At 40.0% G+C, this 72,089-nt stretch overlaps 2 protein-coding genes and 1 pseudogene across 3 annotated transcripts; 1 reads left to right on the top strand and 2 right to left on the bottom strand.

Moving 5' to 3' along the window:
• The first annotated feature begins 11,906 nt into the window (after window positions 1–11,906).
• On the top strand, window positions 11,907–22,095 carry Tat (tyrosine aminotransferase). Its single transcript, XM_015496110.2, has 12 exons — window positions 11,907–12,061; window positions 12,545–12,791; window positions 12,942–13,046; window positions 14,998–15,065; window positions 15,936–16,094; window positions 17,012–17,150; window positions 17,738–17,790; window positions 18,555–18,707; window positions 19,266–19,394; window positions 19,732–19,815; window positions 20,528–20,626; window positions 21,053–22,095. Exons 1-12 carry the CDS (start codon window positions 12,053–12,055, stop codon window positions 21,191–21,193), a joined length of 1,386 nt encoding a protein of 461 aa, XP_015351596.1. The 5' UTR covers window positions 11,907–12,052; the 3' UTR covers window positions 21,194–22,095.
• Window positions 22,096–29,121: 7,026 nt separating this feature from the next.
• LOC107151058 lies at window positions 29,122–32,998 on the bottom strand (annotated as a pseudogene). The gene is made up of 2 exons (XR_001504661.2): window positions 32,983–32,998; window positions 29,122–30,644 (listed from the first exon to the last, which is right to left on the bottom strand). The product of XR_001504661.2 is annotated as a mitochondrial inner membrane protein OXA1L-like (transcript).
• Window positions 32,999–43,918: 10,920 nt separating this feature from the next.
• Chst4 (carbohydrate sulfotransferase 4) lies at window positions 43,919–52,920 on the bottom strand. Its single transcript, XM_015496335.2, has 2 exons — window positions 52,668–52,920; window positions 43,919–45,879 (listed from the first exon to the last, which is right to left on the bottom strand). The coding sequence occupies exon 2, from the start codon at window positions 45,858–45,860 to the stop codon at window positions 44,673–44,675; it is 1,188 nt and encodes a 395-aa protein (XP_015351821.1). The 5' UTR covers window positions 45,861–45,879; window positions 52,668–52,920; the 3' UTR covers window positions 43,919–44,672.
• Window positions 52,921–72,089: the final 19,169 nt, after the last annotated feature.

The following is a 72,089-nucleotide window of genomic DNA, read 5'->3' as shown; positions in this document are numbered from 1 at the left end:
TTATGGAGATGGGGATCCTGGGGTTCCCTGCTTTCTCTCTCACCCTCCTGCAGATGACTTCTCACTGCGAGACTCATTGAATTTCTCTGTGTGGACACCTAGCTCTTGGATGACCACTGACACCAGGCCTGGGTTACAGAATGTGGGCCCAGAACTCAGTTGGGGAGCAGGAGCAGGGAAGGAGGTTGTCTCTGCCTCTAAGAAGTTGGGATGCCCGCAGGAGGAATCAGTTGACCTGAGATGACCGGCTCCCAGGCTGTGACTGCTCAATTCACCCTTGTTATACTCACCTAAGAGAGGAGTCCCAATACCCCACAGTCCACTGTTGCAGGAACAAGAGTGGGATATTAAAATTCATTTATTAAAAACTTTAAAATTCCTCTGAGAGAACCCATCAGGATCCTACCACCTTACCACTGAAACCATTGTTCTCTGAAATTGTTGCCCTGAGGGACCCTCAGGCAAGGGCCAAAGGAATGGCCCCATTTGAAGGTCCTTGGACGTGATGGAGCAGGGATGTTCGAACTCTCTGTGGGGTACTGAGTCCCAGTTCTGTGCAGACACAACCAGGAGACAGTCTCTTAATTCCCATCTGCATTTCTGTTTGGTCTCAGTGGTCTGAACCCAGCTGCCACATAGCAGGGTGACCCTGCTGCCCTCTTACCAGAAGCACATGCCTTTTATGGGTTTTTCTTTAATTTCAGACATATTCACCCACCCCTGATGTTGAAAGGCATTCATAGAGGGTAAGTTGAGGCCCAATCTGAGGCCATGAGATAAATGCTTTTGTGTTAGAACACTAGCCATAGTTCCCCCTCTCCTAGCCAGACTGAAGCACCTTCTCTCTGACATCATCCCCTACCACACTCCACTTGGTTCCTCCATCCTCTATTTGGGTTGTACGTGAACATGCCTAGCGCAGTCCCAGGTCAAGGCAAGACTTGCGGTTCCCTCTGCCTAAGTGACTGTCTTCATCCATAGGACCCATCTCCTCCCTTCATTCCCATCTCCATTAACCGCCACTGCCTTGGTTGGGGAGCATGCTAACAGTCATACGCAAAATAAAACTCCTTCCAATCCCACACCTGGATTTCTTATCATTAATGCATTAACACTTCCTAACACCAGCTTCTTAATTCATTGCTTCTCTTCCCCCAAAGGCACATCAGCTCCATGAAAACAGGGGCTTGGCTTGCTTTCTTCACTTAGAACAGAGCCTGGGCCAGAAACACTTGTCCGATGAGTCCATAGATGAGCCTGGATGGCAGAATTCTTGCTGTAGAAGAGCTTTGAGTGACAAGTAGGCCCACAGGCCCGCCTTCCCAAGTTTGACTTGGTTCAACCCTGGCTTCATCCTGGCTCATTGTTTTTCATTCTCTCTACCAGTCCTCCCGCTCCAAGCTGTGTGCTCAGTGTCCCACCCCATTGCATCTCATCTTTGTTTTTGCTCATGGTCCTGTGGGAACTTGGTGTTCCAGACTTGGGTAATTCTCTGTGGTTTACCACCCCCTCCACCCCCGCCATCGATGGTCCTCTCCCCTTTGTAGATCTCAGCAGTGAGTCTGGATAAAGGTTGCTGAGTTACATCACTTTTGGCATTTGTTTCCAGGAAGAATAGGCCTTGAAGCCTCATTGTGGGAGGGCAGTGGCAAAACCTTTAATCTTTGGAACATTCTATGCTTCTTGGTGGAGAGAATGTTTCAGAACTGCAGACCAGGTTATCAACTTGAGACTTTGTGCACCTGCCTTGTGTGGAAGACAGACTCCGTACATCCCACTAAGGCAAAGGGCTGGGGATGCTCAAGTGTGTGCTGTGGTACCACAAGATATTCTTTCTCATATAAAATCTGTGCCTTGGGCTGGGGATGTGGCTCAAGCGGTAGCGCGCTCGCCTGGCATGCGTGCGGCCCGGGTTCGATCCTCAGCACCACATACAAACAAAGATGTTGTGCCCGCCGAAAAAACTAAAAAATAAATATTAAAAAATTCTCTCTCTCTCTCTCTCTCTCTCTCTCTCACACACACACACACACACACACATACACACTCTCTCTCTCTCTCTTAAAAAAAAAATCTGTGCCTTAGCTCACAGCCATTACTGCAGGAAGAAATTTAGGTCTCAAGAAAAAGCTAAATGGGACTCCTAAGTGCACAAACCCAAAAAGGATCAGCAGGGAAGAGAAAGATTTCATATTTCATGTTATTAGTATTTAAACCATCCTCTTCTGACAGCTCAGAAGTCAGGCTTGATGGGCAGATAATCTCCATCTCTTTCTCTGGGTTATACATTGTATCTATATCCTCCCCTTATTTTCAGAGCTAGTTAAACTGGGCTCTTATTTTGGTACCAACATCTGTAAAATATTTCCAGAAAAACAAGGAATAAAATGCAGTTGACCAACTGTAGGACCTTGGAGGAAGCTTTAAAAAACTGATTGCTTAGCCTGGAAAAGAAAATAAAATGAAATGCTTTTTCTAGAGTCTGAATAATTCAGTCTGCAGCAGATTGGCCTATCCTGTTACATCTTCTCTTGAAAGTGGCTTCTGAAACATGTGACTGAAGTCCTGTTTAAGGTAGGGGAGAGAGAGACCCATGCATAAAGGATGACTTCAACTCAATGGCTTTTCAAGATTATTCCAGCCCTATTACTCAGGATTCTGTGATCCAGGTTAGAAGTGGGATTTTGGTTGCAGTTTATGGCATCTCAACAGGAAACAGATGGTACAGGCAAAGAAGGAAATTGGAGAGAGTTTATTAAAGGGACCACATACAAAGGTGTTTTTTTCATAAAATTATTGATTTGTGATCTCCTATGATTCTGAGAGTTGACTGGGAATAATTGAGTGGATCTTGCTTGTGATTTCTTATGCAGTCATGGTCATCTTGACCCAGTGTCATCTGAAGGCTCAGATGGCCTGGTCATCCAGGATGTCTTCTTCACTTTCCTGTCTGGTACCTCAAGATTTCTGTGTCCTCTCTTTCCAGAAGAGTAAACTGGATTTCTTACATGGAAGTTCAGGATCCCAAGAGGAGGAAGCAGAATCTAGTAGTCAACTGGCCTATATTCACAACTGTCACAGTGTCCCTTCCTCCAACTTCTATTGCTCACAGCAGTGACAGGGCATCTCTTGAATGTTAAGAGCTGAGGTGGGATTGAGATCCAGTGAGCCACAAATGAAGGAACATCAAGTTCCAACTGAAGAAAAGTGGATGAGTTAATAGACTTGGTTTACACAGTTATGCAAAGCACAGAGCAAACAGGATGGTGTTATTTGCTAAGCACCATGAGAAAGGTGGCCAGGAGGCACCTCAGTCAGTAAACAAATGAAGATTCTATTTCTTTTTTAACCTCTAGAGCTCTGATGGAGAGTGAATGGCCATAATGTTAAAATCTCAGATGCGGGGCTGGGGCTGGGGCTCAGTGGTAGGGCGCCCGCTATGCACGTGTGAGGCACTGGATTTGATCCTCAGCACCACATAAAAATAAATAAATATATTGTAAAATTTTCTAAAAAGAATTAAAAAAAAAAAAAAAAGCTCAGATGCTCTTTCTAAACCCGGTGGCCCCTTCTAACCATAAGGAAAACACCAGACAAATGCAGATTGAGGAACATTCTACATCAAATCTACCAAGGTCATGGAAAACAAGGAAAGACTAAGAAACTGTCTCTGACCACAGGAGGCTGAGGAGACATGGCCATGACTAAATGTAAAATGGGGTTCCTGGTGCAGGAAACAGATGCTGGTGGAAAAACTAGTGAAATATGAACACAGGTATTACGGACCAATGTTTGTTTCTTAGTTGTGACTAAGAGTGTATCAGGATAATAGGATATCAAAAATAGGAAGACACTGGGTGAGGGGTATGTGGGAACTTGGTACTATCTTTGCAACTTTTCTATACATCTAAAACTATCCTAAAATAAAAAGTTCAATCATAAAAAAGAAAGCTCCACCAGGCCTATCTTTCTGTTCCAACAACGAGTGAGACAGAGAGACTATTACGTGAGATAATGTAGATAATGAATGTGAACCCAAATCACAAGGTTCTCTATGAATGCAAGGCATCATAAATTATAAAAATCCAAACTACCTCCTTATCCCATCTGAATTCCACACTCCACCTTCTATAAATACAGAAGGACTTTTATCTTTCTTTTTTTTTTTTTTTCCTCTTACCACTCCACCACTTCTTTCCCTCTGGTTTATGTGCTCTCCATTGCCAACTGGTGAATAAGTTTGGAGTGTGGCTTCTATAAAAACATGGTGCCAGGAGAGTATAAAGAATCCTCCTCACTGTTCCAGGTCTCTAGGTGGTTAAAATATGTACATTCCTTTGTACCCAATAAATAAGAGGTAATAAGGAGGATTCAGGACAGATAGATAATATGTAACTAATAAGGAACAATGAAAGTAAGTGAGCAGAGGTGACGATGTATACCTATTATTCCATTGACTCAAGAGGTTGAGGCAGGATAATTGCAAGTTTGAGGCCAGCCTCAACAATTAGGGAGACCCTGTCTCAAAATTAAGGAACAAAAATAAAAAGGATGGGGAATGTAACTCAGTGGTACATTACCTCTGGGTTCAATCCCACACACACACACACACACACACACACGCACATGCACACACACACAGAAGGTGAATGTCCATGTGTAATTCACATAGTGAATTCATTATTTTCTAAGGCTTTTTCTGATGATCTCTCCTCTCCCTTAGTGTTTTCTGTTTTTATATTCTGTAGGGAAGAAAGGGCCCTATGCATCTCAACCCACTTTGTCCTCTAAAGAGAAGCAGATATGTTTGTGTAGTGAGATCTGGAGCCAGATTTCAAGACTTGTACTCCAATTCACCACTGACTATCTGGGGAGTTAGTTTTTAACCAAGTGAAGTGGAGATGATACAGCCTGTCCTTCTGGGACTGAAGTGAAAATTAAATGAGTTGGTTCAAAACAGTGTGTCTTTCTGCTATGGGATAGATGTCCAGTCTGCATGGGTAGAGGAAGAAGAGTATGGAAACATTTTTATTAAAATGAGGGACCCAGGGTTGAAGGTGACTATTAAAAATAAAGTTTACAAAATTTTTATAGTCTTAGGAAAATGTTCACAATATATCATGAAATGAGACCCACAGAATACAAAAATTCTGATGTATAAAACATATGGATGTCTACCTAGAAAAAAATAAATTTCAAAAAGCTAATTGTTGGTAAAAAGATTAACAGTGGTTATCTCTGGGGAGTTGAATTATTTTTAAAATACTTGTATTTGAAAGTAGAAAGGTGGTTGCCAAGAGCTAGGGAAATGGAGAATGAGAAATAAGTGTTTAATGGTTATAGAGTTTCAGTTTTGCAAGAAGAAAAAGTTATGGAGATTGGAGTTACACTGGTAGTGTATTCATATATGAACATAGAATAGTTATATTTGACCATAATTTCTAGAAATTTTCAAAGTACCTTTTTATGGCAGACACAGTAATGTAGTCACTGGAAGTTGTTTGTTTTTTAAATGAAAGGTCTTATCTCCATTTGTTGATGTAGCTTCTTGTGAGTGTACCTAAGTTTATTTGGGTCCTTGACCCTTGATTCAAAATCAATTTTTACCTTTTTCCAGTAAAGCTTTCTCTCTTTCTCTCTCTCTGGTGCTGGAGGTTGAGTCAGCACTTTTAAATTTTGAGACAGGGCCTTGTTAAGTTACCCAGATCCTTGTGCTTTAGCTTCTGAGTGTTTGCTACTGCACCTGGCTGAAATTTTTCTACCTACCTACCTTCCTTCTTTTCTCTCTCTCTCTCTCTCTCTCTCTCTCTCTCTCTCTCCTCTCTCCTCTCTCTCTCTCTCTCTCTCTCTCTCTCTCTCTCTCTCATTTTTCTCTATCTTCCTTCCTTTCTCTCTCTTCTCTCTTTTTCTTTCTAGGTCCTAGGGATTGAACTCAGGGCTTTGCTCATGCGAAGCAAGTGCTCTGCACTGAGCTACAGCCCCAACCCCATGACCTCTACTTAGAGTTGGGTCCTCACCTTTTGCCTTGTCTGCTTTCTATTGAGGGGAAACACTAGCTCCCCAAGAGTGGTGTTACCCAATCTTGTTTGCTTTGTCTGTTTTCCCTCTGATCTCAGCTGCACTGCTGGCTGCTGAGGTGGACATGAGGGTGTGTGCATGGCGCTGGCCTTCTGATGCAGGAGCCCTTGCTCCATTCACACACCCCTCAGTCCTGCAGATTCTGCGTCAGTGGCAGTATTTGCAGGGCCATTTGCCAAAACCCCTGTGCTGCTCATTGTCCTTTGATCTTTAAACCTTTATCTGAGCCAGTCAGGTTGAGACAGAGGCCGCTGGACCAGTGGTAACTCAAAGCAGCTGTTGTGTTACCGTGTGACCACGTCCTAGACCAAGGTCTCGACTAAGAAAAGGTGATCCTACTGGCAAGAAATAGGCAAGGGACATGATCAGGCAATTCACAAAACACAAAGATCCAATATACAGGAAAAAATGATCCTTGTCACTAGAATGACAGGGACAGAAATAGCAGTTCTGATTGAATACCATTTTCCCTTGTCAATCAATTTGGACAATTACTTAGAAAATAATTCCCAAGGTTTGCAAACAATTACTGATTGGAAGGTAAATGGCCTTTCTGAAAACAACCTGGAAATGCATATGAAGAACTATAAGAATGTTCATTTTGGAATAGAATATTCTAGAAATGATGATGTCATAAACAATTTCTTGAGGATATAGGAATTTAGTACAAGATAAAAGTGACATTTAAAATTAGTAAGGCTACTCTATATATAGAGTTACGAAAAATTGTGCTGAGAATGGATAATTATGAATGTAATGCACTCCACTATTGTCATGTATATAAGAAATAAATTTTAAAAAGTACTATAAAAATAAATTAAAAAATTAGTAAGGAGACTACCATTTCTGGCAATCTTGAGGACAGAATAACCTGGAAGATCTTTAGCTACCAAAATATCTAGAAATATTGCACAAAATGTAACAAAATGGTTTCCTGAACTAAGATAAAAAGGCAATCAGTAAGAACTGAAAACTAGAGACAAAGGTGGGCTAACACTGCTGTTTCAGGAGGGATTAGCAATTAAATAATCTCAGGCTCCTGTTTTAATGGTAACTGGTCACCAAGCCAACAGGTTGCATGTGTCATGGGAGAGGGAGTTGGATCTGAGTCTCATGGGTAACTGGGATCCTTGAATTCTAAAACTTCAGTGATGGCAATCAATGTCTATAGCCTAACTCTGAGAAAATCCCATTCTTGCTTAGTCTAATGTTTTTAAAGATCAATAGAAGAACAGCCTAAACCTCTGATAAAGATTCTTTGATTGACCAAACTTTAGTCAGGCTCCTGGACCTTCTCTAGACCCATCTGTGCACTTCCTAGCAAAATCCAGTTTTAGCCAAGAACTCTACAAGATTATTTTATGAAGAACCCCTTGATACGTGATCTCCTTGGATATCTGATGAGGTTTCTTATGCTCTTCATCTTATGTGTGATCACACTGGCCTATCTTTAATAACAATCCTGTTAGGTCGTTTAACCAGAATCCTTCTTACTCCCAATGTTTTCTCTTAGTAAATTTCCATGCACTGATACCTACCTTGCTCCTTGGCTACAAATTCCCACTTGCCTGTGCTGTATTTGGAGTTGAGCCTAATCTCTTCCCACTGCAAAATCCCATTGCAGTGGTTCCTGTACCATTGCCACAGTGCTGAATAAAGTCTGTCTTACCATGCTTTAACACGTATCTTTGAATAGTTTTTTAAAAATTGAATACCTGTGAGACACTGTCTATGTGGAGGACCCCTATAGTAACACTTAGCTGATTCCCTGTGCTATTCCTCAAGCAGGATATGTTGTCCTGACAAATGGCATGAGCTCCAAGAGGCTGTCAAAATAGGCATATCGGCATTATCTTCTCTTCTATAGTCTATCATTGACAGATTTGGGAGATCTATCAATAATTTGGAATGTGATTCCATTTTTAGGAAAATATCCCACAAGTCACAATCAACTCATAAAATTGAGCAATTATAAATGTACAAGGATGCTCTAGCTGCTTTATTTATAATAGGAAAAATATGGAAGCTGCTCCATGCCCAATGAGAGTAGAATAGACAAAGTAACACTGTGTAGCCTCAAAAAGGAATAACTGATTTCTATGTTTGACAATGTGAAAATGTCTAAAAGGCTTTAGAAAATATGCTATAGAATAGCCTTGTCCAATAGAAATAGGATGTAAATCACATAATAATTTCAAATTTTCTAAAAGGAATAATTTAAAAAGAAAAAGTAAATCTAAAAAACAGATGACATTAATTTTTAGAGTTTATTTAACCTAATATATATATTCTTTAAATGTGTAATCAATATAAAATTAAGATATTTTGCATTGCCTTTTTATACTAAGTTTTTAAAACTTGATGCATATTTTTCATTAGCCATACATCTCAATTCAGACCAGATGCATTTCAAGAACTCAGAAGCCAATTATGACTACAGGCTACAATACTAGATAGTGCAAGTATAAACAAATATATAGTATACACTTATTTTTAGCAACCCCCAAACAGCTTCAAAAGTGTTGTAGAAACATAGAAAATAGTTGGAGAAGGATACATAAGAAGTGACTAAAAGTAGTTACCTCGACAGAGTAGAATTGTGGGAAGGGAAGATAATCAGGGTTTAGAACATTCCTATTTAAATTTATCATATAAGAGGGGCTCAGATTGTGGCTCAGTGGTAGAGTGCTTGCCTAGCATGTGTGGGGCGCTGGATTCGATCCTCAGCACCACATAAAAATAAAATAAAGGTATTGTGTTCAACTACAACTAAAACAAAATAGTTTAAAAATTTATTATATAAGAACATATCATACTTTACTAAAAAGGTAAGAGAAAAGTGTTTATTCTCTTCAGTGTTGTAAATCAACATAGAAATTTATCTTAAAGAAATAATAAAATATATATGAACCAACATTTATGAACAAGGATGCCCTTGGCAGTAATATTTTTAATGATAAAAACTAAACTCCATGTTATGTTTAACAATAAGAAAATTACTCAATAAATCCTGATGCTTATCTATGGTGTAATGTTTCTTATAACATGAGAAAATATTTATGATATAATTTAAAAATTCAAGATGAAAACACTAAGCATATAATGATCCAGTAACTTCAAGCTATATTCCTAAGAGAATTGAAGACAGGTATTCACACAAAAACTTGTACACAAATGTTAATAGAAGCATTATTCAAAATAGGCAAAATGGAAACAATTCAAATGTCCATCAGCTGGTGAATAGGTAAACAAAATGTAATGTATCCATTTCATAGAATATTATTCATTCATAAAAAGAAATGAATAACTCTATGCTACATGTAATGTGGTTGAGCTTGGAAGACATCTGCTAAGTGAAACAAACCAGATATAAAAGACCACATATTGTATGATTTCATTTATTTGAAATGTCAGAAATAGGGAAATCTGTAGAGACAGAAGATGGATGTTGGTTTTCAGGAGCTGGGGAGAGTCAGGGTGGGGAGCCGATGCTCCATGGGTATGGGCTTCTTTTTGTGGTGATTTGAATGTTCTGGAACTAGATAAGTGGTGATGATTGCACAAAGTTATAAGTGTGCTAAAAATAACTGAATCTTATACTTTAAAATAATGAAAATAGTTGGGTGTGGTGGCACATGCCCATAACCCCCCAGTATCTCGGTTGGGTGAGCCAGGAGAATCACAAGTTAAAAGTCAGCCTCAGCAACTTGGTGAGACCCTGTCTCTAAATAAAATATAAAAAAGGGTGCTGAGTTCAATCTTGGATACCAAAAGGAAAAAAAAAAGAAAGAAAGAAAAGATGAAAACAGTGAATTTTCTGTTACATGAATTTTATTTCAGTTTAAAGAATATCTATATAGTCAAGACCCCAGCTTTGTGGGGAGAAATAAAACCATACAAGCACCAATATGTTAAGAGTGGTGGTGGGATTGTAAATTCTTATAGTTTTTTTCTAATTTTCCTCCAACATATTTATATTTAAAATGTACAGGAGTGTAAAATATTGTAGAAAATAATGGTTTACTCTCTTGGCAAAATATGTGTACTTCTGGTTGTGGTGGTGCACACCTGTAATCCCAGTGGTTTGGGAGGCCGAGGCAGGAAGATTGCAACTTTAAAGCCAGTCTTAGCAACTTAGTGAGGCCCTAAACAACTTAGGAAGATCCTGTCTCAAAATAAAAAACTAAAAAGGGCTGAGGAAGAGGCTTAGTGGTTGAGCATCTCTGGGTTCAATCCCTTGTACAAAAAAAAAGAAAAAACAACTATGTGCTTTGGAAATAATACCATGTTTGTTAGGGTCTGTAAACAAGTCAGGATGGCACCTGGCATTTTGTCAGAGGGAGTGGTTTGTGAAGTAATGCCAGTGAGCCATTAAGTGTGGAGATTCCTTATGGGTTGACTGCTGTATCTAGTTTATGTTAATTAAGATAAGCTGTGTGTAATGTATATATACCCCCTCCTGTCCTACAATAAACGGCTCCCACTCCTGCTGTATCAATCTACACAAGTTCCTCGTCACTCCCCGGTTAGTTTGCCCAGCCAGCTGGGCTGCGGCAATGTTCTCACTCTGTCAGTGATTCTGCCAAGTGCAATCCTGTCTAGACTGTGAGGTATACTTCTGTCTACAAGGACACTTTGGGCATAGGGTGGTAAATGCCAGAGCCGACCAGTCCTTTCCTTCTCTGTGTCTTTGAATATTCCTAAGACAGGGCTATGCATTTGCCTTTTGAGACAGAGGAGCCCTGGTTGGTGAGCTCAGGGCTTCTAGTATTAGAACTCACATTCCCTTGAAATAAAAGTGTTGGCTTCCCATCCTCACTGCTGCTTCTGCATCTCCACTGCTAAAATGATGTGGTAACTGCTTGCTTCATTATAATGGAGAAGAGAAAGCATTGTACACATTCTGGAAAGTAATAAGGAATACAAGGTCCAGAAAAACACAAGGTTATTCAACCCCCCCGCCCCCAACCTCCTGACTCAGATCTCTGAAAAGTAGATGGAGAAGAAAAAATTATGTAATAACTCTGTATCCAAACAAATAAACAGATGGGATCTGAGCCCTGGGAGTCACCGATATTTTCATTAACTCACAGGAATATTGTGGTTCCTGCTGAGGACTCTGACTTTGCTTTTGTTTTGTAGATGTCATCTGTATCATATTCTTTCAATAATACTACAGCTGATAAATGAAGGAGGCTTTACCTACATAGAAGGATACAATTGTACAAGTTTTAGCTGCCTTGGAGACCCTGACCTTTTAAGCTATTTGTTGAGTGACCATTTATTTCAACTGTCCACCTTTCTTCTAATTGGAGTTTGAAACTTTGGGGACTGATAAGGAAAGGGGAACAAGATGTAGGAAATAAAAAAAGACCTTGTCAAGCAAGTCGTAGAATGTGATTCCCTCTGTTTTGAAACTCCTGAAAGTATGCATCTGGGTCTATCTTAATCCAGCTATCATCTTTTTTTGGTGAATGACAGAAGGAGTCAAATGCCTACACTCCCTACCCCCAGGAAGGAGAATGGAGTGTGTGCACACAGAGGGGGGCAAGAAAGTACTTTCACCTTTTCACTTTATGTATTTCTGTACTGTTAAAAATTCAATAGAATGTTTTGTAACAAAAGAGATTTAATAAAAATTACCTACTGACATCATAACTGCCCTCTGGTAGTTTTCTGAAACACCTAACCCAGTGCCTGGAAAGGATTAACAGAGAATTCCAGATGTTTGAAGTGAGGACACATTCATGATTGGAGGGTGGCAGCAGGTGAGAAACAGTCAAGGGGAGAAGAGAGGCCCAGGCGAGAACTTAGCTCTTACCCCTAACCAATAGCATAAAAGTTTCAGGTCCAACGCCCATTAGTGGAGACTATTTTAGGAGTCGGAATTTGTACCTGAGTTCATTGCCACGGGTAACTTGTCAGAGGACTGGTGAGCTTTCAGCTTTGGCTGCTTGGAGGTTGCATCTCCCCCATGTGGAAGGTAAATCTCAAACCTCAGTGATATGGTGGTGGTGAGTGGAGCGCTCACACTTTTCTCTCCCATGTGCTAACTTCTTTTTCCACCCAGGGCCAGACACAGAGTGTTGAAGAATTAAAGGAGATTCTTTCTCAGATTGGTTTTTCATAGAAATGGGGCAGCACTTTTTCTTTGTATCATTTTCCCTTGGTTTTCCTTAGAGAATCCTTCTGCCTTTGCGCGATTATGTTTGTACCCAGCAAATCCTACTGAACAGTAGATAACTATTCAACCAAATGTGACCTGTTGATGTTGTAGAATAGGTTGTTTTGTTTTCCATCTCAGCAAAAAGCCTTAAAACTTTCATTATTTATAATAAAGCTACTTTATAAGAGAAGGCAGCAAAAATGTTTGGAAAAGAGACATCCAGTGATGTCACCCTGATGTTTAGATCCAAACATAGCTGCCCACCCCTGCTCTGCCTCACAAGACCTTCTTTCCTCATAGGCTTCTCTAGTGATGGACCCCTACATGATTCACACCAATGGCGATGGCAACCTCTCCCCGGTTCTGGATGTGCACGTCAATATCAATGGGAAAAGCTCTGGACTGGGAAAAATGAAAGGCAGGAAGGCCAGGTGGTCTGTGAAGCCCTCTGACATGTCTGACAAAACTTTTAATCCCATCCGGGCCATTGTGGACAGCATGAAGGTGAAGCCTAATCCAAACAAAGCCATGATTTCTCTGTCCATTGGTGAGTTGGGGACACTTGATGGAGGGGTAGTATTGTCTCTCCAATCCTCATGGGCTGGTTGGAGAAGATGGTGGTAGAAATGAATCTGAGTACTGAACATGGAAGAGTAATTCTGGGCTCTTTTTGGCTTTTTTCCCCTCCTATGAATAGGAGACCCAACTGTGTTTGGAAACCTACCTACCGATCCTGAAGTTACACAAGCAATGAAAGATGCCCTGGACTCTGGGAAATACAATGGTTATGCCCCATCCATAGGTAGGCTTCTGTTGAGAATATACCTGGTGGCTTTCAAATGTTTAGCTCTTTTAATAGGAGATCGTTCCTACCAACTCTAGATTAAATAGCCCTTTGGTTTGGGGGAAAAGAGTCTTGCCCCAGATGCTTCAATGTGTTGAAGGTCTAACTTCTTTCTGGGCTCCCTTTGGCATGCTGGCCCCTCCCCTCTAGACTCTCAAACAGACTTACTTCTCAAATAATTCTCTCAACCCATCATTACTAATTCTAATAGAAAGGCCTTGAGTCTGGCTGGAACTGCTTGTTTGCCGAGTCCTCTAGATCCTACATTAATTTACTTACCGCCCTATGTAAATAGTTCCTTCATTTTATTTCTCCTTCTCTCTATATTAAAGGCTTATTTTCATTGTGGTTCTGATCACATTGAAATGCAATTGTAACTATTTAAGGTAGAAAGGTCAAAACAACACACACACACACACACACACACACACACACACACATGGCAGAACAGGCAGCCATACTGAAGGATAGAAGGTTTTTCTGTTAGAAAGTTTTTCTATTTAGGTTTAACATTCTCCATTTGTCAAAAATTTCTGCCCAAAATATTTTGGTAAAATAAGTGATTACTGTCAGTGTTGCACATTTTCTTCCCTGTGTTTATGTGTACATAGGAACATATTCTTAGTATAGAATAAAAATCCAGTTAAATGTTAAGATCAGATTTTAAAATTGCTTCACACTGGGTATATTAGTGCACACCTTTTAATCCCAGATACTTGGGAGGCTGAGGCAGGAGGATCTCAAGTTTGAGGTCAGCCTTTGCAACTTACCAACACACTGTCTCAAAATAACATTTTTTAAAAAGGGGCTGGGGATGTAGCAGCTCACTTTTAGAACACTTGCCTAACACGTGTGAATTAAGTATCTAGTACCACAAAAACAAAACAAAGTGCTTCAAACAGGTGTCAGGACTGTGTTTTTAGTTGGGTTACTTACACATTAGATAATTTTTTAAAAAAAAATTATTTTTTAGTTGTAGTTGGGCACAATACCTTTTATTTTATTTATTTATTTTCATGTGGTGCTGAGGATTGAACCCAGGGCCTCGCAGATGCTAGACAAGGGCTCTACCGCTGAGCCAAAACTCCAGTCCCACATTAGACAATTTAATACAGCAAAAATCAACACAAAAGTTATGTAATTAAGTTTCTGACTTTAATATCCAAAGTATTAGGGAACTGATCCAACCCAGAAAACCAAAACCAAATCTCCTTTGACAAACAGTTGGAGGATCTGAACATCTCATGCCAAAGGAAATACAGACAATAACGTATAACTAGGAATTTGCTTCTCCTCACTCATAATGGAGAGCTGATTTATATAATTTCAAGGGATCCATTGTTTCTATTAAATGAAGAAACATGAAATGTTGCCCCTGGCCTTGATAACTTGCCTTTTTGGATAGAAGCTTTACAAAATATTATAATGGGCATGAAACTGTCAAAACTTCAGGCTTATAAGCCAAAGGTGGAAATATTGTACAAGAATATAGTTTCAAAGAAAAAATTTGTACAAAAACTTATAAACATATAATATAAAAAAATATAAAATGGACCACACTTACTCAATGCATTGATGACAACTTTTCAAAAACTGTAGTTCCTATAATGGACTTAGGAATAATTTAAATCTTTTATCTTTTAGAGACCAAAACATAATCACAGTAATCAAGATTACATAAAATATTTTACAGTTTGGGGATCTGTTTCTTTTATTGACAATGAATATAATAAAATTGTAAGATATAAAATATCAGTTAATCACCTTGATCTACAATGGCTGAGAGCTAAGCTGAACAGATTGCTTTGAGCAGGGACAGGAGGCAGCTTGAAGCCCATGTTGACACTCTAGGGCACAGTTGTCAGTTGGAGGAGAAATCGCCAGCTTCCTCTCCCTGCTCTTCTTTCAGGATACCTGTCTAGCCGGGAGGAGGTTGCTTCTTATTTCCACTGTCCTGAGGCACCATTGGAAGCTAAGGTGAGCCTTAGTCAAAGTACCAGCTTGGAAGCAATTTAGGGCAAACTGTACCCCCTTTCCTTGTTTATGTTTTATAGGAGTAATTGTCTGGGTGGGGGACACTGAGGATAATTTCCCTTTAGCAATTTGAGGACTTTTTATTAATTGGGACCACTAATCAGTGCTTATATTTAATGTCATCATAGTATGATATGGATGTCTCTTATAATATCTGGGGTGTCTGTCACAAGGAGTCTCAAAGGACCCAGAGGTCACCCTAGATTTGATGTTATGCAAAAGACCATTTGAAACACAACTCACAAACACCAAATAATTAAATTTAAAAATTTGCCAATAGGATCATGTTAATTTGTAGCTTTCTTCATTCACCTAGGGCATTCAGAAAGAGAGATAGATATTCCAACAGCATACAAATTGATGGCAGTGCCAAGTTTAGATGCCGCCCTTCCCTCTATTGTCTGCGGTGTGGGGTAGACATTTCCTAACATAAGAGGTGTCCTTCATCTGTGCTTCAGAGAAGAGCCAGATTTCAAGTCTCTGGCCACAATTAAGTAAATAGCCAGGCTAAAAATGCCCAGGTCAGCCCAAGGTCTCTTATGGAAGTTGGCTGAGTCATAGCCAACTTATCCTCCCCCCACAACTTATCCTTATAAGAATGATTTGTTTATTTCTTTCAAGTGGCCAACATTTTCAACAACATTTAGGTATGGACACATGTTTGGTTTTGGCTTAGTATAGTTCTTACTATTTTATATAAAACTTTTTGGTTCATTACTGCTCCTAACTCACCCATATCCATCTCACAAGGTCTTTTCTTCTGTGATTGTTGGAACCCCTAAGAGAACTAAACCTTTTTTTTTATCTTCACAGGATGTCATTCTGACAAGTGGCTGCAGTCAGGCTATTGAACTTTGTTTAGCTGTGTTGGCCAATCCAGGACAAAACATCCTCATTCCAAGACCCGGTTTTTCTCTCTACAAGACTTTGGCTGAATCTATGGGAATTGAGGTCAAACTATATAATCTATTGGTAAGTGACTTTTTAATTTTAGATTCAAGTGCTCAATTACTACCCTATAAAATTATGACTTTTACCTCAAAGACAAGAGTCCGGCAGAATGGAATGATCAAGAATGTGAACAACAAAAATGCTGGTGAGGCTGTGGGGGGAAAAGGGACACTTCTAAATGGTTGGTGGGACTGCAGACTAGCACGGCCATTCTGGAAAACAGTATGGAGGCTCCTCAAAAAACTAGGGATAGAACCACCATATGACCCAGCTATCCCATTCCTTGGTATTTCCCCCAAAGATCTAAAATCAGCATTCTACAGAGACACGTCCATCTCAATGTTTATAGCAGCCCAATTCACAATAGCTAAATTATGAAATCAAACCAGATGCCTGTCAATAGATGAATGAATTGTGGTATATACATACATTGGAGTTCTACTCAGCCATAAAATGAATGAAATAATGGCATTTGTTGGTAAATGGAAATGGAGAATATCATGCTAAGTGGAATAAGCCAAACTCAAACGCAAAGGTGAAAAAATGTTTTCTCTCATATGTGGAAGCTAGCGTAAAATAAAGGAAAGGGGGATGGAAGGAAAGGATAACATAAAGAACCAATTGGATTTAAATTAATAGGTGAAAGGAAGTCTAATAGAGTAGAGGAAGGAGAATGGGAGAGGGCAGGGAGAACAGGAGAGAAAAGGGGGAGGAGAAAAGAAGGGACCATGAATAAAATCAATTTCCATGCACGTGTGAGTTTGTCAGAATGAACCCGACTATTATGTATAACAATAAAGCTCTTAAAAAAAGAAGAAAAGAAAAGGCTCTGGCAGTGGGTGGTTGAGGCCAAAGACAAATTTTGTTATTTACACTGCACCCTTGGGTTGAGTATTCCCCCTGCAATCATCTTGGTCTCCCTCTTTCTTTCTCCCCAGCCAGAGAAGTCTTGGGAAATTGACCTGAAACAACTGGAATCTCTGATTGATGAAAAGACAGCTTGTGTCATTGTTAACAACCCGTCAAATCCCTGTGGGTCAGTGTTTAGTAAGAGTCATCTTCAGAAGATTCTGGCAGGTAAGTCCAGAGGAGGAGGTAGGAATGGGGTAATTTAGCAGTTTCCTGGAATGATGAAAAAGAATATTAATATTCTTTCCTATATTCCAAGCCTGTGATGAAGGTAGAGGACTCCATTGATGTCTCTAGTCCATTGTGTGGCATTGGAATGGTAGGACCTGCCGAAAGGAGGATAAAAAGGAAATACTTATGGGTTGAGCATCACTCATCCCAAAATCCCTGGAGCACTTTGGATTAGTCAGATTTCAGATTAGGAAAGTTGAACTGGAAAAATCTATGTAAATATTCAAAATTTTAAAAATACAAAATCTGAAACACTTCTGGTCCTGAAAATCTTGGACAGGTACTTTACCTGTACTCACTTCATCACCAATCCCATCATGTGGAAGTGAGAGTTTGAAATATCTAGTTAATTAAATGGCAAATTTAGGCCCCACAGCCTGGAAGAATATCAGAAAGATTTACAGTTCTTGAAGAGGAAGACCGCACAAAGAGACATGAAATTAGCAATAATAAGAGTAGGTGAATATTAAATGAGAGGGAAATTTGCTTTAAAAATGATTTCAGCATGATTTTCTTATTTTCAGTGGCCGCAAGGCAGTGTGTCCCCATCCTCGCTGATGAGATCTATGGAGACATGGTGAGTCTGGGTCAGGATATAAAACTACAATAATCTCTATCCCAAATTGTTTCATGGGAATTCTTAAATTGGCAAGTGAAACAATCAGAAGCAACTCCTAGTCATTTCCCTGTAGCAATTCAGCATCCTTGGAAACTTAACAAATGTATAGATCCATGACTCCTTGGTCAGTTTTTTTTTTATCCATAAGCCTTGAAAATCCAAAGATACTTGAAATTTATTTGGTTGCAAATTCTGAGCTGACCTGATATATCTGTAGATTTTTTATTTATCCCATGTGTGGATATATATTTGTTAAGAGTGCAGGGAAAGTGGCAGAAATATTAATATTCTTAATTATCCTAGACTGCTGTGGGCATGTTTCATAATGTGTGGTACACGTGTTGTATAGTCTTTTCAAAATCCAGACAGTTCTGCATTCTGCAACACATCTGGGCCCAGGAATTTTAGATAAGGGATTATGGACCCATGTTTTATTTTTAAATCTAGAACTCTAATAGTCACTAATTCCATAAGGCTGGCTTCATGAAGTTGTACGCACTACTGGGATAGAGTCCGTTTCCCCACTTTAGGCTTCCTTTCATCCAGACTAGACCTGGAATTAAATGTTTTAAATAATTCCCTTTGAAGCCTCTTGGAAATCTGATCATGCTTTAGGGTAGAAATGAACCTGTAAATCTGAATCCCTGTTCCTCTAGATAGAAGGAAAAGGGTGGAGGTATGGGATACAGAGAGAAGTAAACAAGAAGATCTCTTCTCCTTAGGTGTTTTCAGATTGCAAATATGAGCCATTGGCCACCCTCAGCACCAATGTCCCCATCCTGTCCTGTGGAGGGCTGGCTAAGCGCTGGCTGGTTCCTGGCTGGAGGTTGGGCTGGATCCTTATCCATGACAGAAGAGACATTTTTGGCAATGAGGTGAGGGCAATGTGGTGCAATAGGATGTGTGATTTAGGATATATATGCATAGTAGTGAGAAGGTAGAACCCTTCCCCTTTCTTCTTGGCCTTATAGTTCATGGTGTCTGGAAACACTAGATAAAGATGGGAATAGTTATAGCTCTCCCAAGTTCAGTTTTCACGTATCTGGCTTTGTGAAGAAGTTCCATCCACCTCCAGTTTTAGGACTACAGGAAAGGGAAACAATGACAGTAATGACAGCTAATAGTGCTGGAGGGTGAACCATGTACCTATGCTTTATGAACAGTTTTAATTTAATTCTCACAACAACCTTAAGAGGCTAGTATTAGTATTCACTCCATTTTACAGTTGAGAAAGGTACAGAGAAGTTACATTATTTGCCTAGTCATCCAGCAGGTGTATGACAGAGCTATGCTATAGACCTAGTGACCTGATCTAAGATGTCATTAGGCCACATTACTTCCTAGCATTAAAAACCTGATAGGTCAGAATAAGAATCCCCCAAACAGGGATGCGTAAGTAAGATGAATAATGCATTTCTTGGGGGGACTTCTAGATTCGAGATGGGCTGGTGAAGCTGAGTCAGCGGATCTTGGGACCCTGTACCATTGTCCAGGGAGCTCTGAAAAGCATCCTGCGCCGTACCCCTCAAGAGTTCTACCACAACACACTAAGCTTCCTCAAGGTAAGGGCAGCCTATGGACTTCTACTTGGGGAGTTTGGGAGTCGGAGAATACCAGCAGTGGAATTAGGAATGATTGATCCCATTTCTGGAGCACCATTCTAATATGGAACTTCAATATCAGGAAATGGCATCATGTAAGAATTCACCCATACTCTCACTTCTGGTAAGTCACTCTGCTCTTGGCCAGGAACTCTGAGTGATAGAGTTTTTCCTGTTGACTCCTTATGCCAGAAGATCAAACCCAAGTTTCCAGCTTTCACTGAGGAGTCTTTTAATGATGTGGTTTTTCTTTTACTTAAAATTTGATCCTTGATGTTCTCTCTACCTCCTCTTTTAGTCCAATGCTGATCTTTGCTATGGGGCATTGGCTGCCATCCCTGGGCTTCAGCCCGTCCGCCCTTCTGGGGCCATGTATCTCATGGTAAGTAGGTGTGTGGGCGGGGAGAGGCAGTAGGTCCATGCATGTTGTAAAGCATGGGAAGGTGGTAGGCAGGGCTGCTTATGGGGTTGTGCAGGGCATGCTGCATTCACAAAGGCTAGGCCCCTGAACAAGACAGTTGAGGAATTGCCTTGTTCTGAAGTGTCCCACTGATAAGATTTAATCTCAAAGTTCTCAAAACGTGGTACTGATAATCATTTTATATGTAGTACAGGGAAGTTATAAGATGCAAACAAGCTACTTTATAGCTCATAACTGGGAATGATTCTGGTCCTCTAGGGGTATTTGGAACTGTGTGGGAATTTTGTTTTCAGGATGACTTAAGGGTGCTATTGCCATTTTGTGGGCCAGGAATTCCAAAGATCTTACAATGGGTGAAACAGTCCCATGCAATAAAGAAGGACCTGACGCTAATGTTAATCGTACCTCTGTTGAGAAACACTGGCATTCTGTTTCCTTTCATTTATCAACACCCAAGAAGGAACTCTGTAACAAACTAAAATATGAATATAAATATATCCGTTCTTCCCTGTGATAAATTCCACACATTTACAAGTGCCAGAATGCTTAGTTATCAGTAGCAGAGTTCCAAGATATCTTTTAAAGCAGTTCCTACCCTAATTTCTGGCATAGGAAATTGGCCTGTTTTCCCTCCTTCTGATAAGTTGTCCTCTCCCTTTTATTATTGGTACAGGTTGGAATTGAGATGGAACACTTCCCAGAATTTGAAAACGATGTGGAGTTCACAGAGCGGTTAGTTGCTGAACAGTCTGTCCACTGCCTCCCAGCAACGGTGAGTGCTTATGCACTCTCAACAGTTTCTAGAGCGCCCCCCCCCCACCAGCTCTCCCTGAGCTAGGTGCTAGCCTGACCTTTTCCCCTCCAACAAAGTATATTCTCATTTGTCATGATTCACACTTATATGTCTCATGACTTCAATTTAAAGTTTGTTTCTCCCCGTCATTATCTCATCCATAATGGGTGAGATAACCCATGTTTATAACAAACATGCTAGACGAGACACATTCAAGCTTGTCCCACAGTCCATTTCAAGATGAATTAACTCAGTTACTGACTCAGCACCCTAGTGATGGGGACGGGGTGGATGGATACCCCAGGTGAAATGCCAGCACTTCTTGCTGGTGAGAGACCTGCTGTTTTAGGGTGGTCCAGTGCCAGATTCAGTTGCTCTGAAAATAACAGGTTCTTATTTTTGCAGTGCTTCGAGTACCCGAATTTCTTCCGGGTGGTAATTACTGTCCCTGAGGTGATGATGCTGGAGGCTTGTAGCCGGATCCAGGAGTTCTGTGAACAGCACTATCATTGTACTGAAGGGAGCCAGGAGGAGTGTGACAAATAGACCCTCCTCTATTCTCCTGAAGATGTGTCCCTTCTGAGGAGGGTTGGACTGGGCTCTGCTGCTCCTCAGTGAGTCAGACACCCCCACAGGGAGAGGAGCCTCAAAAGCACCATGTCAGGGATTCAGGATTGTTCCTACTTTCCCCCGTTCACATCCACATGCACACTCTGAACCCCAGATTCTCCTCTCGCTCTGCTTGGCTGGAGTGACTCACTAGTTATTTAATTTGTCCCCCTCTCATGTGGCTTCCTCCTTTTTTTCCTGAGAATACCAGGTGAACAAAGTTTACCAGAAAGCAGTTAAGCCTATAAAAGTAAGATTTCAAGATGGGAGAAACAAAAGACTGTGAGAACAGGTGCCCCCAACTATTTCCTTATGGTCTAAGTAAGGACACTGTCCAGACAGGTCTGACGCCCAACTCTGTTACTGCCTCATTTCAGGTATACCTCACTTTTGCCACAGAGAAACAGTTATCTGGCTGGTTTTATTCTAAACACATTTGGAAATTTGCTATTTGAAGGATCATTTAAAGAAACATTTTCATGGATTATTTTGGTAAAGAATTATTTTGTGATGCAGATAAATACCTTTAATTGATCAGTTTCCTAAATTTAGTTTTACATGCATCAGGCTTTCTTAAAATGAGACCACATCTTGTTTTAAGAGAAAAGAGAAATCAGAGGACCTTCAAGAAATACTGCTGTGTATGGGCCAAAAATATCCTCACTTGTCATTGTTACAGAATCATTATCATTTTTGCTATGATGTTAATATTGATTTATTAATATTTGTTATATTACCTTTTCATGTTTTCTAAGAAATATTTGTATTACTAGATCTTTTATTTTGCCAAGGACATAAATTATTTTTCTTCTTTTTTAAAATAAATTGTATCAAGTATGCTTCTCTGTGATGTGTTTTTCCTCCTCTGTAGAGGAATCTCCAGGCCCTACTCTGTCTGTTGATATATTAGCCAGTTGGCTTACTTCTTTGTAGGATTTATTTCTTCATAGATGTACTAATTTTTGGAGTTACTTAAGAAACATAACTCCTAGAATATTTTATTTGGGAGCTCAACTTCTGGCTTTCTACTTATAAACAAGGGAAACCCAAAAGTAACAAATTATAACCTCTATCCTTGAACTTCATACTTTCAACTTTTTTGGATTCCCATCCTCTGGTACCCTTGCCTAGACCCAGTATTATTTTGGGACACAAAGTTCAGCTTGACTAGCAAATGAGAGGTGTTCAGATTTGCATGAACATTTTGTCTGCAAATTCTCTTAGGTTCAGTTGCCTGTTTAATTTTTTCTTTTGACACTTCCCTTAGAGAAGGGAAGCCCAAAATTATCTTGCAAGGTTGGTTGGGGATGGGACTACACCTTAACCAATGTGGACATTTCTCACCAAAGGAAGTTTTCTTAACTAGAAGAGGAACTTTGGGCCTTAACCCTAATAGTCACATCTAATTAATTACCTTTACAAAAATAATGATTAAATTCCCCTTCCGATCCATGTTTGAGTTCAGGGAGTTCACACAAACATTTGTCTTTCAATGCTCTTCAGCAGATCCAAAATGAATACACAATGATTGAAATGATAAAGATGTCAGTTTCCTGTATGATAGCATTGCCAAAAATTTTCAAAAAATGCCTGGCTCCTCTTTTCCTGTCTCCTGCTACCAACCCCGCATAGATCTCTGTCCAGAAATAAACAGGAAGACTCTGTGCTTTACATAAGACATTTTAGCTTATGTTCAAACATTTAAAAAGTAGTACATGCACACTGGACAAATTTCATACAATACAAACAAACCCTCTTTCTTTTCCATCCCATCCTCTAGCCATCCAATTCCCCCACCCCTTGAAGGAATGAATACACTCATCAGTCGCCGGTTCATAACCAAGAATATTCTGGGCATATGTAAGGGTCTCCGTGTGTCCATTTCCTTTTTTCCAACCAACTATCACTCAGCTTTAGAATTCTGAGCCCTACGGAGGTCGAAGGAGGGATGACATATTGAAGTGTCCATCACTTCGTGGGTGTCTTCAGATAAAAACACTATCCCTCCTCCCAGGCAGGCGCTGTTTCCAAACAAACTTTGATATTTAACTTTCAGTGGCTTTCCGGATACTAGCATCTGAGTGTCATGAGATAACACTAAGAACACATTACAAGATCGGAGACAAGGACTCTGCTGTGAATTCACCTGTGCCCGAACACCGCCTATCAGATGACTCACTTCGAAAACCGCAGAACAGCTAGCACAAAGTGTTCCACTCCTCTCCCTAGCAACCCTCGACGCCTGTTGTAGATACTACCGCTGCGCGTCGGGGCGGGGGGGGTGGGGGGTGGCTGCGGTGCTATGGCGCATGCGCCGTCGCCAGGGACCGCGCGTGTGTTGTGGGGGGTGCCCTCCAGTGCGCAGGCGCAGATCCCAGCGGGCGGTGAGGTTTTCTGGCTCTGAGCAGCTCCTGGTTTTCTTGGGTAGAGGGTACAGTGTTGTTTCCTCCTTTGGCTTCCTCGTGTCCTAAGTTCTGTTGCGAGATTCTCTTCTTCCTGTGCTCCCAGTTTGGGTCTCGTCTGGCAGAAGGTTTCCAGGAATTTGACAAATCATCCCTGAGCGTTGTACACACCTGTTAATCTATTTCCAATCTCGGGCCAGTCCCTGCAAATCCAATGAATTGAGAAGCCGAGTAGGAATTCCATTTACCTGGTGTCAGTTTCCAAAAGTAAAAGACCTTTGGAACTTAACTCTATAAAGAATCGCGTCTCTCATGGTCCCCAGTGCCTGCCATATGGTAAGACCTCTACTCAGAACAAAGAATCCGGCCTGTCCTCCCTCTGGAGATGGCGTGCATTCTTCCTTGAATATGTGCCTACTTTTCTAAAGAAGCCTCTGCCTCTGAGGGGAAAAAGAAATCCACCTTTTTGGTCTTGTCAAAGATAAAGCCACTAGTTAAAGTGAAGACAGGTTTTAATCGGTAGTATGCTGTTATAATAGGGAGGATTCCAGCATGAACTGAACTGAACTTCAGGTTGAACCTAGGTGATAGTAAAGGAATAGGGGAATGGAGTGGTAGTGAAGGAATGGGAACTGGGAGGTTCAGCATTGGGGCAATGAAAAGTTACAAAATAAGAAGGAAGGGGTTGGTCCGTGTGCAATCCATCTAGGTTCACTGTTAAATGGAGATTAAGGAAGTTTGGCTCCCATCTTCCCAGAGAGGCTGAGAGACAGGGACACAATCTCAGGTGGTGGCTGGAATAAATAATAAACTCTTTTGACAGCCTTGAGATTTCTCAGGCGGATGTTTTAAGCAGGTCCTGGGTGTTATAGTTTGGCTCTGGAATTCTCCCAAAGACTAATGTGTTGAAGGCTTGGTCTCCAATTTAGCTTTGCTCAGAAGTGGGACTCTTGGGAAGTGATTGGATCATGATGGCTCTGATCTCATTTGGATAAATCCATGGATGGATTAATAATCTGATTGTATTATTCGGGTAGGGATGGAAACTGTAGGAGGTGAGGACTCATTGCAGGAAGTAGGTCACTGGGGCATGCCCTGGATGGTTATATCTTGTTCTTAGCCCCTTCCTCCTCCTCTCTGTTTCTAAGGTCTCTCCCTCTCTCCTTTTCAGATGCTTGAGGTAATGATTTTTCCTTCACCATGCCCTTCTGCCATGATGTTTTTGCCTTGGAACCAACTGACCATGGACTGAAACCTCAAAACTCTGAGCCAAAATGAATCTTTCCTTCTGTAAGTTGATTTTCTCAACTAATTTTGTCACAGCAGTGGAACACCTACTAACACACTCGGTCATCCTGGGGCTGTGGTACAGAGCTGTTAGAAATTGCATTAGTGTTTTGTTCAAATCCCTGGAGGTTAGTTGAGAAAGGACTCAGAAGAACCTGGCTGGAATTTGATCAAGGAGAGACTCTTTGTCACACTATGTACTCACACATTACTATATACAAAGGGCTGTATTTTAATTACCCTAGAGTTTGAATTATTGTATTCGTTGGAGAAGAATGGAGTTCCTGGAACATCTTACTCATACTCTTTATTTATTGTATGTTTATAGACACATTTCATATGTCATAAACATGAAAATCCAATGCTATTGGCCAAACTGTTTCATGGTACCTTCCCAATAAGCTTTTTTTTTGTTGTTGTTGTTTGACATTCAGATTGAAGCATATTATGTAGGAGGTAATGTTCAATTCCTCAAATAAAACAATCTGTAGAACTAGAACATGGCTATCTTAATATTTGTCAATATTTCAAGCACAGAATTGAATTCTCATTCCTCGAGACAGTAACCTGATAATTAATATTCAAAGCATTTTCATGTTATGCTGCATTTAAAAATAAAGCCATAAATGTGTTCCTTTGATAGTGTCTAAACTTAGAACAATAAAAAGATTAGTATGGTACTAATACTAAAGGATATCATAGCAATATTCATCAAACCAAATTCAACAGCACATTAAAATGAGTATGCATTCTAACCAAGTGATCTTTATTTCTAGGATGCAAGGATGGTTTAACATATAAAAATCACTCAGTATAATATACTACATTAAGGGAATGAAGGACAAAACACATAAAATCATCTCAACAGATGCAGAAAGAGCAGTTGACAGGATGCAATATCTTTTCACTGAATGATTAAGAATAGAAGACATTATGTCCACAGAATAAGGGCTACCTACAAAAGGCCCACAGCTAACATATTAAATGAGAAAAGACTGAAAGTTTTTCCTCTAATATCAGGGAAAAGGCAAGAATCCCTGCTCTCAACACTTCTATTCAGTATAGTATTGGAAGTCCTAACCAGAGCAATTAGACAGAAAAAGAAATAAAATTCTCTAAATTAGAAAAGAAGAAATAGTTTCTGTTCATAGATGACATTGTCTTATATGTAGAAAATCCTAAATATTCCACAAAAATTGTTAAAATAACTAAATTCAGCAGAGTTGAAGGATATCATAGCAATATCATCAGTTATATTTTTATACACTAACAATAACAACCCCAAATGAAATTAAGAAAACAGTTAATAGTAGCATCAAAACAGTAAAAATTATAAATCAATCTAATTAAGAAAATGAAAGACTAATATAATGAAAACTATGAAATGTTGGTGAAAGAAACTGAAGAAGACAAAGAAATAGCTTATGCTAGAGGACTGGAAGAGAGTATTGTTAATATATCTGTGATGGTTAATCTGCATTATTAACTTGATTGGATTGAGATAAACCTAGGATTAAGAGATTAATGGGTGTTTCCAGAGACATTGGCATGTGGGACAGTAAACTGAAGGGTAGATTTGCTCTGAATGTGAGCAGCACTGTCCTGTAGCTAGGAAACCCAGAAGCAGCAAAGTGAACAGAGGAAGTCGTAGAAGATTCAAGCTCTGTTATTCTTAAGCAGGTGTGTCTATTGCTGATACCATTGTGTGTGGATGTCAGACCCAGCTTCTTCACTTTTCCATTGTAAAGCTATTCCTGAGGGAGTTTCCATTCCTCTAATCTTGGATGAGGCCGCACCATTGGTCCCTCTCGTTCTGAGGCTCTAGCTTCTTGGACTGAGCAGCTACTGGTTCTTCTGGTTCTCTAGTGTGCAGATAGTCATTGAGTAACTGTCCAGCTTCTGATGATGTAAGACACCCTAATAAATCCTGTTTTATAATGGTACACATACATTTCCTATTAGTTCCATTCCTCTAGAGAACCCTACCTAATACAGATTTTGGTACCAGAAGTGGGGGCTTTGCTGTGACTATACCTGACCATGTGTTTCAGAAGTGTTTGGAACTGGTTTGTGAGAGAAGTTTGGAAAAGTCTGGAGGTGCAGACTAGAGAGGCCTTAAAATGTTGTAGGCAGAATTTAGTGGGCAATTACGGTGGAAGCTCAAAGGACCGGAATGCCAACAGGATGGTAAAGATTGTGTGCATAGGTTTCAGACTTTTTGTTTTTATTACTGGGGATTGAACCTGGGGTTTTACCACTGAGCTATGTCCCCAGCCCTTTTAATTTTATTTTCCGACAAGGTCTTGCTAAGTTTCTGAGACTGGCCTGGAATTTGTGATCCTCTTGACTCAGTCTCCTGAGTCACTGGGATTACAAGTGTGTGCCACTTTTGCCCAGCTCATGAGGTTTCAGATGGAATTGTGAGGACTCTATTGGAAACTGGACTACAGGTCATTCATGTTACATTCTGGCAAAGGACTTGGGTACATTTTGTGCATGTCCTGGGTATTTCAATAAGGATGAATTTAAAGTCATGGGATAATTAATTGGGTGGAGGAAATTTCAAGGCAGCATAGCATTTGAGGAGTGGCATGAGTATTGCTGGTAGCTTTTGGCTAGGTGTACTGTGAGAATTAGGATAAAAAAGCAGAGCAGAAAGATTTAAAATATTTGTAGTTTAATCAGAAAAGTACATATAAAACTGTGGTTGCTAAACATATTAGAGCCATTAAAGAGAAACCAAGTTCTTTGCACAGAGATAATAGGAAAGTTGCCTTGAGGGCACCTGAGGAATCAGTAAGATCCCATTATTCACAGGCTCAAAGGTGTAAAAATGAAGACTCATTTGAAAAACTTTGCTTTAAGAAGAGACTATAGGAGCACCCTGCTGCCACAGGGCCACCTAGAAAGATATTTCCCCAGGATTTGGTTCACTGTGCTCAGTCATCCAGGCACTCAGAGACCACTACAGCCAGAGTCCAAGCAGGCCTGCTACTGTTCAAGTTGGTGGTGGACCTTGGCTTCATCCACATTGGTGCTGGTTTCAGAGGAATGCAAAATGTTGGAGTTAGGGGACCAAGGAGGCTTCCACTGAGATTTCAAAGGAAGGCCTGGGAGGCCAGGCAATGTGTGAGCAGGGTGGGAATGCCTGTGAGTGGCCCCTGAGAGGGCAATTATGAAGCTGTGAAAGTGAAACTGGAGCTGCATTGAAGATCCCAAGATCTTAGAGATGCCAGAAACACAGAAAGTTTATTGAAGGTCACATCCAGACAGTGAGAAGAGATAGCCCAACAGAGAGGACATGTGAGCTACATACCTCATTAACAAGCCATACTATTATTCCTAAGACAATTAAGACTAAAGCTACTAAAATATTTAAAACTAAACAACTAAAGTATAGAAAATTAAAAAAAAAAGAAAAAGACATACTACACGAATTATAAATCAAACAACTTTTTGGAACTATTAATTGTCAAGTATTATTTATTGAGTAACATTAATAAGGACAAAAATTTGACTCTTATTATATCACAAAGAAGAATCCTGTAGGAAATAGTATAATTACAAACAAGTATGCAACTAACATATAGCTGGAAAAATACAAAGAAAAAAGAAAGAATTACAATGAAGAACTGACAATACGCAGTCATCATGGAAATCTTTTTTTAAACATAAATCTCTCTCAGCTTCACAGATCTTGCAAACTAACAATATATGTTATATGTGGTACATATATGTATTATATATATGTATGTGTATTGTATTTATATGTATATATGAAATCCTATAACCAAAATGGAATGCCCATTATTTAAAAATTGAACATTTACCCAAAGTTAATCAAGTATAAAGCCCCAATAAATGTCTATGTGTGCATTTCTTTTTTTTCCTTTTAAGTTTTTGCATAAAAACATCACCTTTCATTCTTAATTTTCACTAAAAATCTGAGTAATCTATTTCTTGATGGAAATGGAAATTGTATAGGTTATCAAGAAATGTGGTTATAATTCTCAAATACAATCTTATCAGTCATTTCTCTATGACCACAATGCAAATGTGGCTGGAACACACACACAGGGTAGAAGTGTAAGGTCTTAATGCCAGGTAAAAACGGTCAGATACTTCCCAAGAGCATGGGCTATCAAAAGCAATCTTGACCCAACCTATTAATTTCTCTGAAGTACACAATCCATTTCTCTGTTTAATAAAGTATCAGGAAGCAGCATGTAGTACAGAGGTTTCCTAATCCTATGGAAAGGAAGATTGCTTGGCTCCCCTGTACTTTTATATGCAGGAATAAGAGTTTGTAGTGGAATCAGTTTTTAAAATGAACATTTCCATATCCTACAGTTCCTAGGCCTGATACAAGGACAAAGCCTCAAGTCTGTCTTTAGGATGGTTCTTTGAGGAGACAGAGTTCCTGACAGAATGAGCAGAGAACACAAGTCAGCCAAGTGTGTCACGCCAGGGCTGCTTTGACTTTGGTTTGTTGCTGTTGTTGGTGTTGCTGCTGCTGGGGGTTTTGGGAGGGTGATTCTTTTCATGTTGTAGTAGAGGGTTGTGGGTAAAGGTCTGCTGTAAGGGACCCCTGGCTGCTAGCTCCAAGTGGTTCTGCATGCGTCGTTCACGCTTATGGAGCTGATGTGCAATTTCAGCATTCTTCTAGCCTTGTTTGAAGCTCTTTATGAAGCCTTCCCGGGGAGGTAATTTGTCAGGGTCATGCACAACACGCTGGGGTATTTTAAGTACAGTGCGTACAGTAGCCGGAGGCAGGCTACTTGGCCCAGGGAAAACATATTGGAGGAGAGCCAGTACATGAACACTGCCGAGGGGAAGTGGATGGTATGGGCAAGACTGCCAGGGGCTCACTCTGATAACATTTCTCATCCACTGAAGGTCAGAACTTTGCACACCTGTGTCAGCACCTAGCTCTAGGACACCCCACATTGTAGCAGTGACTACTATCCATAACATGTAGATGGGATCAGATACAGTGAGATCCTGGAACCACCAGAGGCCACCTGTCTGCATACTGAGCACAGGAAGGTTGGCCATCTCTCTCAAGGCAATGAAGAAGGAGATGAAGACTAGTGCCTGAGTCAGAGGCAGAATGAGGGGTTTAAAGAATTTAATATCTTGCTTTTTCTGGTAAAGTGTCATCTCCTTGGAGGCCCTGTAAAACTCAGCATTGTCTCCTGCCAACTTGGCCTCTCTGATTCTAGTGGAAAACTTCTGGATCTCTGGCAAGTGGTTGTGAATCTTGGCTACCTCTCGCTGGCCCTTCACGATGAGAGGAAAAACGAGGCAGCGGGCAAGGACTGTACATGCTGCAATGGCCCCCCACCAAGGAAGGCCCAGGTTAACATGCATAAATTCCAGGAGGTTCTGGGTCAATCCCACTGGGGTGTATGGCCCTAGTCCCAGTTCAGCGAATCTCTGTTCTGCAACAGCGTGGATTATATCTGTAGTTCTTCCAGAAGCCACCTCAGGTACTGCTGTGGGTGAAGGAGTTGCAGGAACAACAGGAGGTACTTGGACCTGGGCTTCTGCAAATGAAATAGCAGAGGTACTGAGGCAGCGGTGGCTGGAGATTATGACGAGGACATAATGCGGCTGCCTGCAGCCGGGGTGGCTTAGGACCTGGAGCCCCTCTCTCAGCGGTTTCCACGGCCACTGCGAGGACCTATGATACTGTGGAACTAATCAGATGAAAGGATAATGGAATGTCTATGCTGGAAGCAGAAGGCCCAGCGTGAGGCCACAGGGTATTCACTAAGATCACCCCTCAAGAAGCAGACAGCTTGCCATCCAGGCGAGCACATTGCTGCTTTGCTCTCGCAGACTGTATGTGTGCATTTCTAAATCATATTGATCTTGCCAATTTATAAAGTTTATATAAATACTTTAAATGTTTGTTAAATTAATCATAATGTTAGAAAAAGAAGACCAGCCGAAATATGGGTTTAGCATTTAAAGGAATTTAATTTTTTTTTTTTTTTTGGTGGTACTAGGGATCAAACTCAGGGCCTAGGCTATGCCAGCCAGTGTTCTACCACTGAACTACATCCCCAGTCTCTCAAAAATTTTTAAAGAAAAAAATCCTGAAATCTTATTAGTGTGCATTCATTTCTTCACAGTGGGAAACATAACTTTTTCTTGTGTTTTATCCAAAAGATCAACATTATTTCAGGGTTTAACATTTTGAAAGTTGGGGATATTATTATGGAGTCCACATTTATAGGAAGTACTTAAGTTTGTGAATTAGAGCTAGATGGGGTGACCTTGTCATTGTTGGTTCATTTGAGGGTACAAAGTGCTTATTTTTCCTGATTGGTGTTTCATAATGGAAGCAGGGCAAAGTGTCATTTGGGCTTCTGCACTGGGAAGAATAACATATTTCTAAAAAAACAACTGAGATAGTTCTGTAAATAGCAGAGTGATCGTGTGTACCTGACTAGTTGTTCATGTGTTTCCTAAAGTTTTGAATTCTTGACTATGAAATTCTAAAACAAAAAAACAAAAATAAGAGTATAGTTGACGCTGATATATTCCTCACCCAGATTTAATGATTATCAGGATTTTGCCATGTTTGTTCTTTCCTCACTTTTCTTGTTTTCTTTTTTAAATATTTTTTTAGTTGTAGATGGACTCAATACCTTTATTTTATTTTATTTATCTTTTATATGGTGCTGAGAATCGAACCCAATGCCTCACACGTGCTAGGCAAGTGCTGTCCCACTGAGCCACAACTCTAGTCCCTCTCTGTACCATATTTTATATCTGAAATTGTTTCTCTCTCTCTTTTTTAATATTTATATTTAGTTGTAGTTGGACACAATACCTTTATTTATTTATCTTTTATGTGGTGCTGAGGATTGAACCCAGTGCCTCACACATGCTAGGTAAGCACTCTGCCACTGAGCCACAACCCCAGCCCCTCTCTTGTTTCCTTTACTGAAAAATTATAAATAGCATCAAGTCATTTCCTCCACACACTGCAGTTCACATCTCTAAAACCCAATTTCTTAACCATGATGCCACATTGCATCAGATATTTAGGTATCTCTGCTTGCCTTCAAAATGTCTTTTAATGGTTTCATTTGAATCAGAATCCAAAGTTCAGACATTCCTTTTTTAGTTTTGTGTCTCTAAGTCTTTGTTGATCTAAAGAACCTTCTCTTATTTCTTATTCTTTTCTTCTCATACCTCTGACTTGGTGCAGAAATGAGTGGCCTATACAATTTCCCATATTCTGGATGTGTGTGTTTGCTTCTGTGTGGTGTCATTTAACTTGTTCCTCTAGCTCCATACTTCCATTAAATAGATTTTAGCTCTAGAGCTTGCATTTTCAACAGGGGAGATACTGGAAACTTTATGTCTTCCTTTTATGATGTTGTATCTTTATTTTAATGCTCCCTAGTTGATGTTGATGTAGTTTGTTTTAGTCTTTGAAAGTATTTTACTGATTATCTTTCTTTGCAACAGAAATATGGACTGATGTGACAGACTGCTAGATATTCCCCAGTACCCTTCTCTCTTCTTTTCCAGTATTAAAAACTGCTGATCTAACTGGCCAGGATCACTTTTCATGTGATTTTCTCAATTTGGGGTTTCCCAGACCATTTAGGAAGAATACATTCAATGTCAAAGCCATGAGATGGAATGTTTGTAAATCTCATAAGAGAGTTTTAATTTTTCTCTCCAGAGGCCAGAGCAAGGACGATTTCTTTTTAATCCATCATTTCATCTAAATTTAACATGGCTTAGGTTTAATATGAAATTGCTGTTTTCACATGGTCCTGACTCTATTGGACTGTTAGGATGTTGACACCCATGAACTCATGCTATAATTCTCCTCCTTTAAAACACAGCTACATTACTTTATATCCTTTCTGGGCCCTATCCTTTGTTTACTTTGGCCCTTGACATGTGGGAAATTTCAACATCTCTGTGAATAATCTGGCCAACACCCTAACTTTGCAGCCTCTTGCCTATTCTGAACCTGAGGAGCTATGAATTCTACTCCCAAAGCCATACCTTTGCTCTTCATCATCATCCAAACTAGACTGCAATATTTTCACAATATTAAATCCTGATATATAATTTGCTGATCATAATCTGTTTATCCTTCAGCTTTCTTGCAACCTTACACTTTGCACTTTAAGCCCTCTAATCTCTTCATATATTTCCTCTGAAGTCCATTAGTGCCCCTGTGTTGTTAAAACTTCTTTTCCTTTCCAGTGGACATTCCATGGTGCAGTATTCCACTCACATTCTTTCTTTGCTTCCTACAGTGTTCACTGTACGAAGCTCTACCTGGGGTTAATGTAATCCTGATGGCTCTTCATTTTTATACTTAAAAAAAAGGCAAATGGGCATTGTTTTGAAAATACATTATCAAGTACTGGACAGTGCTTTCTAGGAAGTTGTGAATTGGAGGTGGCAGAGCCATGTAATGGGAGGAGCCTAGAGAAGAGCCATTTACTGACTATGTTGTTTATTTCAGCAAAAGAGAAAATTTAGTTGTGTTTTAGCCATCACACATTTGGGAATTTTTAAAAACAGAACCATTACTTTAACTAATAAAACAGATATCATTTTTTTTTTTGTAGTGGGAATTGAACCCAGGGGCACTTAAGCACTGAGCCACATCCCAGCCCTTTTTTGTATTGTATTTAGAGACAGGGTCTCACTGAGTTGCTTAATGCCTTGCTAAATTGCTGAGGCTGGCCTTGAACTCGAAATCCTCCTGCCTCAGCCTTCCGAGCCTTAGGGATTACAGGCATGTGCCACCGCACCCAGCACCATTATTAAATTTTATTTTTTGTTAGGAATAAGAAAATTATGTGTATAAACAGTGATATAATATTTTGTTCCTCTGTTTTAAAATACATTATCGGGCTGGCGTTGTGGCTTAGCAGTAGAGCACCTGCCTAGCACATGCAAGGCTCTGGGTTTGATCCTCAGCACCACATAAAAACAAATAAACAAAATAAAGATATTGTGTACAACTAAAAAATAAATATTAAAAAAATAAAATATATTATCAATTACATAATTTAAAATAACACACACTTGAGTTAACATTTCATCAAAGGAAATATACAAGTGATTGACAAGCATATTAAAAGGATGTTTGACATCATTGGTCATTAGATAAATGTAAATCAAAGCCTCAATGAGATACCACCTCATACCCTTTAAGTAGGCTATAATAAAAAAACAAGTCAGAAAATAACATTACTGTTATTTATTACTGGCAAGAATGTGGAGAAGTAGAAACCTTGATTAATTTTTGGTTGTAATGTAAATTGGAAAATAGTTTGTTGATTCCTCAAAAAAGTAAACATAGAATAACCATATGACTCAACAATTCCATTTGTAGGTTTATACCCCAAATAATTGAAGGAAGGTGTCCAAATAAAACTTTCATCTGAATGTTCATATAAACACTATTTACACTGGTCAAAAGGTAGAAGCAACCTAAATGTAAATTAATAGATTTAAACAAATTATGATATATACATATCATGGAATATTCAGTCATAATAAAGAAATGAAGTACTGATACATGCTTCAGCTTTGGATGAGTCTCTAAAATAGTCTAAGAAACCAGAGGTCACATATTGTATGATTTCTTCTCTGTGGAATATCCAGAATAGGAAAATCCATAGAGACAGAAAGATAACTAGTGATTGCCAGGGACTGGGCAGGGAGAGGGAATAATAAGTGGGTACTTAATAGGTGCAGAATATTCTTCTAGGGTGATGAAAATGCTTTGAAAATAGAAAGACATGTTTGTGCTAAATGCCATTGAATAGTACATTCTGAAATAGTTAATATTATGTGAATTTTGGTCCAATTAGAAAAGAAAAATGTAACAACTATAAAACTAACTCAATAAGTAAATAAAGATTAACTACTTGTAATCTTCATGCTCAGAGATTCTATTGCATAGAATTTGCAGGGAAATGGATGGCATTAGAGCAGATTATGCTAAGTGAAGCTAGCCAATCCCTAAAAAACAAATGCCAAATGTCTTCTTTGATATAAGGAGAGTAACTAAGAACACAGTAGGGACGAAGAGCATGAGAAGAAGATTAACATTAAACAGGGATGAGAGGTGGGAGGGAAAGGGAGAGAGAAGGGAAATTGCATGGAAATGGAAGGAGACCCTCAGGGTTATACAAAATTACATACAAGAGGAAGTGAGGGGAAAGAGAAAAAAAATACAAGGGGGAGAAATGAATTACAGTAGAGGGGGTAGAGAGAGAAGAGGGGAGGGGAGGGGAGGGGAGTGGGGATAGTAGAGGATAGGAAAGGCAGCAGAATACAACAGACACTAGTATGGCAATATGTAAATCAATGGATGTGTAACTGATGTGATTCTGCAATCTGTATATGGGGTAAAAATGGGAGTTCATAACCCACTTGAATCAAAGTGTGAAATATGATATATCAAGAACTATGTAATGTTTTGAACAACCAACAACAAAAATTAAAAAAAAAACAAAAACTTAACACCAGAAAATAAATCACCCAATCTATAAATGGGTTAAGGAACTGAACAGGCACTTCACAGAAGAAGAAATACAATCCATCATCTCTGACAATTAGAGAAATGCAAATCAAAACTACTGTAAGATTTCATCTCACTCCAGTCAGAATAACAATTATCAAGAGTACAAGTAGCAATAAGTGTGGATTTTTTTAATCAAGAAAAGTTGTTGAATTTTGTTGTGTTTTCTGCATCTACTGAGATAAACGATTTTTATCCTTTATTTTCTTTATTCTCTTAACATGGCATATTATACTAATAAATTTTCCAATGTAAGACCAACTTTACATTCCTGGAATAATTCCCACTTGGTTGTGATATATAGACCTTTTGATATGTTATATGAGTCAGTTGGCTAGTTTTGTTAGGCTTTTTGCATTGACATTCATAAGAGATATTAATATACAGTTATTTTTGAGACAGATCTTGCTATGTTGCCCGGAGGGGTCTAAAATTCCTAGACTCAATTAATGCTACCTCCTTGGCCTTCTGAGTGCTGGAATTACAGGATCATGCCACCACACCTGGGTAATATATAGTTTTTTGTGTGTGGGTGATTGGTTTGTCTGGTTTTTCTATCAGGGTAATATTGATCTTATGGAATGTATTAGGAAGTGTTTTATCTTTTCCTATATTTGGAGAGAAGTTGAGAGAATTAATAATAATTGTTTAAATGTTTGGTAGAATTTATCTGTGAAGCCATATGTTTTTGGGGATTTTCTTAATGAGAAAGTGTAAATTACTAATTCAATATCTTTACTATCATAGGAGTTTTCAGTTTCTTCTTGAGTTGGGCTTGGTAGTTTGGGTCTTTCTAGAAATTTGTCCATTTAATCTAAATTATCTCATTTTTTGACATGTTTGTTTGTAATGATCTCTTATAACCCTCTTTATTTTTTTAAGTTCAAGATTAATGTCCCTCTTTCATTCAGTACCTAGTCTTGTCTCTTATTTTGTTGATCAATCTAGGTAAAGCTTTGTCAATTTTGTTGATCTTTTCAAAAACCAAATTTGGTTTCAATGATGAACTTAAAAAATGCTAACCAGGGCTGGATGCTGTCGTGCACGCCTATAATTCCAGTGACTCAGGAGGCTGAGGCAGGAGGATTGCAAGTTCAAGACCAGCCTCAGCAACTCAGTGAGACCTTGTCTCAAAAGTTTTAAAAAAGGTCTGAGGATGTATCTCAGAGGTGAAGTGCCCCTTAGTTTAGTACTGAAAAGGTAAAAAGCTAACTAGATAAAATAGACAGTTGATGGATGATCGGTGGAAGAAGTTAAGGATAAAATCTAGGTTTTTGATTTGGCAGCATGTTGAAAGTGGAAAAGAGAACCAGAAGGATGCAGAATAGTGTGGGGTGGAGGAGGGGAAAATCTTGAATGCAATTTGGACCTTGAGTCTGAGGTTCTGAGGGTCTTTGATAGAGAAACTTCAATTAAATTTAATTAACTTGAGCTATTTGCATGCAAAATGCTAAGGTCATAGTTTGATTAATGATGAATCAAATAATGGACTTCTCTTCCTGCAGCTCAGCCTGACATAGAAGAACAGAAACGTTTATTCCTTCCTGTTCAACATTACATTCTCTGCAGTTATCCACTTAAGTCAGTATTGGTTTTGGGTGGAACAATACTAACTTTCTGAAACGTACCTCATTTAATGAATGGTAGCTCCATGTGCCTATTGCACTTATCAACTCCTGTCAAAATATTTAAAAAACAAAAAATTAAATAGCTTCCTATTGGTTCTTCCAGTTGCAGAAGAAGTCAACTTGAAAACTGCCCAGGAAGATAGGGCCAAAGGCTATCCCCAATGGTGAGGGTTAGAGTTGGCAGGGTTGGGTTTGGATGGGGCAGCAATCAGTTAATTGTTTTTTTTTTTTTTTTTTTACTATTAGTAATGTCCAACATTTTTATAGATCTTTACAGTTTAAAAATTACTTATATGCATGTTGACTTAATGACAATTATTGTTGAACAAGGTATATAGATTGGGGGGATGACAATGAAAAGACATGTTAAAAAAGAAAGTGAGGGCCTGGGGAAGGAGCTAAAAAGTATTGGTGGGTGGTGGAGTGAGCCATTCTCTGCCTGCCTCTCAATGCTGGGGATTAAATCAGGGTCATGTGTGTGATAGGCAAACACTCTGCCACTGAGCTACGTCCTTAGCCCTTAAGCCATGTATTCTCATTGAAAGTGATATTATTGCCAAGGAATGAAAAATGGCTCTGGGGGGGATAAACTTAGATATTATAATGGCTTATAATCCTTCAATGGGCTCTAGTACATGAACAGATGGAAAGATATACCTGTGATTATTAAAATTTCATTGGGGGTGATGATTAAGAAAAAATATCTAAAATGCTCACTGAGTCAATAATAAAAAAAAGGTGGAGAAACACTGACAACATCCTCTGGTGCCTAGAGAACTTTTTGACATTCATGACCGATTCCTCTGTTCTCAGACATGTTAGACAAATTTGTCTTTGCACATCTGCAGCTGGCTGCGCTGGTCCTGCTCACTGAGGCCCTAAATAACCATGTTTAAAGCCCCTTTCATCCTTTGAACACAGTGCCTGAATTAGGGTGGATGTGAGCCACAGCCAGGTAGGGCAGAGAGCAGCCCGTGAGTGACTGGTCCCTGGAAGCCTGGCTGTGCATCACGTTCTCTCCTCAGGCTCTTCTCCATCTCCTGAGATGCAGCTCTGTATTTCTGGATGCCTGCTCTATCACTTTACTTTTGAAGTGGCTGCCAAAAGAGTGGGTACCAAAAAAGCCTTGGTTATGGCATCTTTCCAGTCACGACACTTGGGCACAGGGGCTCATCCATTTGAACAAGAGTGAATGTGATGGAAGAGAGATTCACTTGAATCATCAGATCTTTGTCTTTATTCATGGTTAATGTGGAGTTAGGTTTCCCAGCAGCTACGCTATCATTTGGATCACATTTTGTTGTTGTTGTTGTTGATGTTGTGGAAACTGTCCTGTCCTTTCTCAGCATGCCAGTCCCCTACTCACTAGATTACAGCAGACCCCACCCTCACCAAGTTATGATAACCCAAAAATGCCTTTAGGTAAATAAGTACGATTATTTACACCAGTTAAAATAAGATACTAAAAGACAGAGCCAAATGTCCCCTGGGGGACAAAGTCCCCTCTGGTTGAGAGCCACTGATGTGGAGAACCCAGATGGTCATAAAGTATCAGTCTCTTCATCATATTGGTCTGATCAGAAATTTTGCCACAAAGGGTTTGAGGTTTGTTGTTAAGCATGGCCTTGATGAGAACACAGTATTATCAGAAATGGTGGATGAAAGTATTGTGACCACAACATTCACAACAATCACTGGGTGAGAACTTGCTGAGGATGTTCCACATGTTAACTATTAGTCTTCCCAACAACTCTAGAGAATCAGTGCCATTTTACTCTACCCACCCTACAGCTGAGGAACTGAGACATGGGGACCTGCCTGAGGTCACCTGGCTGGTAACAGCAGAGTCACCCAGGTGGCAGAGTTAGTGCTCAAGCATTCATGAGTGCATGATATCTCTGTCCTGCTGTCTTTCCTGTAAAGTCCGTACTTTATCCTTCACAGACCAGCAAGGTACTGAGCACATAATAGCTTGTCATGAGAACCAATTGGCTTTTGTCTGTTTTGACATTGGCATTTACTGGGGCACACACCCCTGTTTCCAGAGGGTCCCTGTTCAACCATTCTTCCCTTGGTGATAACGTCTCTTATGTGTCTATAAAACAGCACTCTCCTTCATTTTCTAGCCCTTTACCCCGTTTTAGCCATCCCAAGAGTACTTAGCACAGTACTTAGCCTCCTCTTAGTACTTATTGTTTGTTCCCTTGCTCTTCAACAGACTAAAATATCTCTTGAATGAAAGGAGGGGCTTTATTCTACCAAAACTATTATACAGATTTAATGCAATTCCTATTAAATCCTAGTGATATTCTTCATAGAACTAGAAAAAGCAATCATGAAATTCATTTGTAAAAATAAGAGACTCAAAATAGCCAAGGCAGTCCTAAGCAAGAAGAGTGAAGCAGGAGGTATCACAATACTAGACCTTAAACTATACTACTGAGCAATCGGATCAAAAATGGCATGGTTCGGCTGGGATTTGGCTCAGCGGTTGAGCACTAGACTAGCACGGGTGGGACCCGGGTTTGATTCTCAGCATCACATAAAAAAATAAATAAATAAAGGCATTGTGTTGTGTCCATCTACCAAAAAAAAAAAAAAAAGATTCTCTCCCCCTCCTCCCTCCCCCCGTCCCCTCTCTCTTTAAAAAAAAAAATGGCATGGGTATTGGTACCATAATAGACATGTACACCACTGATACAAAATAGAAGATGCAGAGACAAATCCATATAAATACGGTTATCTTATACTAGACAAAGGCGCCAGAAACATACATTGGAGAAAAGATAACCTATTTAACAAATGGTACTAGGAAAACTGGAAATTCGGGGGCTGGGGATGTGGCTCAAGCGGTAGTGTGCTCGCCTGGCGTGCGTGCGGCCGGGGTTCAAGCCTCAGCACCACATACAAACAAAGATGTTGTCCACTGAAAACTAAAAAAATAAATAAATATTAAAATTCTCAAAAAAAAAAAAGAAAACTGGAAATTCATATGTTGCAAAATGAAATTAAACCTCTATGTCTCACCCTGCCCAAAAATCAACTCAAAGTAGGTCAAAGACTTAGGCACTGGAACAAAGACCCTGCACCTAACAGAATAAAATGTAGGTCCAAATCTTCATCATGTTGGCTTAGGACCTGACTTTCTTAACAAGACTCCTAAAGTTCAAGAAGTAAAATAAAGAATAAATAAATGGGATGGACTCAAACTAAAAAGCTTCTTCTCAGCAAAGAAAACAATCAGTAATGTGATGAGAGCCTACAGAATGGGAAAAAATCTTTACCACATGCACCTCAGATAGAGCACTAATCTCCAGCATATATAAAGAACTCAAAAAACTTAAGATACAAAAAACAAATAATCCAATCAATAAATGGGCTAAGGAACTAAACAAACACTTCACAGAAGAAGAAATATAATTGATCCACAAATATATGAAAAATGTTCATCATTTCTATCAATTAGAGAAATACAAATAAAAACTAAGAGTTCATCTCACTCCAGTTGGAATGGCAATTATCAAGAATACAAGCAATAATAAGTGTTGGTGAGGCTGTGGGGGGAAAGGTACACTCATACATTGTGTTGGGACTGCAAATTGGTGCAGCCAATATGGAAAGCAGTTTGGAGATACCTCAGAAAACTTGGAATGGAACCACCATTTTAACCTAGCTATCCCACCCCTCAGTTTATACCCAAGGAACTTAAAAACAGCATATTACAGGGACACAGCCACATCAGTGTTTATAGTAGCTCAATTCACAATAGCTAACCTTTGAAACCAACCTAGATTCCCTTCAACAGATGGAAGGATATAGAAATTATGGTCCATATAAACAATGGAATATTACTCAGCCTTAAAGAAGAATGAAATCATGGCATTTGTAGGTAAATGGATGGAACTAGAGAATATTGTGCTAAGTGAAATAAACCAATCCCCCCAAAAACAAATGATTAATGTTTTCTCTGATAAGTGGATGCTGATCCGTAGTGGGACAGGGTGGAGAAGGGAGGGAGGAATGAAGAAACTTTGTATTTTGGAGAGGGGAATGAGGGGAGGGGTCGGGCGGTGGGGATGGGAAGGATAGTGGAGTGAGAAGGCCATTTTTACCCTATCCATGTATGTATGGTTGCACTACTGGTGTGACTCTGCACTGTGTACAGCCAGAGGAATGGGAAGTTATGCTCCATCTGTGTACAATGTGTTGAGATGCATTCTGCTGCCATATGTGACTGATTGGAACAAATTTTAAAAATCGGGAAAAAAAATGAAAGGAGGAGCTTTGCCTGCTGTGTTCACTGCTATAGCCACAACATCTAGAACAATCCTTGACATAGAACAGATGTCCATTAAGCATGTGAATGAATGAAAATACACGTTAGCTGAACGCTACATTCATACTCTGGTTATTGGTTACTACTTTTCCTCAGTATTCTTATAAAAAGATAACTCTCCTCTGAATGACCAGGGAAATTTGTGCAGAAGAGGAGCATAATATTGGGGCCAGACAGGAGGGTCAACAGAAGGGCTGGCATCTTGGGGATCCCAGATTAATGACTATCAGAGATTTATTGTTAACTGGCTGTGGCACTCTCATATGTCCATTTTTAAAATTTTGCTTCATGGGTCTATAGTAATTCAATAGAGTCATGATAATATAGATAGTGGAATTAATTTTTTAGGCTTGTATATAAATCATGTAGTAATTCTAAACTATTTTATAGAAAAATTAACAGATAATACAAGGCTATATTTTTTTGTACAAAAATTAGTCAGTTATACCTCTCTGTATAGCTCTAAGACTATTATTCATATGTTGAAAAGAATATAATTTTAATTAACGTGTACTAAGAATTTAACAATTGCTCTCATTATATTGAAAAAGAAGCCACATAGTAATTACAGGTAGGAATGCAGACACATTATGACCTGCTGTTGCAGCTCTTCTAGGAATGGTGTACCAACCCCTCCCCCCCCCAAAAAAAAAGGGAAATACAGAGAGTCAAAGCCTCTGTGTCTCAAAACTATGACTTTCTCACTCTCCACAAAATTACTTTGAAGTTTTGGGACCCCATTCTCCATTCTACCCCTGAAACTGTAGGACTCGGGAGAGCTTGCTCAGTTTCCCTTTTACAAAGATGTAGATTGCCATCCTGCAGTTAGGCATTTCTCTCAGATTTGAGAGAGCTCATTCCCTAAACCCTGACAATTGGGCCTGAAAAATTTAGATCTGGTTCATCCTCATCTAGGTTTAAACTCATCTTTAGATCCTGTACAGGTGAATAGTCTAAGAAGGCAAAGAAAAGCCTCTCCACCGTTGGGGTTTGGGATGGTACAGAGACCTCCGAGTTAGAAAGGATGCACCTGGAGGATATTATCCGCTATACTCATCACCAGTGTTCAGTCCATACGTACCCCACGCCCCACAGGGAGCACACTACCTCCCTAACCTCTGATTCCTAGTGCCACCACCTGAAGACATCATGGGAAACTGTCCCTTTGCTCTCCAAAAGTCTCTTTCAACACTGGGTCAGGTTTTAAAGAGGTCATAGAGCATGATTTTATATTGCACACAGTTTTATGGTATATAAAATGCCATGATAGTATTATTATATATTGTTTAAACTTTTGGAGGTGGGATAGAATGCTACACACAAAAAATGAATTTAGAGCTGTCCAGGAGAACTTTTGCAGTGATTGAAATGATCTACATCTGTGCCTAGATGTCTGAGCCTTAAAGGACGTCTACTACTTGGTATATAGGAAATTTAAAGCTGTGTTAAAGTGGATCTTGAATAAGACCCTTAGGCTTCCACATGGCTAGTATCTTTCCTTGTCTCAGGATGCGGGGATCCTTTTGGAGAGGGACAGCAGACAGCTCTGTACTTTAGCATCACATAGAAATGGTTTCCAAGGAAGTTATTAACTTTAAAACAGTTAGGCAGGGACCGGACTTTCAGAGGGAAAATCAGAAATGGTGGGTCTCTCACAGCCTGTTCCCTCACTGGCCCACATCCTTCTGTGCACATCTGCTGTCTTGGAAGATTGACACTGTTTTGGAAGTTTACAGAGGCAAGCCTTTTCATGGGAGCTCCTACACTCTTGAGGAGTCCCTAGAGTGGCTTGGGTTTGGACAATAGAATAAATTCACTCCTTTAAAGTCACATATATACTGACTTCAGCCAATCCAACTGACAAAGATAATTGCTCGAGTATCTTAGATGATGGAGCCACACAGGCACCACTCAGCTCAAGGGAATGGGGAAATTCAGTTCTGACATTAAGGAAACTTATGTAGTGAGAAACACATCAAAAGGTGGAAATAAGTTGGGTGTGGTGGTTCACACCTATAAAACCAGGTACTTGGGAGGCTGAGGCAGAGGGATTGCAAGTTTCAGGCCAGCCTGGACAACTTAGCAAGACCCTCTCTCGAAAAATATTTTTAAAGGGCTGGGAGTGTAGTTCAGTGGTAGCAATGGTAGATCACCGAGGTTCAATTCCCCAGTGTTCAAAAAGAAGACGTTAGAAACAAAAAGAAAGATGAAATGAAAAGGTCTCTCAGATTTGGACAATTAAGACATTAAAAAAGTCAGGTGAGGCATATATTGATACTGAGGACTTCTGGCTGAAGGATCAGAGTAAAAGAATTATTTGCTCAGATCCTAGGGTGATGCATTTGGCTTTATTATAACTTATGCCTTACACAGGAAAGGGCTAAGTGGCTGAAGAGGATGTAGGCTTAGTTCATCATCTGACACCAAATATTATTGTGGCAATTTTTTATATATATGGTTGACAGATAATAACAAACATAAAAATCTATAAAGATGATTATGTTCTTAGGTTAGGCTCCTGTAAGGATGAACATTTACTACAGGTAGAAAGGGAAAATTCCAAACAGAATCTTATTTTAGAATTTTAGTATTAATGGATGGCAGTTTCTTGGATCAAAGTCTTCATGTGATAGGAAATGCTGTGGGAAAATGACATCCAAACAGAGCCCAGCTATCCACTGCACTTCAGAACTTGCCCTGTTGTACAGAGTCTGTTTAGGGTTTGTGATGGCTGCTAGTTGTTCTGGCCAAACCCATAGGTAAGCACCCAACCCTGTTTCTGATTCCCTCTTTGAATCCGCTGGGAACTGTCTCTCTGTGGAATGTGCTTCTGAACTCTTCAGTGAAAGACCCACTTCCCTGGCTTTTACTTTCTCTCCCCTTCCCAGTGGGTAAAATGAGAACAGGGATGTTTATGGACTTACTCCACTGATATTGTTTGGTGTCTAATGGGCCTCCAGGCCACCAAGTCTCTGAGGTATTCACAGATAGGAAGATCAAGAAGAGAGGCAATCCCCCATGTAATTGATGGGATATGCTGCTCACACCAGGTCCCTGAGTCTCTTTTCTGGACAGGAAAATAGCACAATTCCTCTGCTGGAGCACGTGTGGGCACAACTCACACCAATGTGCACAACTGCAGACACAGTTAAGGCTCAGAAGCATTCAGAGAATGTGGCTGAGGTTAGAACCAAGTGGGGACAGAGCCTTCTCCCCCCTGGTAGACTCGCTCAGAGGGTTTCCAGGTAGACAGAAGATCCAGGGAGAGGTTGCTCTGCTCTTGTTTGGATCTGACCTGGAGGTAGCCCAGCACATCCATAGTATCACCACAGACTTCCTGAAGTCGAGAAACCTTTTCATAAGGCAAGGACCAGCGCCAAGCCTGGGAAACGTTGAGGGCATTCCTGGCATTGGTGTGGAAGGCATGCTCTCCCATGCCCTTGCCCCGGGTGATGTTATACACCCAGTTCTGGAGATGGGGCAAGAATTTCAACCCCACATATTCATACATCCGGGAAGTCTGAGCCAGTGGAGCCCGGACTAGGTCTTCATAGCGGATGAGCAAGTAGCGCTTCTGCAGAGCTTTGGGCAAGGACTGGATGGCCTTGTATATGTCCATCTGGCTTTTGCAGATGATTTGCATCGTGTAGTATGGATAATCTTCCTTTTTGAGTTTCTGCCAATTCTGCCCCATCACAATATGACTGTCAATCATGAGTTCTGCTGTGGTGTGTTCTCGGGAACGGAACACAGCCCGCGGGTCCCGGACCAGGTGCACGATGTGCAGGTTGAGGGAAGGGTCTATCAGCAGCTGGTAGAGGGGCTGCAGGTTGAGGAAGCGCACCTCCTTGAGTACTACGTGGCTGTAGGAGCGGCAGGCCTTCTCCACCACGGTGAAGGGCTGTTTGTTGCACAGGATCTTGCAGTGAGCGTGGAAGGTGATCTCCTCCCTGGGGAAGAAGTCGCAGGCAGGTGGGGAACACAGTGCCCGGCTGTGCTCCCAGTGGAAGAGACTGGACTGTTTGAGGGGACCAGGTTTCATGTAGGCATCAAAGACACTCATGTCACACAGAAAGACAGAACGCAGTAGATCCCGCACGGCCATGTGCAGACTCCAGGCAGTGCTCTCGGTGAAGGTCATCCACACGTGCCAGGCTGGCTCCATTAGGTAGAAGACATCTGGGTGCTGCCCAAAAAGCTGCCCCACAAAAGAAGAGCCAGAGCGCCAGGAAGACAGGATCAGCACATGCACAGGCTTGGGCTCCTCCTTTCTAAACAGGGCGCTGTGGTTATACATGTGGAAGAAGAGAGCAAAGACAGCCACCTGGGAAACCAGGAACAGCAGGAGCCTCATTTTTTTGAGCAATATCATTGTGCTGAAGAGGATGACCCTTAAGGAACAAGCAGAAGGGATTGAGTCAGGCTGCTGTTTTGGTGCCTGCCTTCCATTCTCTTTCTAGTCAAAGCCACCTTCTCCCTGACACCTTCCAAGGAGCAACGTGGAAAGCTAGAACATTTGTGCAACCAGTTGCACAAATTCCTGTCCTGACCAGTTCCTGTTCCTTGCAGTTAGTGTGTCGATAAGTTTTATATATTTTGGGGTCTTTATTTCCTCCCCCTGGTCTTTCTTGGGTTACCAAGAATTCCTGAACTCAGCCAAGTTTAATCAACATAGGAGAATGACTGCAGCGGGTACCCTGGTGGCTGTATGCCTTCACATAGGCCACAGAGGCAAAGCTTAATCTCAGTCTAACCCAAGTCTTGGTTGGATACCTTGAGATTCTCCTGAAGCTTAAGGAGAGGAGCCACCCAGCAAGGAACACCCTGAGGACATTTCTCAACCGACACCCCCAACTTGAGGGAGATTGCCTCAAGCTCTTTTGTCATCTCCTCCCCCATTTTTCATTAAGCACAGGACTTTCCACTTCAGTTCCCTGAAAAATTGAGCAGCAGGTTATAAAACTGCTTGGCTTTAGAATTGTATCCTCAGCAGCAGAACCAAATGCCCATGATACCTGTCATCTGGTTCTCTCTGATTTCGTCTCATCTTATGGGATAAGGACATGGGGGAACGGATCCAATGATGACCTTGGGTCTGTATAGGTAATGAACAATCTATTTATTTCAGTTGCATTGTTGGTCTCCTTACCAGCTGACTCTGAAAGTGTGCCAAACAACCCTCAGCTGTAATAGTGATCCTTATGGCCATTTTGTCACTGTGCTGCTGCTTGTGGAATGCTTGGCCACTCAACACAACCTATTCAGGGCTGCTCAGTATGGTTGGGCAGATAGTGCATTGCACGACCCTAGGGCATGCCATCTCATCAAGGATTTAGAAACTTATTATAAAAAGTTCTGTAGGTGATCTTAAAGTATCTTGGTCCAACAAGGTAAATATTATAGGATAGTTTTTCAGTTGCTAGATATAAAATATTTAAAGAAAGGATTTCCATTTTGCACCAAGGTTCATATAGACTGGGAGCAATCTTGAACATATTCTTGTGACATTCAAGGGTTGCTTCATATGAAAAGACTGTGCCAGATTTTTTTCCTTTGGAGATTTTAACTCTTTCCCACATGACTATAGATCATTTGGGGCAACTTCTTGATATAAATAACAATTTAGAGATAAAATAGCTATTATATATAGTACAAATATTATTAGCAGCAAGTTGCTAATTAGCATAACCCTATATACCCAAGAAATTCTCCCTTTTAGTTTTTATATAGAAGAGAAACTATTTCTGGATAGTAACTGGAGTTAGATGTAGAGTTTACAATTTTCCTGGTGATGAGTTTTATCACCAAGTTTTAAAAAAAAGTGTTTGATTTTGTTTTTGTTTTTTGGGGTACTAGGGATTGAACTCAAGGGTACTCGATCACTGAGCTAGTCTTTTGCAGTCTTTTACCATTTCAGATGCCTCAGTAATGACCTTTATGTTTACACACCATTGCACATGTGTGTACACAAGCTATTGTATTTTATTTAGAGACAGAGCCTCACTGAGTTTCTTAGTACCTTGCTAAATTGCTGAGGCTGGCTTTGAACTCACAATCCTCCTGCCTCAGCCCGAGCCACTGGGATTACAGGTGAGCACCACTGCATCCAGCTAAAAAAAGGTTTTTGATAGGTAATTCTCACTTGGTTCAAATTGTTTCGAAAAGTATCATTCTCATGGATATTCCATAGACTCAGAATTTAAAACAGGGCATTCCTAAGATTCTGCATGCAGAAGAAAAGATAGGGAGTGCTTACCAGTCCGCAGCCTGGTCCGTCACACCCAGTCTTTAACACACATGACAGAGAAGGGAAAATTTTTTTGACAAGGAGTTGTGTCTGTAAGGGAAGTCTGTAGTCACATTTTAGAAAGCCTCTAGACCTACTGTAAATAGGGATAATGCTATATCTTTTAAAGGGTCACAGCTTCCCCCCCCCCCAAGGGAAAAAGAACAAGAATTTACTAGTTGCTGAACTGGTAACCTCTTCTCTATTTACTAACAGCTAGTATTTATATAGCTTGTAGGATATGGTGAAAAATCTACCTCCAAAAATCTGTCCCCCATCTGCCCATTTCTCAACTTGTCCCTAACATAGCAATTGGGTTTATTTTTTTATGTGTAATTTCATTTGCTTTATGCATTCCCCAAAAAGTTCAAATGTATATATTTTCTTATTTTTTTCCCTCTTTAAAACACAAAAAATATGGGGCTGGGATTGTGGCTCAGCGGTAGAGTGCTCGCCTATCAGGTATGAGGCCCTGGATTCGATCTACAGCACCACATATAAATAAATAAAATAAAAGTATTGTGTCCAACTACAACTAAAAAATAAATATAAAAATTGGTTAAAAAACACAAAAAATAGTAAGTTATTCCCACTGTGATGCACTTTTTTTTTTTTTTTAAACTTGTGAACATGTCTTGTGGGAAGCTTTCCCTGGTAGTATATAAGGCATTTCCTCATTCTTTTTTACTACACAGATTCTATTATATGGATATACAATGACTTATTTAACTCATTTTCTTATTGATGGGTTTTGGCTTGCTTTGCAGTCTTTTACATTTCAGTGCCTCAGTAATGACCTTTATGTTCACACACCATTGCACACGTGTGTACCCTGAAGTGGAATTGGCAAGTCAAAGAGTATGTGCATGCTAAGTTTTGGTATCTATTGCCCAGGCAGCCTTCATACTGCTCGTAAACCATTCTCTATGTCCAGAGCTCCAGAGATATTTGAGAATGGCTTTTAGAGGAGGAAGATGTGACTCTTAGAATTTATAGCTTGTTTCCTGAAGAGGTAGAGCTTACTTTGCCAGCTCATGGGCTTCCCTTGGAAATCCCCTGGACCTTCTGGGAAATGGGTAATGATCCATGCCAGGCCTTGTGTGGCCGTGGCAGAAAATCCCCTTCTCTTCCATCCATCACAACAGTGCTCTTCCTCAGGATGTGCCAGAAGGATCCAGGGAGGATCTTCTTTCTTTTGTGGCCAAAACAAAAACAAAACTAGACAAATCCCCCTCCTAAAATAACCATGTTGCTCTCTGCCTGGGAAATGCCAATGGATGGTAATTCCTGCCTTGTAGACTTGGCCCTGTGGATTAGAAGAAGGCCAACTAAGTAGGCTCCTAGTTCTTAAACTTGAGTTCAAGAGGAAATGATTAGAAACTAGAATGTTACTGATAATGGTCAAAGGATGCCCTCTCCATCCTCCACCCAAGACAGATGCAACTTGAACAAAGAGCTTCTGCTTAGGGTAACATGAGCAAGAGAAACAGTTTAGAACAAAGAAAGGAAACCATGGAGCAAAAGAGAGAGGAACCTAAGGAGAGAAGAACTTGACATGTATGCAATTATAAGGAGACTGTTGGTAGAATTTTATACACAGGGCCTATAATGACTTTAGGAAAAAAGCTGATATTTCTTGGCAATTAGGAGAGCAGACACCTTTCAAAGTACGTCCTCCCTCCCTCCATCCCAGCTGTAGGTTAATTTTGTCCTGTGGGGCTCAATTGAAATGGCCTTGTGTCTTCTTTGCCTGCCAGCTCTGCTCCTGGCCCCAAGCCCATTCCCTCTGCAAGCTGGAGCTTGACCTTCTAACTCTGTTAGAAGTTGTCCATAGTTCTCAAGAATTCCTACAGAAATCCTCTAACTTCTTTCTTTGATTTTACTCTCCGTGAGCACTTTCCCTGGCCAGAAAGAACATGCTTTTCTGAAGTGAGTCCCACTTTGGACAACACATGGTGGGGCTGCCCAGGCCACCAGGAAACACTCTAGGGTATTCTGGCAAAGCTCATCTGCAGAGACTGTAATCAGCAGTGGAGGTGGATGCTTTGGAGCCCTGGCAGAGGTGAGGGGCTGTGGGTCACCAGTGTGCTTAGGGAGGCTCAGTGGAGAAAAGGAGACTCTTCAGTTGATCCTTGAATTGCACTCTCATTGCCAGAATTCCCAGCCTGCTCATCTCAAGCAGGGCCTTGGACAGTACCCTTCCTCTTCTATCTCTCAGCTCTCTCCTGTCATCCACTGCTGAGCTAAATTATATTTCTAAAACACAAGTGTATCACTCCCTGCTGAAAAATCCTCAATAACTTTTCAACATATATAGGGCTAAATCAAAATCCCCAAATCTCTCACTCTGGGTCCTTCATGGCCTGATCTTTGATTTCCTGCCACTCCCTTTCTTTTTGGTACCTTAGAATCCAGACTCAACTTTAAATTCTTCCAAAACTTCCCTGTTATTTAGGAGTCCTGAGACCTTCAACTACAACTCTTCCAGAGTCAGCCGACCTTCTTCCTTTAAGAAAGTTTTTCCTCCTCTTTCCAAATGTCCCTCTAGCATCCATCCCACTCTAGAGGAATTAGCTGTATGTGAATGTCTCTTCCCACTGAACTGCAATAATTTAAGGGAACGTCTGTCTTGTTTTTCTTACAGGTCCATAACAATTTGGCGAGTGATGAGGATTCCTTAAACACTTTTCAAATGAATGAAGAAGTAAGTAGTAAGAAATCAGTAAGTAGTTGAGTGTGGGAGGAGATATCATCACTGTTAGAAGCAAATAACCCAACAAGCTCCTTCTCGAAACTGAAACTTATCATTTTATAGAATGCATACAGAAATCTTTAGTATCAATGACTACATTGAGTACTAAAGCACATAACCAGTACTTTCTCAGGTGTGGTATTAATAAAATCAGGTGCATAGTTTTCATATGAGATGGCACACTAAAAATATTTTCCTACACTGATCCTGTAGTAGTTAAAACTAAGAGGAAAAACAACATTAAATTATTTTTAGAAATTTTTATTAAAACGAAATAAAAGCCCCATTCAGGTGACAGGCTGCCTTGTTCTAATCAGTTCAGTTACTAGGTAGACAAGGCAAAACAAACAACAAAACCCCCAAACTCAGCACATCCCATCACCCCAGAAATAATTTGAACCCGTATTGCTCCAGTGATGGGTGATTGGCATCAAACTGAAACATAGTGGACAGCCTCTAGTTGAAGAGTAGTAAGGATTTTGTTAGGATTTTGAAAAATATCACCAAAGGGGTGGCGATAAGGTACAGTGACCATGAAAACACCAGAACAATGAGCCTCACTGAACAGTCTGATTAAAGAGGGCTGAAGTTTGAATATACCCATAATCATACTGTAAAGACTTTTAGGAACAAAATGAGAAATTCTGTGAAAAAAAAATTAGATAGTAGTTTAAGAAGCCTGAATCCCAGGGGCTGAGTTGTAGCTCAGTAGTAGAACACTTGCCTGGCATGTGTGAGGCACTGGGTTTGATCCCCAGCACCACATAAAAATAAATAAATAAAATAAAGGTATTGTGACCATCTACAACTAAAAAAAAAAAAAAAAGAAGAAGAAGAAGAAGCAGTAGCAGCCTGGATTCCAACCACTTAGCACGTTGCTAATTTAGATTCTCCAGTGATATTCTATCCCTGCGCCCAGATATCAGGGATGACAGAAGATGCCTGTACAGCTGAGGGAATGGGGTTGTGCTGGGGACACCCACCTTAAAAAAGAGCCTGTAGACTGGGAAATCTGTAGAACTAAGTTCCAGGGCAAAGGGTATCCATACATCAATTTTTTCACTAGATTGAGAGTGCCAGGGGACTGAACTTTTGTCTTTGCCAGTGCTGTGTCCATAGTGCCAAAGGCAATGCCTGGCATGTAGTACATGCTTAAGAAACATCTATCAAGGAATGACTGAGTGAAAAAACATTTGTAGAGGTTGTTTTACTGTTTGAGGTGCCCTCACTGACCCAACAAGGAAGGTTGGACAAGGTATTATTATTATTATTACTTTTTAAAAAGGTCAACTCTTTATTCTTTTTTTTTTTTTTTTTTTTTTGTGATGCTGGGGATTGAACCCAGGGCCTTGTGCATGTGAGGCTCTACCAACAGAGCTATATCCCCAGCCAGCCCAAGGTATTGTTTTTATTTTACACATATAAAGCATTCAAATTCCAATTAAAAGTTCCAGACTTGCTCAAGACCATTCAAGATAGAGGTCCTTCTACCTTAGCTGACATGCTGGCTCTCTAACTTAATCAAATTTTATGTCTGCATGGTGTTTCATGATTTTCAAAGCCCTTTGAGGGTTAGTCATGAAAATAACCCAATTAGAAATTTTGGAGTGATGAGCCACTTTCTTATTTTTCAGAATTTATTCAGTTTATTTGTAAACTGAACTTTTGATTGATTGACTCACCAGCTATAATAGCTCTGCCTGGCTCACAATGCCCATGTTTTGGGTCTCAGGTCTGAGAGTTGTCAGTGATCACACTACACTGCACCTAAGCTCCAAAAACCCTTCAGCTCTCTATGCCCCTCCCATCCCCAGCAGAGAGCAGGAGAGAAACTGTGGGAATCACAGAACCTTGAGCTCCAAAGCAGGATCTGAACGGATCAGATGTACCAGGGGGCAGTTTACAAATGTACATCAAAACAGCCCTGCCCAATTCTAGGCACTTTAGGGATGGGGTCAGGCTTGGTGGAAGAGCTAATAGTACGAGGTTGCTTTCTACTCAGAAGATGCCCCTGGTGATTCGGATACAGATTCACCCTCCCTCCCACCAGCCCCTCTAGCCAGCCATCCGGATCCCAAGCTTTGCTGCCAGAAGTTATCTGATACTCTGATCCCACAGCCCTAGGATAATTCTCTTCTTACCTTATTAATGGCTTAGGCTTCTCACTGCTTTTGAGAGGCTCACTGCTAGTGGAGCTGATCACTGTTCACTGACTCACCAGATCCCTTTTGGCTTCCTCCTCCTCCTCCTCCTCCTCCTCTTCCTCCTCCTTCTCCTCCTCATAAAAAAGATCCACCTTGCAAGAGGCTTGACAAACCACTGGCTCCCAGGAAGCTGTGACATTTATAACTTTAACACCAGTGAGACTCAAGGGGTGGGGAGACTCTGGAGCATGTGGACAAAGCAAAGGAGGAAGCATTCTCTCCCCCGCCTGGGATGTTGCCTGGAATGTTGACTGCTCAAAGGTCAGCTCTCATCGCAAGGTAGAAGCAGAAAAGAGACTCCTGGAGACTTAGCAGATGAGTTCCCAGGGACATTGCTCATTATAGGCAGAATTGCTCAGAAGGTCTTATACCTTACTCATATCTTTTTTTTTTTTAATTTCTAAGGAGAAAATGTGAAGATTGTTTATGCCTTGCACTTCTTTGCTCCCTCCACCCTACAGAGGTAAAATGTCTTATCCTTTGTGTCACATCCAACATCTTTACCCTTCTCGTAAGAGGTAATAAATATGTTCTGGAAGGACACAGATGTACTGGCATTTGGTTGGAGTGAAGGGGACAAAAAATTTCCCTTTAAAAAAAAGAGAAAAGAGTCATTATTAAGGATAATAATGTCTTACTAGCTGTGTGCCTTGAGCAAAACACATACCCACTCTGAGCTACTTTACATGGTTGTTAAGAGTCTAAAACAGAAGATGCATGTGCAGAAATGGAAACTGTGATGCAGCATAGAAACCACAGATTTTCAGAGATCTGGGCAAGTTACTGCATCTCTTTTGAGTCCTAGAATATCAGTGTAAAATAAGGGTGATAACATCCACCTGATAGTATTGTTGTGAACATTGGGATTAATACACACAAAGTCCCTACACAGTATTATGACAATAATAAAAGTTTTAAAGCAGTAGCTATTATTGAATAATAATAATATACCTCTTGTTTATTCCTGGGCTGCTGGCTCAATTTCCAGGCTCTGAGAGAGTAGGCAAGCATTGTGTGAGTTCTGGGACTCTAGGGTTTGGATGATTTCCATCAGCTGAGTCCCCTAAGGCCTTATCACTGCACAAAGGACAAGAACCTGTGAGGTTGCCATGTATTGATTTCAGCTGTGTATCTCTTCTTCTCTTCCTGTTTCTTTCTGGCAGAGAGAAGAGAAATTTCTTTTCCTCCCTGTTCTGTGCAGAGATGTAAGTTGAAGAGCCAGAGTAGGTAGCAGTAGTTCCGTTTTTATTCTTCTTTTAAAACTAATACTTGTTAAGTATAAAAAGTTTGAAAATACACTATTTATAAGGAAGGAAATAGAAATACCTTTGTAAATTGCTGCCCAGAGAAAATTGCCATTGATGATTTTCCTGTTCATGTAGAAAAGACAATTTTATACATGCTTTTCTTTTATTTTTTGCTCTATTTAAAGATAGTTTAAATTATGAAATGCAAATAGGTCATAAAGGTAAATTTAACAGGGCTAGGGTTGTGGCTCAGCAGTAGAGCACTTGCCTCACACATGTGAGACCCTGGGTTCGATCCTCAGCACCACATAAAAATAAAGAAATAAAATAAAGGTATTGTGTCCAACTACAACTAAAAAATACATATTAAAAAGGGGGTAAATTTAACAAAGGAACTACCACTTAAATAACAAAAATAAACCAAAATCAGAACAGCGCCAAAGCCACCTCCCTTCCCTCACAGACCTTCCCAGCTCAGCACTCAGGGTGCTGCTTTCACAGTAAGCAGATCCTTGCTTCTGTGTATGGCTTACCATGCAGGCAATATCAGTGGGATCATACCCGCAGACATTCTTTTGAGCTTTCCTTTCAACCTTATCCTTTAAGAATCATCACGCCATTTCATATAGTTATCTTTCAAAAAAATTTCTATGTAATGTTCCTTATACCACCTCTTATGATGTATCTTGTTAATGGGCATTGGGATTGTTTATAGTTGTGATTGACTTTTTTTTTTTTTTTGGTACTGAGAACTGACCCCTGGGGTGCTCTACCAATGAGCTACCTTGTTAATTTTTTTTTTTTTTGAGATAGGGACTTGCTATGTTGCCCAAGCCAGACTCAAACTTGTGATCTTCCTGCCTCAGTCTGCTGAGTCGCTGGGATTACAGTGCACCACTGCACCTGGCGTGACTGAACGTTCTTGACATGTACCCTGGCACACATGTCTACTGCAGTGTCTCTTGGGGATGCTGGGACACAGTCCATGTTGGGCTTTGAGTTTTTTACTTCATGCTATTTACCCATGTCAACTAATATATTTGGCAGATGTTATTTTGACAGGATTTATAATATTCCAGTGCTCCACTCTCAAGACAAAATTAGTTCGTATTGTTTCTGATTTTTTCCTATTACATGCAACACTGTGATGAATAGGTGACCTTTTATATATTTTGGTTGTAGATGGACACAATACCTTTATTTTGTTTATTTTTTTTAATGTGGTATCAGGATCGAACCCAGTGCCTCACACATGCTCAGCAAGCGCTCTCATATATCAGATACACAAATTGTGTTTTATTTCAGGGAATCTCAGAGATTCCTACAATAGGCTCTGTATACTTCATGCACTCTCAAAACATGGTGTGAAGACCGTTGTCTTCCTGGAAGCACCATTCCAGAGAACTGGATTCTCTATCCCTGCCCTTGGATCTTCACCACCTTTACAGTGTGGGCTCCACCTGAATGGTGACAAGACCTTGGGTCAGACACTCATCTAGTCTCTGATTACTTTGTGTCAGTTTCTGCTGGTTGTATCATCTAGTGCTACTGCTTTTATCTAGGCCATTGTTCCTCGTGTACTGAGACTGGAGTTCCTTTATGGCTCGACTTGGGTACAGGTCTTTCCTGCTCACAGTGGCACTGAAAGGTCAATGAGGTTTTTCTTGAGTTTCTTTTCATGTGGGGGCTCCAACATTCCTCATTTTACTGTGTACATCAGCCTACAATGTGGATGTGAAGACTTGAAACTTTTGAGTGATATGAAACTCTCTATCTTTGTCACCAACCCTACATTACTTACCAAAGTCTGGTGTCTGGCAGGGACTGTGTATTGGCTAAGTGGCTGGATTTAGAGAATGGATTTAGGGGGACTAGACCTTTGTGTTTTGGCTAAACTTCTACATGTTTGACCTTAGCATCATAGTGATCCAGCACCTTCTGAAGAAATGTCTGCAAACCAGGAAGAAAATCTTGGGTGCTATAAATCTTTTTATCAAATTGACAGTTGTTTTAAATAGAACTTGCTTCTTTGAGTTGCATCCTGGGGGTGGACACCTGTGTAGGTGCCCCATGGCAATAGGATGGTCTTTATCGCTTTGTTAGAAATATTTGTTTCAATAATGGTAGAACAAGCTAGATTAGGGGAGGTCAGAATCAGGGAAAAGGAAAAATGTAGTTTTTTAAGTTTCTTGTTGGTTGTTGTTTTTTGAGGCCTCTTAATAGGGCATAGAGGATAGGAAAATAGGGAGTTCCTGGTAGAGATCAGGCATCCTTTATGTCTTTGGTGGATCAGGAGCTTGACATTGCTGAACATTGCTGGATAATGGTTGCCTTATGTGGAATCAGGATCCTGGAACTGATAATAGAGCAGGTGAAACCAGGGGAACATTAAAAGGTGTGATTATAATAACCATGGAATCTAAGCTGGATTAGAGGAGAAACAAGGGCACAAATGGCATAGCTGAGCTAATGTGGAGGACAAGCTTTTTGGAAGCCAAGGGATCAGGATTTCAGGCATGATAGTTTTGGAAGGATCATATATAAGAGCATTGAGATTATGTAGCAGCATCCTAGGAGCAGTGTTGGCGCATAACCATATGACTGCTATGAGGGTCGTTTAGCCTGGCTAACTTCTGTTGTGATTTGGCTATGAGATGTCCCCTAAAAGCTCATGTTAATGTAGGAATGTTCAGAGTTGCAATGATTAAATTATGAGAATCAGAACCTAATCAGGGGGTTAATCTAGTTGATGGATCAATAATTTGAAAGGATTACAGTCCTGGGGGCTTGCCCTGGAAGGGTTCGTCTTCTTGTGGCCCCTTCCCTCCCTCTCTGCTTCCTGGCTGCCATGAGAAAAGCAGTGCTCTTCCATCACACCCTTCTGCCATGATGGTCGGCCTTACCTTGGGCCCAGAGCAATGGGGACGGCCAACCCTGGACTAAACCTCTAAAACCATGAGGCCAAAATCAACTTTTCTTCATCTAAGTTGGTCTTGTTGGATATTTTGGTCACAGTGATATAAAGTTGTGTCAAATGTGGGCAACTGTAGGAAAGGAAGAGGCAGAATGATCTGGAAGCCTCAATGAGGAGAGCAAGTGGACTCTGTTCCACTGCGGGAACAGAGAATAGCTGTCCCTAGAGAGGGCTACCGGGGAAGGAGTGACCTCAAAGAAGACCCAATTTCTGTTAGAGAAACAAGGAGAAGGAAAAGTACAGACTCTAAGAGGGATTTTGTTGTTCCCAGCAATGAACTCATGAAGATTTTAGGAGATGGAGAGAGTGGAAAATGAGGTCAAAAGATGGGCTGTACAGAGCCATTTGGGATGGGACATGGAGCAACATGGGATCCTGGTCTTTTTGAACTTCCAGCATAAATCAGGAGAAAGAGAATAATGATAAGAGAAATAATGGTCTCACCTCAGGCAGAAGTGGCCCAGCTGAGTGTTGGGGGAGAGCATCCAGAGAGCTGGCTCTTTACTCTTTGTTCTCATCACTGGTGATGCGAAGGCCAGGGAAGGAGTGTTGTTGAAACTCTAGAAATGGAGACCCCGCACACTGAATATGAACAGTGTCACCACTGAAATGGTGCAGAGTGTTTTGAGTCAGCTTGCCTGGGGAATGGGAGTCTGGTCGAAGGCAGGAAGGGAAGTGACCGAGCAGCGTGGAACACTAAAGGGCAAGGTAGACTCTGGGAGACTTCACGGGAGTTCCTGAGTGCTGACCTATCTGACACGACGTTGTACAGTCACAATTTGGGCTGATATGGCAGCTCAATGATGCCCTTGGGTGTGATCTTTCGGTAGACTTTTCAACCTCATTTATTGTGTCACGGCCGTAAAAATGCTGCAGAACATCTAGGACTAACATCCATGTGTCAGAGAGGAAGTAGGGGAACAGTTAATAGGTGGAGAGGATATGCATGGTGTAAGCAAAGAGGTGCATGCACTTAAGCCTCCAAAGTTCTTAGCTCTTGTGTGTTTGCTCTGTTTAAAACAGCTTCCCTTCTTTATGGCCAACCTAACTTCTGTCTTTTCTTTCAAGATTCAACCCAAGTTAGTATCACCTTTTCTGGGAGACCATTCATTATCTCCCTAGGCTGAGTTAGGTGCCCCTGGTTTGTGTGTTTTAAGTTGCAGGGATGACTCTGATTCTTCTGTTCTCTATTTCCTGTGCTGTGTAACTCTGACTGTAGTCTTGGCAGTGCAACTTATTTTAATCGTTGGGATATTTTTAAACAGAGACTTAAAAATCACTGTGCAGTTGGGTGTGCTCTTGCTCTTGAGTGTAAAGTAACAACAATGATAAAGTGCCTGCTTGATGAGATGCACATGAAACAGACCCAGATCGCCATGTTTGTCCTAACCAAGGCCATCCAAACTCTGCCAAGAGCAGTTTAGCCCTGAATACTTGAACGAACCCACCCAAATCAGCAGAACCGTATGGGTGACCACCCCAATGCATGAGATATTGACAGCTATTGTTGTGTATCACTGAAATTATGTGGCTGGTTGTTATTCAGGATTATTGTAGCATCAGATGATTGACATAATCCCTCGGCCATGACTCTAAACATGGAACACTAAAGGGCAAGGTAGACAAATCTTAGCCTTGTCTCCCCAACTAATTTGGGAAAGAGCCACCTTTTATCTGCATATATCCAGCACCCAACCTAGTGCCTGCCACATAGGGATTGTTCAGTGAAAGCCTGTGAAAGGAATGAGTGAATGAGCCTTTGTTTAAGGAACTCACTGCTTTGTGCACAACAGGTGCAAATTTCCTATATTTAAACAATGAAATCAAAATGATCTACCCACGGAAAATCCAGTTCAATAAACTACATGAAGCTCCCACATAAAATAAACTCTCATCACAGATTAAAGCACTTTTATACCTCCAGTACAACAGTCACTTCTTAAACACTGGGCACTTGCTTTTACATTTTATTATATTATATAGATCAGTTTAAAGATAATCTAAATCCCATAATACCTTTTGTAGGGTACAGTGTAAATAAGTGGATATGACTCAGTCTAAATATCCTTACTATTATCTTCAGTAAACACTACTAGACCATTTTAACTACTGACATTTCCTAAATAATGTGAAGAAACTTGTATTTCTGAAAGAAATTATTTGCATTAATATAAAAAAGAAAATTTGTACTGGGGGGTCTGCCTACTGGGAGCAAAGGTGTATCTACTAGCTTAGTCAGTGTGCAGGTGGGAAGATGAGGCTATCATCCTTGTCAAAGATCACACGACATGGACTGTTTTGGGGACACTGAGCAAACTAGTTTTCACCAGGATGAGAGTTTCCTGCAGATCAAACATTAAAAAAAGTCTGTGGGTGGAAGGTAGAGTGGAGCCCAGCTATGGAAATCCTGGAGTATGATATGAGGGCATTTTAACATTAGCTCTTGCTGAGCAGAGAATGCAACTTTTAAGGAAGGCAATGACCTAAATGTATGAAGCACAGGTCACTCTAGCTGCTAGGTTCCAGCAGTATGCTGTGAGATGATTTTTGTAGAAACATGTTTAATAATCACATCAAATCATTTAATATCAAAATACTATTATGCAGGCAATGGGCCATTTATTTAAAAATAATATTTCATTAAAGTCTAGATTTATGTCAGAATACAAAAGACCAAGGAATTATTTTGAGGTCAAATGTTTGTTGTTCTCTTCCTTATAACCATTTAGCCTGTTGCCCACTGGGAGTCCATGAATTATTATTATTTTTTTTTCAATTTAAAAAATTATTTTACTATTCAGTAATTCTCATAAAATACATAAATGATATCATGAGTACCAAATATAACCAGAAATATCCAAAGCAAATTAAAACTGAGCATTTTGCCACAATTCTATCAGGTGTTTGTTTTTGTTTTGCTGTCAAGGAATTGAACCCTGGGTGCTTAGCCACCAAACCATGTCCCAGCCCGTTTTTTTATATTTTATTTAGAGACAAGGGTTTCACTGAGTTGATCAAGGCCTTGCCATGTTGCTGAGGCTGGCTTTGAACTCTGAACTCTGAACTTTGAACTCTGGCCTCAGCTTCCTGAGCCACTGGGATTATAGGCTTGAGCCACTGTTCCTAGCTATCAGACTTTTTTCTTCTTTTTATCTGGACTACATTGGGTTGATCTCATTTTCCTTTGTTGTGCTTTTAAAACTCTCCCCTGGCTCCTGTTGATCCAGTTGTGTGGAAACCTAATTGTAGCCAGGGGCACAGCTTGGAAGTGACAAAAATGAGGCTCCTTGAAGCCAAAACTAGAATCAACATGCGAATCACCTGCTCTGAGTTCCCTTCCCAAGAACAGAGCTCCCTGAGTTCTGGGAACATTTACCTTTTGGGTGTGAGGGTGTCATTTGCCCTTGAAGTATTTCACAGCCCTATAACTGGATACTAATTGCTATGTTGGTGTCAGTGTTTCCTTTTATTCAACAGAAGCTTAGTGTCAAGAAGGATAATTCTATATGTCATGTTAATAACAGAAGCCCATCCTTTCACAATCCATGCCTCTCTACCTGCTGTTTCCTCTAGAACATTCATCCTGCCACACTCCCATTCCACCTGGCAAACTCCATTCAGCCTTCTAAACCTTTTTTCTGTGCAGCCTTCCCTTATCCTGATGATTAGTGGTCTCCTCCCTACTCCACACCTAACCCCACCATGTAAATAGCCATTCTCTTGTTATACAAAGTTAGTTATGAACATGCATTTCATGTCTGTCCTGTAGTTCCTTTTGTATCCCCAGCATCCAACATAAGGTCTAACATCTAGTAGGCTCTCAGTTAGTGTCCAAGCCAAGGGGAGAAGATCTAAGGGCAAAGACTGAAATTCTAAATTCTTTAAGAAATCAGAGCAAAATATAAGGTGCAATACCTAAAAACAATTAAATTAGATTACTCCTTCTTAAAGTATTTGGTTGCACAGCCCTCCAGTGGCAATCAAGGCAATGCCGTGTGGCCCCTTTATGGTATTCATTTAAAAGGCTCTTTGAGGCATCTCTACTGCGGAGATGCGGGCAGCTTCCTTTACGACCGCAGAGCACGGCCTCCCCTCTGTTCCAACTGGAAGCTCGCTCCTGTACACCTTTTTGTCCTGTTTTCTCACGTTTCCACCACGCAGGAACGTTGTTTTCTTCCTCAGAGATCAGCCTTCCTTGCCACATCCTCCTCCACCCACCGCCTCCCCGAGCCAGGCAGAGCTGCGGGTGGTGGGGCAGGAGGGGGAGTCTAGCTCTGAGCCCCGGGGGTGTTTTCTTTTTACTCGGTGAACTTCCTTCTCATATTTGTAATCAGACAGGCGTGCAGTGTAATCTGCCCTCCGTGAGGATTGATGAACTTGAGCACGGTTTAGTTAGCAGGCGAGGAGGAAGTGGGCCTCAGCAGGCCAGCTCCTACAGCTGCTTCTGCAGACAAAGCCAAGGCCCCCTGGCTTGGGGTAGAGTCCTGCGGGTGTGTCCTAGGGAAGCAGAGCCTGGGGCCCCCTTCCCTCTGTTGCTCCTGGCAGTAGGAGCCAACTGGAAAGTTTGTTGAATAAATGCATGAATGTGACGCCCCCATTTCTATCATTCTAGGCAATTCTGTTTTGTCTTCAGCTCTCTGTATTTGTTTTATCTTCCCTCCTCTTTTTTTTAAAAAAAATTGGTTGTTTTTACTTATACATGACAGTAGATTCTATTTTGATAAAATTATACACGCATGGAATACATCTTATTCTAATTAGTGCCCCAGTCTTGTGGATGTACACAATAGTGAGATTCACTGTGTCCCTTATTCTTGAGCAATTCATGAAATATGATATCAAACACCTTGAATGTAGAAGCAGAAGAAGAACCCAGCTGTCTTCTATTAAGCCAATGTTAAAAGAGATTTTCAAAAATAATAATACCAATATTTTAATTTTTTGGTTTTGGAAAATATAGTTATTTTTTATAAAAAGCATGTTAATTATGTTAATGTGTAATGTGTTTATTATTGTTATCTTTAAATAAAATAAATACAAATTTTAAATTATCAGTTTTAATTTCTAATATGGTAAATATTGATACATAGAAGCCCATATATACAAAAACTCCTCAGGGGTTTTAATTCTTTCAGAGTATTGAGGAGCCCTGAGATCAAAAAATGCTTGAGAATAGATATATTAGATAATATGTAGTTTTTCCCCCCAGCTGTATAATTTTGGATATTCTCAACTCTTAAAGCAGTTTAGGCAAGGTACAAGTTTTGGAGGGTGAACATTAGGGCTCAAGATCACTAATCAGTTTCCAGACTCAACTCAGAAAAAGAGGCAGCCCTGGGGCCTGTCTCCATGCTTGTTCTTGACTGTTTTGGGCTACTTGGATTTATTCTGATCTTTTTTTTTAAATTTATTTTTTATTCTACTTTGTTATATATGACAGCAGAATGCATTACAATTCATATTACACATATAGAGCACGATTTTTCATATCTCTGGCTGTATATAAAGCATATTCACACCATTCGTGTCTTCATACATGCACTTAGGGTAATGATGTCTAACTCATTTCCCCATCTTTCCTACCCCTGCTACCCTGTGACCTCTCCCTTTGTTGGGAGTCTCCCTGAGAACTCCCCGGGCCTTTCAGATAAGAAGCCCCTAATGCAATATGGCAGCGGGCAAGTTGCCAGTGGGCGGATAACAAGTTGTTTTGAAAATTCACTAATTGGTCCTCCCATCTTCCGTGCACTTGAACAGTTCGTGATCTCCATAAATCTTATGCAGGGCGGACGTGCGTGCATAAGATAATGACCTGACCTTTACTATGATTGGCCCCGGGAGCTTCCTGGTCTAAGATAACTGACTTTCACTTTCTATATAAGCTACCAGCAGTTTGCAATAAAGCACTTCATCTTTGTCACTGCTATCAGTGTGTGTGTTTTGATCTCCGACGACGACTGACGACTACGAAGACGACGACTACGACGACGACGACTACGACGACGACAACGAGCCTTGGCCTTTCACCCTTCACCTCCCTCTCCTTTGCCCTATCTAAAGTTCCTTCATTCCTCCCATACCGCCCCCCCTCAACATATCAGCATCCTCATATTAAAGAAAACATTCTCAATGATCAGAAAACTTGTACCCCTATCTCAAGCGCACATGATTCCCAGTTATGACTTTGTACTTCTAGTCTCATTATTTCATTCCTGACCCCCATCCTCTTTTATGCTTAAGTGACGTGTCAGCTTTTACTTTCTCCTTTGAGTAGACCTCTCCCCCAACTTTCTGTACTAAATCTCACAGAGCAAATCCCCTTCAATAGCCAGGCACTTCCTGGTCTAGGGATTAGCCCCGTGGTGTGTTTCACACTGTGGCAGGTACAGGATTACAACTCATTTCATGTTTAAGTTCTTTCTGGTTGAGTACCTCCAGGGTAGGTAGCAGGAGAAAAGGCAAAGGAGGGAGACTCAACTCTTTTGCAACAGGTTCTGTATAACTAGTAAAAAGTTAAATTAAAACTTTGTCACAAGTGAAGCAAAACCAACCAAACCAACCAACCCCCAAATTGTTCCTGGTGTAGTTATTTCTAAGAACTTCCTTGTTTGGCTGGAGGATCTCCTTTAGGGGAGGCCCATCTTGCAGAGTGAATACAGAAGTAGGAAGCACGTCACATATCACGTGACAGTGAAGCATGAACGTGCAGTTTAGGATGCAGACTGCCTTTGTTTTCTTCCCCTTCATATACCTGAGTCATAGCTTGATGGAATGGACTAAGAATTTTAATTGGCCTCTGTTACTTTATGAAAAATTATTTTAAAAAAATCTGTATATACTATAAACTCAGATATACTATATATTATATACCTGACACATACTGGTAAATTTCTTTCTGTTTATTTGCCGGTGCCTGATTTAATTGGTGATTTCTTTGGGGTTCTGCTTTTGCAGTTTCCTTGATAATCTTCCATGATGACACATTTTTGAGGAAGCTGATAAATGTAGGGGCTATTCCCAACCAGGTCACTTGTTTGTTGTGTGATCTTTGGCAAGTCTTTCTTGCCCTGGGTCTCTGTGACTTATATCTGCCACACAGGGACAGTTGGGAGGGAAACAAAATGCAGACAACAAAGTTTTCAGAAAGTTAAAGGTATCATTCAAAACCTAAATAATATTAACTTTTCCTCATACTTGATTCTCAAAATACCATGAGAAAGAAACAGGAAACTAGGTACTGGTTCTACTTGCCACATCAGAACAAGACTGAGGAATGTTCTTGGGGGCCAGGTGTGGTGGCACATGCCTGTAATCCCAGTGGCTCAGAGGCTGAGGCAGGAGGATTGCAAGTTCAAAGCCAGTCTCAGCCACTTAGCAAGTCCATAAGCAACTAGTTAGATCCTGTCTCAAAATAAAAAAATAAAATAAAAAAAGGACTGGGGCTGTGGCTCAGTGATTAAGTGCCTCTGGATTCAATCCCTGGTACAAAAAAAGAAAAAAGAATGTTTTGGGGGTTGCAAAGTATGTCAAGTATGTCAGTGATTGGGTTGGCCACATCTGCCTTTTCACAGCCTGAGGAAGTATTCTCAAAGCTAGAGTTCAGTATCTTCCATGCTGGGATGGACCGTTCTGAGAGAATCCAGTTCCAGATTGTCAGCTTCACGTGTGGTCTTCTGGGAGTGGGCCTGATTGCTCATGCCAGTTCTTCTTGCCCCAACCCCCTTTTGACATCTGCCCCATCTTGTTTTGCAAAAAGAGTATATACTCGCAACCTGCTCTGAATTGCCTCAATAGGTTAAAAAATGAATAATCAAAAGGGGAAGAAAAAAAACCATTGTCTACCAGTTGTCTTTCATTGTCTTGCACATTTTCCTTTTGGGAGGAATTGGCCTGTGAATGGATATTCTGAATTGAGGATTGTTGAACAGGATAGAGGAGCAGAAGTGATTTCACCTCTTCCAGCTCTTTGCTCCTAGCTAGAATCTTGTGATTTGCTTTCATAGACATCAAATCTCAAAATCTCTTTTTTTTAAATTTTTTTAAATTGTTGATGGACTTTATTTTCTTTTATTTTTATGTGGTGCTGAGGATCGAACCCAGTGCCTCATGCATGCTAGTTGAGCACACTACCACTGAGCCACAACCCCAGTCCCTCAAAATGTCTTTTCCCCTACATATTTGAGATAGACCATTGTAGTCTGTACATTCAGTCACCAAGACTTTTAGTAAAAGTGCATTTAAAACATGAGATGAGATGAGATAAAAATTATTGAAAAAGTATTGAATTGGTGATCGTGTTTGGAATTAATATTTTGCCTTCCTAATATTTTGAGTATATCAGATTAAACAAGGTATCCATTATATAAAATAATAACATTGTTATATAAGTGAATAATTATTTAGTATGATAATTCTTGAAGTTTTTTTGAGTGTACTAGATTCCAGGAATTAAGTAAGTGAATTGCTCCAATAAGTAGACAACACATTCTTTTGAATCTTTCTAATTATTGGTTTTCATCAAAATTAAAGGAGAAACTTGTAATAAAATGATGGATTTAGACAGTGTCAAAAATACCTGCTAGCTCCATTAGATGAAAAGCTGATGGGGAACTAGATAATGAGTGATTTTAGCAGATAACACTGAACCTGCTAATGATCAATCCCGTCACAAAAACAGAGATGCTCAGACTCTATGTACTTCCAGTGAAGCAGGAATTACCTATTCCACTACAAAGGATTCTTGCCCCAATATCAAATATGAATTCGACCAAGCCTTAAGCTCAAACCATCAATCCTTAGGAAATACAGGGATCAGAGGAACATGTTAACGTGGTCCAAGCAGTTGCCATTAGCAGAATTCAGAATTTGGAAAACTCTATAGGACAAATGACCCAGTTTTCATCCGATCAATTGTGAGGGTAAAGAAAAACAGGGGAAGAATTGAAAGGATAAAAGAGATGTAGAAGAAATATCAGGCAAATAGAACTTGTGGACATTGTTAAGATTTTCAGTGGAAAAGAAACCCCACTGAAATCCAAATCAAACCCTAACAAAAATATGTATGAGACAATCAGAGAGAATTTTCACACCAGCTGGATATTGCATGACTTGCATTTTAAAGGTTTATGCTGGTTTATAGTTATGCTTAAAAAAAGCATCTTCACTTTTTAGAGACATATACAAAGATCTTTACAGATGAAGTGGTCTGATACCTGGAATTTGCTTCAAAATAATCCATTGGTGATAAAATGTGGATAATAGACTGTGGAGAAGGGTTGAGATGAAACAAGATTGACCATGTTGTTAAAGCTGGTGGTGGGCACAGCTAGATTCATTTCATTCATCTATGTTTGTATAGACTTGACATTTCCAATATAAAAATAGAAAAAATCTAAAAAATAAATCGATGCATTAAAGAAGTACCTTATCTAGCCACCAGCTGGTAGATCACTAAATATAGCATTTTTTGATGATAAAATACTGTGTGATTTTTACTATGAAGTTGAGAGGATGGAGCACCTGACATTGGTTCCCATTGATTTGCTTATATAAACAATGTTTATTATTCTAGAAAGAAAATCAAGATATGTTGAACTGGGCTGGGGATGTGGCTCAAGTGGTGGCGCGCACGACTGGCATGTGTGCGGCCCAGGTTCGATCCTCAGCACCACATACAAACAAAGATGTTGCATCCGCCGAAAACTAAAAAATAAATATTAAAATTCTCTCTCTGTCTTTAAAAAAAAAGATATGTTGAACTTTTTTCATTCTATCAAGAGATGATATTTATGTAGGAATACATAAAGAAACATGATTAATAATTGCTTGTGTTATTTTATCAAAATTTATGTTGTTTTAATCAGGTGTATACTGATACCAGTTATAATAACCAGATTCAGAAGTTTTAAATATTTGGAGCCTTTGGTATCAGGACAACTTTTTAAAGTTCAAATTATATGCATTACATATTTTGTATGTGATAAGATAATTGGGAGAAGACTTTCAAACCTAAAACATTCCCAAAGGATAAAAATGTGTGCGGAAGTATAATGGAAATAAAATTTCAAAGAGATAAAGGAATGGTATAAAATATCTGAAAGTTAAAGAAGAGGTTACTCATGATTTTTTTTTTCTTTTAAATAAGTGAGCTGGGCCCAGTGGCACATACCTGTTATCCCAGTGACTCAGGAGGCTGAGGCAGGAGGATTGCAAGTTCCAGACCAGCTTCAACAATTTAGTGAGGCCCTCTGCACCTTAGTGAGACCCTGTCTCAAAATAAAAAATAAAAAGTTCTGGGGATGTTGCTCAGTGGTTACAAATGCACCCCTGGGTTAAATCCTCAGTATCAAAAAAAAAAAAAAGTGATTGAACATCCAATGATTAGGGCATTAAGATTATATGGATGTATTTAAAAGAATGACATAACAGTTTAATTTAAATGTTTTTTTTCTTAAATTAAATCCTTTAAAATTATTAATAATATAATAATGACATATTATTATATGTCCAAAATGTTAAATATTAAAAATGTTAAATGATAAAAACATATTAAAAGCTGTCTAGATGTTTTTCTTTTATGAATTTTTTTATTGAGTAAAATTCACACAACATAAAATTAACCGTTAATAATTTCAAGGCGTACAATTTGGTGGCATCTAGTGCATGCACAATGTTGTGCAACTATTGCCTCTTTATTTCCAAGATATTTTCATTACCTCAAAAGGAAACTCTATACCCATTAAGTCCTCACTCTGCATTCTCCTCTACCCAGGTGCCTCTGATGATAAAATACTGTGTGAAACAGAGGCACCTGGGGTAGAGGTCTCTGTAGATTTACTTATTCTAAATGCTTTGTACAGTTTAAATCATGTGAAATACAAAATGCAAGGCTTGTGTGTATGGCTTCTCTCAGAGTGTCTTCAGAGTTCATCCATGTTGTAGCATGTATCAGTACTTCATCCCTTTTGTGGCTGAATAATATTCAATTATATGATTATGAATATACCATGTTGTATTTATTCATTCATCATCAGTTGATGGACAGTTGGGTTGTTCATACTAAACTATATTGTGTCTAGTGGTATTGTCAACATTCATATATAAATATGTGTTTGAATAGCTGTTTTCAATTCTTTGAGGAATATTTCTAGCAGTAGAATTGCTGATAATTCTGTTTACTTTTTTGAGGAAATGCTAAGGTTTTCCACAGTAACCATACTATTTTATATTTTCACCAGCAATGTGTAAGAGTTCTAATTTCCTCCACATTTTCTGCAATTCTTATTTACCATTAAAAAATTATGACTAACAGTATATCTCATTGTAATTATGACTTGCATTTCCTTATTGACTACTGACACTCAACATTTTTTCAGGTGCTTGCTGGTCATAAGTACCTGGTCTTTACAAAACTATTTTAGGTTACCTAAAAGTAAGAATAATAACAACAAAAAGTTTGCATACCATGACCCTGAGCTTCAGACGCTGTGAAGATCTTGCCCAAATTGCCCTGTGTCCTCCAGTACCTTTCTATGTCCCTGAGACTTCAGGTGTATTTGACTGAGGGGACAGTTCTCCATTCTAGAAACACAAAACTCAAATTAAAAAAAAAAATCAAAATTTCCCTCGAGTGGGGGGAATGGCTTGAGAGTCTGTACATACTGAAGCTTCAACAGAACCATTATTCCCTCCTACCTGCTAAATTAGGCCTCCTCTGTTTTCTTTTATAAACACTAAGAATTCAAACCTCTATGATGAAATTTGAGTGCTTATTGGGAGCCCCTTGGACATAGTTGCCTTTCCTTACCGGTGTTTTGGTTAGGCAGGATAACCAGGAGGGACATTGGGCTCTGATTCTCACAGGTAGGCTTCAGCACCAGTGGTCTGGGCAAGACATTTTGGTGTCACCCTGGAAGAAGGTGAGAGGACCACAAGTATCTGGGCAGATGAAGTCTCAGCTCAGCAGAGAGCTTTACCAGGGAAGCTAACTCAGGGTGAATACTAAGCAGTAAAATTTATATTTGTGGGAATATCCATTCTAGCACATCATGGAAACCTAGGCTTTTTCTCACTAAACAACTGATTCTTCTTCACTCCAACCATCCTCAACCCCCAGAGACACAGAGGAAAATTTCTGGCTTAAAACGGAACAGCACACGGTAGGAAGGAAGTTAGCCACATATTTGAGTATTTTCTAGCATTAGATCTCTAACAGTGGTTCTTAAATGTTGCTGCATTTTGGAATCACCTGGGGAAGTTTTAAAAATCCTGTGCCTGGGCTGCACTCACATCTAGAGAGTTGAAGCTTTGGACAGGGATCTTAAGCTTGGCACTATTGATATTTGGGACTAGATAATTCTTTGCTCTCTGAGTGATGTCCTGTGTGCTATAACATGTTCTGCAGCATCCTTGGCCTCTAGATGCCGGTAACATCTTCCCACAGTTGTACTAACCAGAAAATATTGCCAAAGGCTTCCCTCAGGTGAGGGGCAAATCACCCAGTTGAAAGTCACTATGATCTGGATGAGATCCAGTCATCAGTTTTGAAAAGTTTCCTGGTTACAGCCAGGTTTGTGAACCGGTGCTCAGTTGGTCTTTCCTTTGGGAAGCATATTCTGGTATGAAAGTCCCAGGAATTTTGGAGTAGGGTTTTACAAACTGTAATTTAATATTATTAGTTCATGAGCATGGAAATATTCTGAGCCAGATAAACAGTTCCACTCATCCTATCTCATAAGCAACTGTTCCTTTCTATCCAGGAGAGTTTGTCAAACAGAGACTGTGAAGAATTTGAGAGGTTAGTAAAACCTGTAAGCCTGTAGTTTACAGAGCACTTTTAGTGTGAACAAGGAACTCAAGCTAACGAAAGATCTAAGCCAAGATAAAAGACCACAAAGTGTACATTACTGGGACCAAGATAAAATCTACTATTGGATGGAGGTGTTCTGTGCTTCAAGGTCTTGCACTTGGGGATCTACTTACATGCCATTAAATAAGAAGACATCTAAATGAATAATAATAGCAATAACGATAATTTTTAAAATAGGAAGACAAACAGAGGAAGGGGATCTGAGGGAAGGCGTAGTAGAGGGAAAGGGGAAGTACTGAGGATAGAAACAGAGAAAACTATATTATATGCATTTATGAATTTGTCAAAATGAATCCCACTATTATGTATAACTATAGTGCTTTAATAAATAAAAAATTAGGGTTGGTTTGAAGAACAAGCATGTTAATTCTTCTGTAACATGTTTTAAAACTAACTGTTGTACATGAACATTTATGCATTGTGAGTCTGCTCCTCATGCCCTTGTGGCAGGAACTCCCAGTATGTTGTTGGTTCACACATCGCCCTTTTCCATCATCTTCCTCCTCTGAAAGCTGGAAAGTGAAAAATCTGCCCTTCAAATTCCCCTGCTGTTGAGAGTAGCGGTGAGACATAATTTGACTATTAAGGACGAAAGCTCTATGAGGAAAGGGTTTTGGTCTATTTTGTTCTCTCATCTTCAAAACTCATCAGATTGTACATTCTAAAAAAAAAGGGGGACCCATTTATTGCATGTTAATTTTTATCGTAATAATGTAAACACAAAAGAGCAATTATTATGAAAATTAAAAGGCAGATTAAAAATTGGAAAAAAATTTCTTGGCTCTGCAGGAAGTTGAAGTGAGGATCCTGAGAGGAAGAGGTACTAAGACCCTGTTCTTCATTTTTAGATAAACTGCAGAGTATCAGATTTATCCAGCAGACACTAGATGTCACTGTTTTGCTATGTAAACGTAGTTTTGATTCAGGGGTGCTATTTAATCAGAACAAGATCAAGCTCATCAAGTGGTTGAAGATTATCAGTCCCTTCCACTCACATATACCTCCACCCTTGATGCCAGATATGATCTGATCCAACAATGACAACAGTTATCTCAGAAGCTTTCCTTAGGGACAACTAATAATTCTAATATGAGGCCATATCAACTGGCATTATTAAAGAATTTGTGTATGCAAAAAGAAATTCAGGTTACATTGGAAAAGACCCAAATCAAATGTTTAAGATGGAGTTGGACATCAGATTGCAAGTCACAAACTTTGGATCTGCTCACTGAGAAGATGCAGGTCGGGGGACCTCAGGAATGAACAAAGAGCCTCAAATAGAAGAAAACTGTTTCAGAATCTCATCAAAGAAAATGAAATAAAGTTAAAATAAAACATGGCAATTACTTACTACTTCAGTATAACGGGCTTGGGGGAAAACAGGGATTGAAATACCATGTTGAAAAATCTAAATCAATTTTCTGGAGAACATGAACAAAGACATAATATGCTCATGGAGTTGAAGAGCTTTATGCAGGGAGAAAAAAAGGGATGAGAACAGTGGTAGAAACACCATCTTTAGATAACATGTCACCAGAACCCAAACCCACCTCTGTATGTGCCAGCTGCACATGTACTTCCAGAATGGATGTGGAGCCAAACTTGCAGTTTGTGGTTTATTTCCTGTACCCAAATCTGTAGGTGATGAGAATTTCTACAAGACGGGAGAATGAAAATGAAATGTGGATGAACAAAATAAAAATCTTGAAAATCTGAAAGAAAAAACTAACATCTGAAGATGAGAACACAGAACTAAAAATCAGAGTGGCCCTTTCTTTGGTCTGAAACTTGAGGACAAAGGTATGCAATAAAATCTCTGTGGGTGAATTGACCAAAGGCTCTTCTTTGCATTTGATATTGACTAGATTCTAGATTTTGGAAATAAGCAGACAGATGACGATCTGATCACTATGATATGGGACTAAATAGAAAGTCATAATTTCACGTTCCTTTAAAAACCAGGAACTGTGTTAAATTGTTTCTCCTCCCTATTTAAAAACAACCCATTGGTGGAATTTATCATAATGAGGCTTCAACTTTTTGCAGGAAGATATATTCTAAATAGCCACAAGTTCTTTCTGTAAAATTATCATTCGACCCTACTGAACAGGTTGAGAAATCAGACATTTTCCTGTGTTGAAAGCTGGATGCTGCTTTAAAACTGATTTGGAATAATGAATATGAGAGATGTTCATATGTATTATTAAAATCCTTTAGCACATTTTCATTGTATTCAGGTTAATATATGGAAAGGATGTTTTCTGTGGATA

Source organism: Marmota marmota, unplaced genomic scaffold (assembly GCF_001458135.2).
Source record: "Marmota marmota marmota unplaced genomic scaffold, marMar, whole genome shotgun sequence".
NCBI lineage: Eukaryota > Metazoa > Chordata > Mammalia > Rodentia > Sciuridae > Marmota > Marmota marmota.
Note: the sequence above shows the minus strand (reverse complement) of the source record. Positions and strands in the feature narration are given on the sequence as shown.

Coding starts and splice junctions, on each gene's coding strand:
- Tat (XM_015496110.2), top strand. Junction 12,792..12,941: donor CATGATTTCTCTGTCCATTG/GTGAGTTGGGGA, acceptor TCCTATGAATAG/GAGACCCAACTGTGTTTGGA. Junction 16,095..17,011: donor TCAAACTATATAATCTATTG/GTAAGTGACTTT, acceptor CTTTCTCCCCAG/CCAGAGAAGTCTTGGGAAAT.
- Chst4 (XM_015496335.2), bottom strand. CDS start 45,860: ATGATATTGCTCAAAAAAATGAGGCTCCTGCTGTTCCTGGTTTCCCAG.